The 64,119-nt window shown below is 33.7% G+C and overlaps 1 protein-coding gene across 1 annotated transcript; it reads right to left on the reverse strand.

Moving 5' to 3' along the window:
- Window positions 1–1,829: 1,829 nt before the first annotated feature.
- Window positions 1,830–44,982, reverse strand: nudC (nuclear distribution C, dynein complex regulator). Its single transcript, XM_035372691.2, has 10 exons — window positions 44,776–44,982; window positions 44,498–44,575; window positions 35,923–36,129; window positions 30,427–30,495; window positions 26,883–26,993; window positions 14,566–14,634; window positions 13,036–13,161; window positions 12,746–12,829; window positions 5,423–5,541; window positions 1,830–2,088 (listed from the first exon to the last, which is right to left on the reverse strand). The coding sequence occupies exons 1-10, from the start codon at window positions 44,845–44,847 to the stop codon at window positions 2,037–2,039; spliced, it is 987 nt and encodes a 328-aa protein (XP_035228582.1). The 5' UTR covers window positions 44,848–44,982; the 3' UTR covers window positions 1,830–2,036.
- Window positions 44,983–64,119: the final 19,137 nt, after the last annotated feature.

A 64,119-nucleotide genomic window follows, 5' to 3' on the forward strand; every position in this document is an offset into this window, starting at 1 on the left:
TGCCCCAGATGCGCAGCCGATGCGTTAACTTTGCGAATAATTTTAGGTGTAGCAGCGCAAAGCAAATGATAGCAGTTTGGAAGGACGTATATATACGCCTGGAGCAGTTAACGCATTGGCTGAGCAAGGCGTATATATACGCCCGCGGCAGTTAAGGGGTTAATATTTGTTTTAATTTTAATTATGTGTTGTGTTAAATAAAATCTGCGATTGTTTGGATATTTTTCCATACATATTTAATTGTGGGATAAAGGAAAAATTATATTATTCTAGAATGAATATTTTATAAAGTTTTTAAGGAAAATATAACAATAAAGGTTTAAAATTAATTCTGACAACTACCTGAATGTTCTCACAATGTACCAAAAATTGGAACAATTGGATGACAAATTTAATTTATACGAATTTTTTCCAAAGTTAGGCTTAGCAGCGCAAATTGCCAGTCTCCACAAGACGGCGCATCCGGTTAACGCACCGTCCCAAGAGAATGCTTCGGTAACAGAGGTGCCTGTCGTGAACGGGTTAAACTTACTTAAACTTCTAGTATTCCTTTGGTATACTTAGAATAGTAACTGTTTCAGAAAGCAGTTTTGCAAGTAATGATTTAAGTGCCATTAATCTGTAAAATAAGTATGAGAAATACACTTGTTTCAGCTTATTTGGATGAAGTATCGTACAGTAACCATTGTATAACAGTTTTTAAACTAATTAGCGATCATTAGATATACGCCATTGAAAAAAAGAGAAATATGTTCAAAATAACATTTTAGGTTTGATTTTGAATAATTAGAGTTTAAAATAAGTTTCATCGTAATTAAATTCAGAATATTAAAACCAAAGGAAAGGATAGTATTAATAACTCTAATTGCCTAAAACCATGAGGCAACAGATACACTAACACATTTATTACAGAAAAATTTTCCTAGCTGTAATAATTAATAATGTACATTACATTTATGTTGATTGACTTGAAAATTATAAACAGATGCATCTGGAGCAGAAAAAAATGAAACTGTTAGTGCATAGTGCTGGACATAATACACAACAGTCTGTTATTTTAAAATAGGAATTTCGAAGTTATTTTCCACTGCTCGATTTGTCTCACACAGCCACGGAAACAGCTGCGAGACAAAAGGTCAATTCGCTTAATTCTTTTTCCTCACTTCATTTCTGTTTAGCATGTTTCACTTCATAAAAAGTGTGCAATAAAGGCCGACTTGAACTACAGTCTTAAACAATGTGCAGAAAATAAATGTTTGGGCTACTGATGACATGAACTATAATCACAATAGCACGCTGGCAATGGTCTTGAAATGCCTATTTTAAAGTAACAGACTGTACCAGCCAGAGCATTAAATGTTTAATCTTAGGTCTATTTCACCAAAAGATCTGCAAGACTAGTAATCCTTCACATTACTGTAAAATGACAGTATTTCAAAATGAAGTAAATGTTCAATTTTCTTAATAAATATGTTTTGAAAGCAGTAAGGAACTAATCTTCTTTATGTGTATGTGTTTAATAAGTACTAGCTCCTAACAACTGGAGGTATTTGTGGATTAGTTAGCAAGGATGCAAATATAAAAGTCATTCGATATGCAAGGTAAGAAGATATGCTTTTATTTCCTCTTCAATGCATTCTATGTTTTGATTTAAAATAATAAAAACGTTTTACATTGGGAATCATCTTTCCAACTATCATGTTTTACAATATTTACCTCAAGAGATAAAATTTAAATTTTTGCTCTTTATTGCTTTTTTATGCACAAAATTATTATAACTGGATGGTTTTCTTCCGAAAGTGTTCAACAGTAATTATAAAACAAAAAAACTTAGTACATCTGAATTTATTTATATGAAAAGACAATGTGCATGCTTATATAATGACTATTGCAGCCTTGCATGCTGTCTAGTGAATTGTACAAGCTAGCAGATATTGAAATGATGCAATTTTTGTATTTCATACTGACTTTCCAGGAATGTGACTGTACAGAACTGAATGACAAGTATGATAAGCACGGAAGCACTTATACCTTGATCAGGAGAACTTGCATTTTGAGAAGTCCATTTCAGGATGTGCTTCCATAAACCTGATGGAAATTGAAAATAAATAAATACAAATGATAGAAACTACTCATTACGAAGAAAAGTTTATTGAAATAATATGATATAATAGCAAGTGATATTGTTGTATTATGATATTCTGTGTTTGTTACTCTTATGACAATACATTCATTTTCAACATCAAAATGGGGTATGTCTTATACACTAATACTCAGTTTTTGATCCCATTCATTTCTGGAAATTCTTCTGTTCAGATTTATGCGATTTTTTTTCTTGTTTCCTTGCGAAGTGTGGAAACATTACAGTTACTTAGTAGTAGAGTTCACTACGTAGAGTTCTGTGAATGAGCATGCGCTGTCATCGACATTCACAGCTGGGTTTCATTTAAATTTTCCAATTTTTGCAAACGACTTTAGCGTGTGTGAAATTTTTATTGTTCAATTTTTTAAAATTTGTTGGCAAGTTATGGCTCAAAAACAATGTTGGCATTGCTATAACATAGCATACAAGCTAAGCGTGATTGCATATGCTAATGAACATGGAAACAGGGCTGCAGAGAGGCATTTCGATCCACCCCTAACTGAGAAAATGATAAGAACTTCGCGGAATCAGGAAACGTATCTAAAAATAGAACTCGCAGTAAACATAACATATGAAGGGGACTGCACAGTGGCCTGAGCTTGAGGCAGAGCTGAATACTTGGACTTTAGACCACAGAAAAGCGGGACTTTCAGTCTCTACAATAATGATTATTCATCAAGCGAAAGTGATAGCGACTGATAGAGAGATTGCCGATTTTACTGGATCAACATCATGGTGTTCAAGATTCATGAAGAGAAACTAGCTATGTATGCGGACTAAAACAAAAATATTGCAAAAGATGACAGAAGAATTTGAACAAAAAATTCTTGAATTTCATAAATTCATCATTAATGCACAAAAATGAGAAAATTTGAACTTGCACAAATAGGAAACATGGACGAGATTCCTCTAAAATTATCACCTGATTTTTAAAAGGAAGACACTACCCAAAGAAAAATTGCATAACAGAGTGTTTATATATGTTCACGCAAAAGGCTGGATGGATGGAGAAGAAATGAAATTATGGCTAGATACAATTTGGTCGAGGCATCCTTGGGGACTGTTGAAGAAACCTGCCCTACTGGTATGAGATCAGTTTCGTTCTCACAGAACAGAAGATGTTAAAAATAAACTATAGAAATCTTGAAAACTCAGTCAGCTGTAATTCCAGAAGGCCTAACTGGTCAGCTTCAATATTTAGATGTCTGCATTAATAAACCTTTTAAAGGATTTATGAAAGAGAAAGTGAAACAGCTGGATGCGATCTTCAAATTTTGAAGTTACACAACCAGGAAGAAGGAATAGGCCTAGCATTTTGCAAGTTTGTGAATGGATCAAAGCTTCATGGGATGCTCTGAAAACAGAGACAGTGGTTAAATCACTTTAAGAAGAGTGGCATTAGTAATGCATTGGATGGTACAGAGGACAATTTGTTGCATGAGGACTCAGATGCTGATTTAGAAGAGGTTTCATTCAGCTCTGGAGATGACTGTCTGGATTTTGAAGATTAAAAGGTGTTCTTTCCCAGATAAATTGGGTATTTTCAATAATTACTTTGTATTTGTATTATTTTATATTAAAAATACGGTAAATTCATTATATAATGATCAGTAATAAAGTTTTATCCTTTAAACATGTGTATAAAAAAAGGGGGTGTGACTTATATGTCGGCAAGTACGGCAGCTTCCTTTATTTTTAGTATGAAATAGTTAAATAATTACATATAAAAGCTGTTCAATTATCATTTGTATGATTAAATTCATAACTTAACTGTAATTCAATCATGCACGTTAGATAAATTTATGTAATTAATGCTATAAATTAGGTTTAATATTTTGAATTTAATACACATGTTTTGGACAGAAATTTTTCTCACAAACTAATGTATAAGTAGTCCATTTTTTCTTGATCTGAGTAAACAAAAAATAAATAAACTATTGACTACTGTAAGAATTGAAAAGAAATCATTTAATGGGATATGTTAACTCTGCCATTCACTAAATTAAATCAATATATTTAACAAATGCTCAATATTCTTTGAGTTTTATATATTGCTCTGTCTCAGGTTCACAGATAGTATTGTTTTCAGCATCTTGAAAGATCATATCAATCAGAAATATACACAAAACTGAAAATCCCAACTTTCTTAACATTCTCCTCAGTTATTTCCCATGAAATTAATATTGTGTTTCCATGATCTTTTTACGTATATTTTGGAAACTTGGCTGTTACATTTACCATCAGTTTATGGGTACATTCAGATATTGACTCAATTTCTGGATTTCATCTTTGAAAAATTTAAGTGAAACGTCCAGTAATTTTGCAATTTAAGTTTAGCTTCTAGGAATCACAAGTCTAATCTAAAATATACATGTTTATATGCTACTCGGACACCTGCTAAACTTCCCCACAAAATCCACATGTAATCAAAAAATATCCACATTTTTAATTATATTGAATTAATTTTTTTAAATAACTATGCACAGATTTTTCTTTAAAAATATGCATTTTAAGGGGTGTTAGTGGCTGATCTCAAGAGACAAGTGACAGGTATGGCAGTTAAAATGTTAACTGAATGCATTGCTGTCGAGACATTCAAAGGGCATGCATATTTTTATATGACTTATTTATAACACTCAACACTGTCAAGAGTGGCAAGCACTGGAATATATTCTTTATATCTACTCACAATTATATACTGGAGATACCATTTGCAATAGTTGTGAAGCCTGAGGAATGCAAACTGCATCAAAAAAATGTCTTCTGCAATTAATTTACCATGCCTATAAAATAGTTCCAGCAACTAATGAATATATGTCTGCAATATGAGGAGTCATTTCCTTAGCCTCTTTAATCTCTCTTTTTCTCTCCTTAGTCTTTCACAGTAACACAACTTGAAGTTTAACACATGTATTCAAGATATCCTATATACTACTATTAATTTCCAAAAGTCGTCATTTATCAGCCCCATGTTAAGCCTTTCTATACTCATTCCTAAATCTGTCTCCATGATCTTCACAGCTACCATAGACTGCTGCAATCTTGCAAATTAAGCATTTTATACAACAGGGGGAAAAATATGTTAAAATCAAAATAACATCAAAAACTCTTATTCTCAAATTTTCGTTTATAAAAGCTTTTCTTGCTTCAGATATATTAGATTACAGTGAACACTTAACACTTCAACTTTTACATAAACGCACATACACTTATGATACAGTATGTAGTTTCTTATCTTTATCAAAAATTCTGAAATATATCAAACATGAAAAAACATACTTCTTTAAAACGTCTTGCTTCTTTTGCTCTTCTGAGGTGGGTAAACCAAGTTCTTTTTGTCTTTGATCATACATCATTTTTTCAACCATACCTCTAGTTTCTGAATCTAAATCTGACAGCTGTAACAAAACAAATAATGAATAAAATTGCATTTAAAACTGAATATCTCTCAATAAAAAAAACATATATAGTTCAAGACGCTCTCAATAAAAACATGCGTTCATGTAATAATTAAAAAACGTAATCTTTTGAAATACTAAATCATCAGGATAATATTAAATATATAACAGAAATATATTTAACTTCAAAGTGTAAAGTTTTTCTTTATATAGTACATTTCTTAAATTGAAACCAGCAGTCTGTGATCAATCTATCAAAAGACATTTTCTCTACAATTGTTTTGAAAAAAAAAATTGTATTTATATACAATTGTAACAATAGTAAATTTTAGCAATTACAGAAAATCACGTCGACCAAAAGAGACGCCGCCAATTGCGCCAAACCAAAAAACCCACTTACTAAATACAAGAAAAAAAATATTCTATTCTTATTTTTCTTTCAAATTTATTATACTATCATTTATTTATATTTAATTTTTCATAAAAAGTTTCCATTATTTTTTATTAAGAAGATATACTGTAAAAGCAATTATTTTTGCTACATTTTAATTTTTGCTAGAAAATATAAGTCTCGCGAAATACTTTTTTTTCATTATTCAACAGCATGCTCTTCTGTAGTAGGCAGGTCTCAAATTTTAATCCTTTTTTTTTTTTTTTCGAAAATGCATGACAGAGGGGAAAAAGATGTTACTCAAGAATAATAACTAACACGTGTAATCAAAGGTTACACTAAACCCAGCACGTTTGAAAAAATCACGTAGTTTGGCGTCTTTTCTTTAATAGGCAAAAATGGTCGAAGGTACCGTAAGTACCTAAATTTTTTATAAATAAGAAATACCATATACATAGACATATGTGTCTATATGCACAAGTACATACATATAATTCAATTAATATATAAACTTACACATTTACTAATTACTTATTTAAATTTACTTATTAAAAATTAATTTCAAATTTAGCATTTTTATAAAGAATTACCAGTACTTCATATTAACCCTCTGAGCAGCACAGGATTTTAGATCCGTCATGAAGACCGTATTTAAACAGCATTTATTAATTTTCTAAATTATTTATTTTAGTCTGTATTTTCATAAACGTACAATTCATTAAGATGATATTTACATTATTAAAGAAAGAAAGAAAGCAAAATATCTTAAATTATAAGCTAATATATGCTAAGTAGCAAAACTTCTGATGACCGGATAAAGCCGCTCATAACGCTCAGAGGATTAAACATGTTTCAACATTAAGACACAATAACACGCCGAAAAAATACTAATTGAGAAGTAAACAACAAAATTCAGCATATGCAAGATAGAATTAATATTTTAATATCTTTGTAATAAAAATTACAAACCTAGAGTATTACAAAATAGTAGTAATAATTAGAAAATGCAGTAATATTAACATGTTGACTACCATGGAAGTCACCAGCATTCAACTTGGCTACAGTGTTGTGGAGGCCACCAGTGACCAGCAATGCGACCAACAGTAAAAACACATAATTAGAGTAAATATTGAGACTAATAAATTTTTAAATAATACCACTGTTACTATAATGGTTTGAAGAATATAAATCGCAAAAACTTAAATAATAAATCGCAAAAATGGTCTACAATGCCTTAGGGGTCACCGTTCATACTCGCACAAAAAATACATTAAACACAATTATATAATTCATCTTATCTTCAGTAGACAATATTTCAACATAATATACAACACATAATAAAAAATTCATGTTGCCACCATGGGTAAACCACGTAAAATGTGTGCAGCAGTCAATGTGCTAATATTACAATGTGACCAATATTAATTTAAATTTAGTCAATGTAATCTAATTTTGTATGCTAGACCTCAAAATGTAAGTAACAATTAATGTAAATAAATCTGTAATGTAAATCGCAAAAACTTAAATAATAAATCGCAAAAATGATCTACAATGCCTTGGGGGTCACCGGTCATACTCGCACAAAAAATACATTAAACACAATTATATAATTCATCTTATCTTCAGTAGACAATATTTCAACATAATATACAACACATAATAAAAAATTCATGTTGCCACCATGGGTAAACCACGTAAAATGTGTGCAGCAGTCAATGTGTTAATATTACAATGTGACCAATATTAATTTAAATTTAGTCAATGTAATCTAATTTTGTATGCTAGACCTCAAAATGTAAAGTAACAATGTAAATAAATCTGTTTAATTTTAACCCTTAGGAACAACTACAATATTGATAAATGATATGACTTTTTAAAAATTTGTTTAATAAATACATATTTGTACATATATGTAAGATATGCAAGATAGAAAATATGTGAATATCAAAATTAAATTTAAGCTAGCAACAGTCCTTAATTCCCACTTTCTATTCTAAAAATAGTAATAAATTTTCTGGACTGCATCATTTCTAGATCAGTCTATGACGCATGGCTTGCATTATACTGATAATGTAACTAATTCAGAAACTGAACTCAAAATTTCAAGAACTGAAACCTTTCTCTTAATAAGCAACCTAAACCAAAATCTTCTCTTGGTGAACCTCCATACTAGATTAATTGCAAACTTTTGCTTCTACCTCTGTTGGCACTAATATGCTACTTTGCTCATTTAGTCTCTGCCAGCTATTGTTTTCTGTTCTTAATATAATCTATAAAATTGTGGGGTGCAGGTTTACGTCCTCTCCCAGCGCGAATGGTCAGTGACCTTTCCTCGAACTTTTTAATCATTTTCTTAAGGCCATTCGGCGATAAAGGCCCCTTTCGTAATTTTTTTTTCTGGTTGGATGCCTCTCGAAGTTGCAACACAGAGAATCATCGCTAATCCAGTGCAGCTTTCTCCAAGTCATCTTATTACACATATGTAATAATTTAGAAGGGAAGACAGATATTTGCAATTATGGTTAATAAAATATTTCTTTATTTTTGTTAAACATGCTTCATGCCAACACAGGTAAACTGGCACTTGCCTTGTCTTTGAAGGACTACATTAGCACATTTTAGGTTTTAAAATATATATGATGACAGATGGAGTAGCAGACATTTATCAAGAGAAAGAATGTTTAGAGCAGAATGATTTAGTTTCAGTTTAGATTTGTCCCCATTGGCCAAATTTAAGTTTTGGTTCCCAAATTTGAATTTTATTGGGTAAAGTCATATGAAAATGCCTGCATCATGATGTAAGAATCATAAATCAGTGATTAATTTTGAAATGATATACTATTTTTAGAAGAGAGAAGAAAAATAATAAAATTAAAAAAGGGTTAAGGGGCTACGGCAAGGAAGATTAAACAAGACAGGGGACGAAGGATTCCGCGAAAAAAAAAAATTAGTTCCAAAAGTCACCGCTAGGGGAATATTTGGCGCTGTGTAATAGAAAATAGAGTGTTGACAAATGCAAATTAATACGGAATAAAATTACCTTTTATTATGGGTATGCCTTACAGTGCGGTATGGAAAATCTTACAAAAGATTATCACCTTCTACCTGTACAAGATCAGCTGTGTACAGGAGTTACTGTACCCCGACCATGATAAGCGATTGACTTTTGCTCTCACCTTTCTTGCCAGAATGGAGGTGGATGATGCTTAGCCGTGATGGATGATCTTATGGGGAGACAAGGCCCACTTTTACCTGAATGGAACTGTGAATACCCAGAACTGCCAAATTTGGGATGACAAATCACCACATGCAGCCACAGCAATTTGCTTACATTCACCAAAGGTAACTGTTTGGTGTAGGTTCACAGCGGAATTTATCGTAGGTCCATTCTTCTATAAGAACATTACCCCAACAGGACCAGAAACCTGTTCTGTTACCGGAGAGAAATATCGCCACATGTTGAACAGCTCCGTCATTCCGGCACTTCAGCAAAGACAATGCCTGGGTGAAATCATTTTCATGCAAGATGGAGCCCCTCCAGACGTTGCTGTACGGGTGCAACATGCTACGACAGAAATTCACAACAGAAAGAGTCATTAGCCGCTACTTTCTCACTGCATGGCCACCTCGGTCGCCTGATCTTACCCCATGCAACTTCTGGCTATGGTGTTACCTTAAATCTAAGGTCTATCAAGAAGTGGTCCAGGACCTGGCTACATTGAAGGATAACATATCACGGACTGTACGGGAGATTCCTGCAGACATGTTACTTTCTGCTGTTGTGCATACTGTGCACAGAATGCAATATGTGGTTCACAACAACGGCAGCCACATTGAACCTCATTTGAATGCAAAATAAAAGCTAATTTCCGTATTGATTTGCATTTGTTAACACTCTATTTTCTATTAAACAGCGCCAAATCTTCTCCTAGCGGTGACTTTTGGAATTAATTTTTTTTCGCGGAATCCTTTGTCCCCATCTTGTTTAATCTTCCTACAAAATGTGGCGTCATTCTCGCAAATAAGTCGTGCTACAGAACACTGTGAGCACTGTCAGTTTAATTATGGCCACCTGTTATATACATATATACAATGACATTCTTCACCCAGCTTTTCTTTAGTCAGAATCCCTTTAAAAACATATTTTAATAATAAAAAAATATTTCATAAAGACTTCTGCAGTGTTTTCCACATTCAATCATGTGCATCAGCAAAAGACACAGAAAATCTGTTTAACTTTTTCTTTTGCTGTCAATTATTATTTGTATGTTGCTACTGCATATATATCTAAAAACCATGCAAATGATTTCTACTTAGGCACACATTCCTTTTTTGGGATTTAAATGAAGCCTTCTTTGCAGATAGAAATAATAAATGATAATTTTTCCCTTTCAGATTAATATTATTATTTATTCTGCTTTCAATAAAATGTTTTCAGCATATTTTTTAATTGCAGAATATTTCTGCTTGGAAAGGGCAAAAACATCCTTTGATCTATAGCTTGTTTAAGTGAAATGTTTTAAATGAATTTCGAAGCTGCAGATAACATTTCACTTCAAATTATAAACTGTTGCCAGAAATTTTTATTCCATAACATTTACATTTTTGTAATCTTTTACTGAAATCATTTTTAAAATGTTTTAACACCTTCTATAATATTCCCCTCCTTTATTTATTACAAGCCAAAACAATGGATGTATGAATATTGGTATATAACATTACAATTTAAAGCACTGAATCAAGAGTACTTACACGTTATCACAACCACCTTAAAGCAACCAATTTTCAGAATGGGCCAAACCAGTGGCGTAGCGAGCATAACTGGCGCCCCCCTCTCCCAAAAAAAAACACAGTAATATGATGAAAATCTTGTTTGGAGACTATTTGGCGCCGCTCGGGGCATCATTCACCCCCTTGCCCCCCCTCGCTACGCCACTGGGCCAAATTCTGTAAAATATGTTTATAACAATCGTTCAATCAAGCAGTGTTGCCATTTTTGCATGCACTCTTTTGAATGTATTCCTTGTTTCAATAGTTTTTATAAATAAATTGGGATATTTTTTGCCTTAATTTTAAAATATGGGCTTGCGGAATTTGCCGACAACAGAAAAAACTGCAGTAAAATTTCTGAAGGAATACAGTCTTTTGCTGCAAAATTCCTAAGGGAATAACAAAAAGATATGTTGGTAGATAACCACTGTTGTCAAGTTTCTTGAATTCTTTGATGTTTTTCCAAGTGAAAACAGACTGCTGTGTACTTGCTGAGGAGAAAATGCAAAAAAAAAAATTACAGAATGATTTGGTGAAGAACGTGTTTTGTTACTTCCTCGTACAAAGTAAAAAAAAATTCCAGGTACAATATTTCAACGACAATATCTATTTTGACCACTATCGAATGCAATTTAATGAGGTTTTCGCGTGACATGTGTACGTATGGACAGAATAAAGGACCCTTTTTCGCCAAAAAATTATAAAACTGATTTAAAATGCAGTCACAAGAGACATTTTCGTGGCGTCTATACATACGTACGTGCGTATGTATGTATGTATCTTGCATAACTCAAAAACGACTAGCCTCAGAACGTTGAAATTTTGTATATAGGACTGCTATAACATGTAGATGTGCACCTCATATTTTGGTTGCAATCAGCCACACCAAACATATATAAATATATCTATATATATATCCACTCTGTTACTCGGCTCAGCTCAGTTTCTTTAAGTTTATAAGTTTGTAAATTGTGCATTTTTTGCTTTAAAAATGATTGAATTATGTTGTTCTTATCTTCCGGTTAAGGTTTCTATGCTTTTAGAAAATCTGCAAGCAATATTTGTAGAATTATCAACAGCTTACAAGCTGTTTATGTGCAGTTAAGCCTAATTTTTAAATAACATTTAATAACATTTGAAACAGCAGAATAGTAGAATTGTTGCCAATCTAGAGAGACTAAGCTTCGCAACAACAAAGATAATGCCTTCATTTATTATTGCGAATTAAATCATACTTAATCCTTTCCGGAATTTTTTAGAAGAAATAAGTGTTTAAAATTTACTTCATAATTTTTAATATAGATATTTTGAGAGATTTTTTTTGCCTTGTCATGAAGTGAGAACTGAATTAATTGAATGAGAAATGCTGAATTGTCTGTGAAAAACTGATTCTTTTTCGCTTGCTTAATTTATACATTTTTTATACATTGTTCTAGATTTACTATTATAGTATTTGAATAGAACATGTGGATAAGATAATTCAATTAGATAATTCTTCACACAATTAGATAATTCTTCAAACGATATAAATTTTGTGCATTCTGAGTTATAATATGAATGAAATATAATGCTGTTAAGTGAACATAGTGCCAGAGTGTCGCTATGGTAAAAAAATATAGTGAATTTTAAAGAGTGATTTATTCTATTGTGGTTTATGCGCTATCGACGAAGTGGATTTAAATCAAACAAGTAAGTTTAAATAAAATGAAAGAAAAAAATGTATATAATTTAATATTCCGTACAAGGAAGTCATGTGGTGCACACATCAGATTTTTTTTAATGTATTAGGTAATACTTATTTAAATAAGTAAAATCTGCATTTTAAATTGCTAAAACATACTTTCTTTCATGTGTTAATATTGTTTGTCAACTTGCATTAAATATGATAATTTGGGAATCTTTTTTAAAAAATGTTCCGAAAACCACAAACTTGCATCTGATAAATAACTTTTACCTTTTCATCTCTAAACAATCGCCAAATTGTGCCAAGGTGGTTGCCGAATCAAGAACTAAATTAAATTCATAAATTCATTTAAAACTTACCTTAGATGGCTCTGGAGCTACTTTTTTAGTATTTATTTCAGGATCTATCATCACAAGTCTGCTCCACCATTCCATTTTATTAACCTAAATTAAAATATACAAAACAAACAGTAAAATACAAATTCTCATTTCTCTGGTGCTAATGTTCTGTTTTAGCTAAATATTTTTATTATGTAAATAAACCTACACACATAACAAGGACAAATTACAATGCAGAAACAATTACTGGCTTGGGTAATTTCTCTGCTTTGAAATTTCATTTCAGAAAAAGATTATAAAATATGACTTGCCTTTTCTAATGTAACTGCAATGGTTTTACTATCTTCCATAACCCAGCAACATTCTTCAACTTTGACAATGTTTTGTAACTCCCCATCTATGATAGGAGTATGTCCTTTCAACCCAACTTTTAAATGCTGAAAAACAAATAAATATGTATGAAACATTACTCAAAACACTTTGCTATTTTCTATTTTTTTATTTATATTAATATGATGAAGTCACAATGTTCAAGGCATGCATTACAATAATTCAATTTCTTGTCACACCTAAAACATTGCAATGTTTTATCAAAAGCTTAAATTCCTTATATTCTCTTTACACAGTTCTTATGTAATAAATATAAGAATCTATATATATAAAAGCAAATAAATAGTAGAAAACACTTAAGAGTAATTAAGATCATTTTTTAAATATAATATTTACTATCAATTAGACATACTGCTTTTCTTGCTCAATGTCCCACTTGAAAACTATAAAAATACTTTATATTATGAGTCTCAATTAAAAAGGATTAAATTATAAAATGAATCTTGTGCCCCATATTTTGTTTCTGTAAAATTAGCAGTGTGGTTAATTTCCCTCCTTCTGTGTGTGCCCTAATTTCTTATAGAAAACTAGGAATATTCCTAATGGTAATGGCATTAGTACTTTTCCAAAGAAAAAATTATTTAAAAATATTCTTTTAAATTTAAAACTTCATATTACTTTAACAGAGATTAGGGAATATGAAAACAAATGCTTAACAATATACAAGACTTTACAGTTCTAATTTATCTTCCATATTATAAAAGTGCTTTTTCTCTTTAACAAAAGCAACTTTTCAGTATTTCTTAATAAAGTTTTAAAGCAATTCACTTTTTACATTATTCATTTAATAAATATATTTTTAAAAGAAAATAATATTTGGACTACAAAATTCCTAATTCTATTCTTAGCATTCAACTGCATCAAAAATTTAATTTAATGGTAACAATGAAATTTTGTATTAACATACAACTCTCAATCATCTATATTACGCATTAATTTTTTTATTTCTATCCAAACTCTAATATACATATTTAAACCATTATGTTTTAATTTTTTCTTAATAATTTTACATTTTCTTAACTATACTATTTTAAATTTAAAAAATAAATGCAGAAACAATATTAAAATCTGGGAGGGGGAGAGGAAAAAATAAAACAGTTGAGTTTTAATTTTATATACAAGTAAAAATTTAGTTATATCAGTTGGCAATAGTAGGTATCAATTCTTATTCAATTAACAATAATACCCCTTCTGATTAATTTAATAGTAAGCTGAAAATTTTCATATTGAAGTCTCCACTCCCACTTATTTTTCAAATGCATTTGTATTACTCTTTGGGATTTCACATACATAATTAAAATAGTTATTAATGAATTAAGGCTAAATTAAAAAGTACTTCAATTGATGTAGATAAAATATTCCAACTCGATAATTTCTAAGCATCACTTACTCAACATTTAGAAGCATTACCAAAATGCCATAAATACTGAAAAACTATTCTTCGCACATACCTTTTTAGCTATATCAACTATAACATCTCTTGCTTTTACTTTAAAATTGGCAGGGACAGGAACTTTAAGCTAGAAGGAAAAATAATCACATAATTATCACAGTATTAACAATACACGTAAAATTGAATTTTACAATTCAATTATATATGTATATATTGTAATTATATATGTATATAACTTTTGACTGTTGTACAACTTTGACAACTTGCTTGACATTAGTTTTTGTCTGTATTATATTGTTTTCCCTTGATGTCATACAAACCCCTTTATTTACTTGTTAGTTCTTTACCGTCTCGTAATGCGACGTCTTACTGGTTTCTATAGCTTTGTAACCTTGATTTAATATTGTATTTTTTGTTCATATGATTTCTTTGTTTCTTTGTGTGTAGTGTAATATGGGCACAGCTACTTTGTGTCATAAGACGAGTTTCGATCATCTGGCGAGCCAGACTGCATCCTAAATAAACAAATAAATATGTATATATTCTGATATATATGTGTGTGTGTGTGTTTCTAATACGAAATTATTGATAGTGCTGATTGGAGAATGGCAACACTCAGAGCATAGTGCAATGCAAGATACACTTTCACATGATAAATCTTTCCTGAATTTTGTGGAAGCTCAAGTCTCATATAAACACAGCTAAGAAAGCTTATTGTTACTGCTGCTCTAGTTATTCATCTGCAAGATTTAGCTGAATTGTGAATATACTCTGCTAGTGATTTTTGCAATTGTTGATATTTCTTAAGAATTCAGGAGAAAATATTTATTATCTGCATTCTGCTTAAGCTGATGAAGTTGATTAATGTCCTGTAATATATGATTTTATGATAAATTGTTAATTTTTCCTGTGTATATGAAGAGATCCCTCAGAGAGAGATAAATGAACTCGCAGCTTACAACTATAGTTTTCTGCCAGATACTGAGATAAAAGCATTCTTTTCATGAATCTGAAAGAAGTATAATTTAAATAAATAAAAAGCCTTGTTTGATTTTGCAACTTTATGAATCAGTGAAGAAACCTAAAATTATTTTTACAAATTTAAGATTTAAAAGCAAGCAGAATGAGTAAAAATGCAGAGCAGAATTATGCTACGTATTTTTACTTTATTCCTTTTGCACAATAAAAATAACTTTTGAATACATATGTACTTATGACGGAAAAGACAAAGGTGCAAAAGTTAGTTTTGGCCTTTAATTACAATTCATAACAAAATGTTTACTAGAAATGCATTAAGCATTACCATAACTTCATAAATGAGGTAATATTTAAAGAGCAATCTGATCAAGGAAACTAAGAATAATTTTTTTTAATTTATATATATTTTGTTCTGTTTTATTTATACTTCTTTACGAAACCTCTAAATATAACTGTTAACAAATGGGAAAATTTAAACTTTATTTGGCATTATTTCAGATGAAGATTCCAAAATAGTAACAGTTAAATGAATGACAAATGAAACCTTCAGAATCGGATTTTAATGTTCTTTTACATGAATTTTGAGATTTTACATTTGAAATACAACATCTGTTGGGGTTCAAATTAGTTTACAGACTCTTTTAATCTAAAATAATCATTTTGTAAACAGCTATGTTATCAGTAAATTGGCAATGCAAACAAATTGCTGGCAGTCCAAACCATGATCATTTATAGTTTGCTTTCGATGAGAAGAGCTCCAAAAAATATACACCTATCCCTCGATTTACACAGAAGATAGGTTCTGCACAAAACTGTGTAAATCGAAATCTTGGATTTCGCTATGTAAAACCATGTAAAATGAAAAACACACTACATGTGCATAATTTAATTATTTATTTACATAAAACAAAAGTAAGACACCTTAAAATAAAGTTTGTGTTAAAATCAAACTCGGACGTAACTGACCAGCACGCATTTTGGTTGCATAGAAGTATTGATCCATAATGAATAGGAAATTGGAGGTGAAGGCAGATTAAATCTTCATTTTTTTATTTCAGCAATAATCCGGAATGATCATTAATCCGGACCTCAAAGCTACAAACATTCTGCGCATGCATCAACACATAATGCATTCACGCATGCGCATAATACGTTTACGCATGCGCGTTTAATGTATAACAAACAGTATAAGCCAAAGAATCTCTAAGACTGGGAGATTATTTGATATAAGCTAAGCTAAAATTATCTAATTATTTATTTCAATTAATGTTGCAGATTGCGTTGTTCTTTAATCTTGGAATTGGATCCGACTTATTATTTTTTGCAGACTGTTAGAGCAATTTTATAAAAGTAAGCTTGAACTTTTAGAATAGAATTTCCGAGAAAGTATGTTTCGATGTCCATCAAACAAAAAGTGGAATTGCTGCAAAAAATGGATAAAGGCGTATCCTTTGTTTCTCTAACCCTTCCGAAATCTGTTTATCAATTTCACACTGCTCTGTGGGAGGGAAGGAGGCGTCGCGACGCGCAATGAATTGGAAGTTGATCTGTCAGCACTATCCTTATCTTCAGGGCAGATGTTTTTATTTTATTTGGCTTATAATGCCTTACTAAATGTAGTATTTCATCTCGATGTACTCCGTCTTTGATATGATTTAAATCAAATTCCTCATCATTAAAATTCGCTTCAGATAGTGAAGAAAGTGACACAGAGGTTATTGAAAATGAAAAAATTTTGATTGACAAATTAGTCGCTATTCTCAACACAGCAATTATAGGACTTGAACAGCGGAACTCTGTAACTGAACAAGAAATTATGTCTGTTTATAAAATTAAAAAGAGAATGTATATCACATAAAATGAAGCAATTTAAACAACTTAGATTGAAAGAAATGTTTAATAAAGTAAACAAATAAATATTAAACTTTTTTTTTTTTTTTGTAAATTTTGATACCCTTTAGATCATAATTGTTCTTTATTTCATAATTTTTAATTTTATTATTTCCGCATGCCATCTTATCAGATTTAAACTGATGATCTATGATTCGGAATCGCCGAAGTCCCTACGAGTCCGGATCAAAGACTTTTGACTGTATTAGTATTTTTTTCTTGATTGGTATGATGTCACTTTCATCACTTGTACATTCTTGATAATATTCTGCTTCAATGGTTGACAAATTAGGGAAGATATGAGATTGACAAGACTTAGTAGAGAAATCTGTAAATAACAATTGCCTAGGTTTTTTTCTCTAAAACTCTGTAAACCTCCTCATATTGATTTAAGCACTTGCTAAGCTCCCACTGGAATTGGAGAGCTTGTTCAACATTCACGTCATATTTTAAAAAATGATTACCTAATTTTCTTTTCAATTCACATCCTATGCTAATGACTCTCGCTGTGAACACAACTGGTTCAGATTGCTCTTCATCAGAATCATTGCCTTCATCATGTTTGTTTCATGAATCATGTTAACTAACTCATCCCTCATTTAGTTCTTCATCGGCCACTACTGTATTCGCTCGTGTAAGGTCTGCACCACAACTTTGCAGATAAAACTTATGTAAAAAAATGTGACCTGCACAATGTCTGTATGACAAAAACTAAAGAATTTCTTACTTTAAAATATATATATTTTAACATTGTCTTTTTCCCTTTAGTCAATAAATATATGTATATGAATATGCATTTGTTTTGTCTTTGGCTGGTACAAGGATGGAAAGAAGTGAATTTCCTTGCATTCTGGTGCAGCTGTTATTCAGTCATAACATCAGCACCAGCAATCCACTTGGCTGACACGATTATAAATGAAGGTAGTCTGAATATGTTTTCACCACACTGGCTTCTAGGAAATACTGTTTTGTATTGAAATTACTTTCCCCTCCTTCCTCCTTGGAGCATTTGCATATTTCAAGCTTTCTCTTTTCATTCATAGTATCACTTAGAATTTGTGGTAATTAGCATGTAGCATGCGTGAAATGAGAAAATACAGCAGCTATACAGAGGCTTTCAAACTCAAAGTTGTAGAATTTGCACAGGAAAATGGAAAAAGAGCAGCAGCAGGAGTATATAAGATGGACAAAAAGTGTACATGCAACTGGAGCAAACAGCATGATCAACTGGTGGCAATAAACAAAACAAGATGTGCGTTTCATGGTTCAAAATTTAAGTTTACGAACTTAAAAAAGTAGTTGCATATGTTCGCGATATGTGTGCTCAAGGGTATGCAGTAAAATAGGAAATATGCCAAATAAGAGTGCTTATTGCAGCACGACATCACAATTTAATTACAACAATTAAAGGTGAGTGAAGACTGGTTGCAGAGAATAATGAAATTCAATGGATTTTCATACATTGCATCAGAACAGATCTTTTTTTTAAATAATGTGTGAAAAATATTAAAAGGACCAACGTTTATTTAATTTGTGTAAGAGCAAATATTAAAATTGAAAGTGTTGGTTAATTTGTGCCTCTATACTGTGCTCCTGTGCAAACTAACACATGCCGAGTTTTGATAACGTAAACGGGGTAATTCATATTATATATGTGGATGGGAGAAAGTGAGTTTGTAAATTTTAGGTAGCTATTAGACAATTTTAAATTTGATACTTTTATTACTTATGCCATTTTCTTCCACTTATAACTTAACTTAGCTGTTTGAAATGAAATTTTGCATTCAAAATTACTCATGAGAAAAAGCGCGACATTTGAACGACCCATGTAATGTCTGCACCTGCATTTGAGTAAAAAAAGTGCTGACATTATGTGACCATATACAGTATTTCTTGAATAATTGCCTGAGCTAAATCCTCAAAACTTCTCTTCCTATAGTTTGGGCCAATTTGGTGATCTGAGAATATTCATGCTCTAATGGTAATCTATCATTCTCATTTTCAGCAGCATCTGGCCATATTGTTTTCCAGCATGCATTGAGCGATGATTGTTTATTCTGTGTATATGACAGTCCAACATGCTTAATACACTCTAAGATTGTAAATTCCTTCCAAGCATGCATAAGAATAAGATATTCATCATTTTCCATTTGATATAAAATATACCTGAAGGTTTTTTTTATATTAAAAGTCGAAATTATTCCTTGATAATTATTCCTGTAATAAGGAAGTTGTATTCTTTGGTAAAAAGACACCTACATTTTCATGTTATAAATCTTGAGGATAACCAGGTGCATTCTCAATTAATAGAAGAGCCTTAAAAGGCAATCCCTTTCTAATTTAATAATTGTTGGCATCTGGGACAAACACGTTATGAAGCTATTCATTGAAAGATATGGCAGTGACCCATGCTTTCTTATTAGCCATCCAATAAACGGGATTGTTATTTATGTTTATTCCTTTAAATAAGCGTGGTGTTTTTGATTTGTAACAAATGATTTCATTATATAACTGCCCCTGAAGCGTTGCAAGAGAAAAGAATTGTTATACGACTTTATGCTACCTTATGACCACTACCTCATTTGCAAACTTTTAGCTAAATAGGTTCTTTCAGACATTTTTTTCCAGAACCTGGACTCGTCAGCATTGAAGTTCTGATCAGAAGTGTAGGAATTGGCAGCAATGATTTCAGCAAATTTTGCTGGACATTGTTGTGCTGCATCCCAATCAGCAGATGCACTTTCTCCTTTCTTAGATTATGAAAAGAATGTTTTTGTTTAAATCTCTCAAGACAACCATAACTTGCGGAAAAAGATACCTATTTTCATCTGACGAAGTCTACGGTGATTGATTCTTAATGTTATGATATTTTTTTCATATTAATATTAACAATTCACAATCATTCATAATTCCCTTATCAGGAGAAAAGTTATTATTTATTCCACATATTATTTAATATATATATGTATATATATGTCATAATTTCAAAGCACAGTCGCGATGGCTGAATGGTACAATGAGAGGAAGGAGTTGATACCAAACTATATTTAGCTGATTGGTCATCTTTATTTGCAGATTTCCAAGCACACTAGAATAATTCTTTGTAGACAATATACTCTTTAGTCATAGCAATTATGATAATTTCTTATATACAATTTATACAGGTTAATGGGACATCATTTTAGCAGAGCATAGAAGATATGCTAGCAAAGACAGAAGCTTGGGAAAGGAATGCAGCAGAAGAATAATGATGTATAAGGGCGAGTCAAATGAAAGTGAGCCAATGCAAATATATGACAAACAGAGTACTTTATTTAAAGGTAGTCTCCATGAACATTGAGACATTTATCCCATTGACAAATGAGCCGCGTGATCCCCGTCTCATAAAACTCCTTGGGCTGTCGATTCAAAAAGTCTGTAACCGACTCCTTCACGGCGGCGTCCGACACGAATCTGGTACCCTTGAGATGTTTTTTCAGTTTCCCGAAAATGTGAAAGTCGCATGGCGACAAATATGGGCTGTATGGAGGATGTTGCAGCGTGTCCCACTTGAACTTTGCCAGTTGTGTCTTAACCACATCAGCGACGTATGGACGAGCATTGTCGCGTAGCAAGATCACACCATTCGTCAATCTTCCAGGTCGTTTGTTCTTGATTGCAACACGCAGCCGATCCAGCGTTGCACAATATCGCGAACTATTGATAGTCTCTCCACGTTTAGCAAATTCAATCAGTAATGGCCCCTGACGATCGAAAAAAAAAGTCAATAGCACCTTTCCCGAGGAAATGACAGCCTTTGCTTTCTTCGAGGGTGGTGAATTCAAATGTTTCCACTGTAAGCTTTGCCGGCGTGTTTCAGGTTCGTAGTGGTGGCACCATGATTCGTCTCCGGTCACAATTGCAGACAAGAAGTCGTCACCCTCATTGTGATACCAGATGAGATGAGTCAAAGCAGCGCCAAACCTCTCCGTCTTCTGGCGGTCGTTCAAAATCTTGGGCATCCATTGAGCACACAAAAGCCGATAACCGAGATGATCATGAATTATGGTGTGAACCGAACCGTGACTGATGTTCACACGCTCTGCCAGTTCATCGATGCTTATCCTCCGTTCTTGTCTAATCAGCTCATCAACCTGTGCAATTGTGTTGGGGTGATTGCAAGGTGGCTTTGGTCCGGTCTTGGATCGTCTTTGCAACTTTCACGTCCTTCTCTGAACCGTTTGCTCCAACGCTTCACAGTGACCAATGCGATGCAATGTTCACCGTACACAGCAGTCATACAGCGACTAATTTCATGTTGGGAAACACCTTCAGCTGTCGAAAACCTGACCACACCACGCCGTTCCTCTTTTGGAGCGTCCATTATGTCACGCTACCGTCTTCAACCCAGTGTAAGAGCGCCTTAAAGAACTTTAACCTCACACTTCCGCGCCACTTTTGTAAATGAAGGCTGTCTCTGTGCTACGCGCATGAGCCGCAGATGATGGACTGAACCATTCTTGCTAAGGAGGGGTTGGCTCACTTTCATTTGACTCGCCCTTATAGTTAGCTCACCATAGGTTTTATACCAGAGTAGGTATATTCTAGAAACAAGTTGTGATTGGTTAATATTAGTTTTAGTTGCCCTTTTCCAGTAACATTACATAACATAGAAAAATCTCAAATTTGGGAGAACAGATGAATTAAGGGGGAAGAGCACCAAATCTAGAATATTAATTTTGAAGTAGCCAATGATTTTTTTAAAGCAGCTATAGTATTTTTTTATAGCTTACATATTCCCCAATTGCTCAGAAAAGATCTGATGATTATCATAATGTAAATAAAGGAAGATATACTCATAAACCTAGTAATTTTAAAATAGGTGATTTAGTAATGTATGAAGAATTTTAATATCCTAATACCCATAAACTTTCTCCTCCTTTTTCAGGCCCTTACAAAAATTTAAAACAATATTTTGAAGTTACTTTTGAAATAGATAAACCTAATTCTCGAACTAAAAAGAAATCAAAAATTGTTCATTCAACCATACTCAAACCTTTTAATACAGCTAGTAAATTTAAATTAACTGTTAGAAATAGTAGAGCTCCTGTCTATGCAAAATTAATTTATTTTTAATATTCCAAAATTCTGCATTAAAATACTTTTTCCCGATTATGACATTTAATATCTGATTTAGACTTTAAATCCTAACTACCTTATGACCACTACCTCACACAAATTATTTTTTCCGATCTTGACCTTCCCAGTCTGGCTCCTTTCCTATCCTGCCAACTTTTTACTTATGTCATAATTTCAAAGTACAGATGCAGTGGCTGAATGGTACGATGAGAGGAAGGAGTTGTTACCAAACTATATTTAGCCAATTTTCATCTTTATTTGCAGATTTCCAGGCACACTCAAATAATTCCTTGTAAACAACATACTCTTTAATCATAGCAATATGATAATTTCTTGGGTGACATCATTTTAGCAGAGCACAGAAGATACATTAGCAAAGAGAGAAGCTAGGGATTGGATTGGATTGGATTATTGTAATTTGGCACGAAACCTGCCGAGGGAAGCTAGGGAAAGGAATGGAACGGAAGGATAACACAGAATAATGATGTAGTTAGCTTGCCAGAGGTTTTGTACCAAAGTAATACAATTCTAGAAACAAGCTGTGATTGGTTAATATTAGCTTTAGTTGCATTTTTCCAGTAGCATTACATAAAGTAGAAAAATCTCGAATTTGGGAGAACGGATGAATTTAGGGCGGAGAGCACCAAATCTAGAATGTTAATTTTGAGGTCGCCAATGATTTTTTTAAAGCAGCTATTGTATTTTGTTATATCTTACATACACACACACACACACACACACATATATATATATATATATATATATATATATAGAAAATGCTGTATTTACCAAGAAGTGCTAAAGATTTTATATCTTTCTTCTAAGAAAGACAGATTTTACATCGCATTCAAATACAAGAAAATGCATTAAATCAAACTACATATCAATGAGAGTATTTGGTGGTGCAAATTGAAAAGTTGCAAGTAAAGGAAAAGTACAAGCTTTGACAGCTGGTTCAGTGGTTTCAGAATACTGTTTGTAATAACGTAAGGATTTATGTACTGTTGGGCAAAGAAATGACGTCAGTTAAGTGGTAAAAAAAATACTACAATTATTGACTGTAACAGTTATATAAGCTATATGTATTCTCTACATCTAATCCAACAATGAAATAAGTAAATATGTGGCTTGAAGTTAAAAATGAGGTAACATACTCCAGTTGAGGGTTGATGAAACTTTAAAACAGGGTCAATGATAATCAAAGGGTTGATAGCCAAATAAGCATGGGCTATTCATCATCATAATCTATTTATTACAAAAAGTTATTACGAAAACTGATATCTTATATAAAGCTATATCATGCAGTAAGGAAGAAAGCACATAAAATAAATATATGGAGAAAAAACACAAAAGTTATTTAAAATACTTGAAAAATCATTAAAGTATTTTTTAAATAGATACATTTTTTATGCAATAAATGCAATATAAAAAAGGAAAGAGCGGGAACACACACACACACAAAAAAAAAAAAAAAAAAAAAAAAAAAAAAAAAAAACAAAGAACGTAAACTTCCTCAGATATAATGTTGTAAATGAGCCATTTGCAAAATTTAAGATTTTAATCTTCACTTCCAACACATTGAAAATTTAAATATGCCAGCATGGATCATAAAACTATGATGCATTTATCTTGATGTTTTGATGTAAAAAATAACTGCAATGAAGAATGTTCATAGTTCAAGCATAGATCTAAATCTAAATACATGAGTATTCTAAATACTGGAATGTAGAAGTTAACTGGAAAAAATATATTCTGAAACAAAAGTTCTTTCAAAACCAACATTATTGACTTTTACCGCTTCTTATGTAATAGGAGCAGGCTTTAATCAGCTAAAAATTTACAGTGGAATACAAGAATGGAGGTTGATTATTTTTGAACAAGGTGATATAAAATTAAGTAAAGCAATTTTGTGCAACATATTTGAAAAATTGCATCAGCACATCATGTATAGCCATCAAGCCACATGTTAATTAAAATCAAGCTTTTTTTTTTTTTTTAATTAGTTTGTGATTTTGTTTCTGAAAGTTTGTCTATATTTTCAAAATTAAAAATAAAATATAAATACAATGAACCATTTTTTTTTCAAATTTTTTTTCATATTCTTAATTGTTATTTTTAATTTATTTATGCACAATCATTTGGATTATGACCATGTACTTTGCTGCATATAACAGGAAAAAAAATGTAAGGCGGATCGATGAAGAAAACTATTCTTTTAAAGGGAGGACAATTTAAGAAAAAGGCTGAGAATCTCTGCTCTAGGCCACGCATTTAAACACACACAAAATAAAATGTTTGCTTGCAAAATAAAAAAGACAGGAAGGAGCTTTCGCAGATGGCCTGTCAGCTTCATCAGCCGGAACTAGGATGGATGACTTCATCAGGTTTGTCTTTTTTTTTATTTCTGCATGGTTGCTGTACTTAGAATACACATCCAGATGTATGAAAGATTGATGGGAAGGTCTCTCATAACACAGGCTTGATGGTTCTCTAATTTTTAATGCCAGGGTTTGGCAATGATTTTGGCTTTGTCCCATCAATTGTTGTGTGTAGATGATGGGAATAGTTTTTCACCAAAGATGTGCTAATTTTGATTAACTGATTGGCAAAGAGCTTAAATATAGCTTTTTTTAAAGATGAGTATGGTGTTGGTGTATTTAATTATGGCAAAGCACACGAGGGCTATCTGCCTAAGGGGAGGGATGCCTTCGTGGAGGACTTTCTAAGGGAAACTGGCTCATATACACGTTACACATGGGAAAAACCACGAAAACGCCCATGCAGCCAGCCCATTCGCGGGATTCGAACCTTGGACCGAACTACCAGTGTTCAGCGACTTTACCGCTCGGCCGCTGGTGGGCTTAAAGATGAGTAAGTGGGCTTGAAAAAATTGTACCTAAAGGTAAAAAACAAAGCCTATACATGCCTCCACAATTTACAATATTTGGCAGGTTATGGTGAGAAACTTTTTAAACATGGTAAGGTAATTTAAGGTACTTTTTAAATATGAGTAAGTGGGCTTTGAAAAATTCGTACCTAAAGGAGAAAAACAAAGACAGCACGTGCCTCAACAATTTAGGATATTTGGAGGTGATCGTGAGAAACTGGTGAATTCTTTTTCTCTCAAGTTTCAAATAGAGACAAACACACTCACGGCCAAAATTGCCACTAAGTATGAGATGGATTCATGATTTATTCAGACCTAGATAAGCATATGAAAGATCACTGGTAAGCAAATGAAACAGACACTGGAAAAGTAGGTTAGGATCATTTTACTGTGAATCATACATTTCATTTTGTTGATACAGCAATGGCTGCTCATACAGAAAACATTTAACAACTGTTCACTGATTGGCAGAACAAAAATCAACGTGGCACAGTTCTCTATAATAATGTTCATCAGTTGAAAGTTCTTGGGATGGAAAAATACTTTTGATATCATTGTAAAAGCTCGTGGAACATGCCAGTCATAAAGTGTATGCGAAAAGTAAAGAGTGAATGTGGTAAAAGTTCTGATGCCAACTTGGTATTTAGAAAAAAAGGGCCAAAAATAATAACAAAGTACCTTTTTTTTTTTTTTTTTTTTTTTTTTTTTTTTTTTTTTTTTTTTAACTTTTACAAAAATTAGGTGAAATGTAATTTGATTGCACAAATTTGTGATCAAATCACTGAGATATTTACCTAAGCAGAATTGTAGTGTGAAACAGCATTCTGTATCATAATATGCTCTTAGAAATTATTCCAAAGCAATTTCGAAATAAATAAATGAATAAAATGACCATTTGGCATGTTTTATGAGTTCACTGCAAATAAAAATGCATGAGGTAAAAGAACAAACGTGCACAAATGTCACAGATATTCAAAAAATTCTTAAGGAGTTTTAGCAGAAATTCTTTTTGTGAGACAGTAGTTTAACCACTTTTGAAAACAGCTGAATGCAAAAGAAAGAACAACACAAAATTAACATAAAATCATCATGAAAGGTCACATGCAACTAAAATAACAAATACTGAAACAAACATTAAATTTTTCATATGCCATTTTTCTGAAATGTTTATAATAATTACAAATTTTAAGTGGGAAAACTAATAACATTTGTGCTTTGTATATAAAAAAAGGGGGGGTTATATTACCAAACAAATCAATTTCCATATAACCTGTAAAACTACAAAAAATATAAACACAGAATGGTATTAATCGAAGATTCTTGCGAAGCTGTTAAAAAAAAAACGGAAATGTGTGAGTATTCATAATATGAATACTTGCACACAAACTTTTTACATTAAAATAAATTTTAAAGCACAAAAGAAATTTTAAAGAGAGAAAAGTAAACCTTTAACAGTTTTATATGCATGCTTCTAAGTTTGATAATCAAAATAAAATGCTCACCTCGACTTCAGATAACGTTTGGGTCCATCTGTAATTTGGTAGATCACATCCATTTCCGGCATTAGGTTTTAATTTATTTTTATCTGCTTCATCCTCTTCTTCATCATCAGGCTATGGAAACACAGATTGCTTTTTAATTGTCATTATGCATTTACAAATGAAGTAAATCTAAAAAACTGAAGTTAATAAGATATGCAATCACAATAAATACAAATTTACAAATTTATACTTATCAACCAACTCCTGAATTTAAATTAAAACCAGGTCTATTGTATATTTTAGAGTTTAGAAACAAAAACAATAATCTGTCAAGGTTACTAATTTAATGCTAACATTTATAATTGTTACAGATTTGCCATATTTTATATGAAAGTATTATAATACTATAGGAATTCCATCTGCAATCACAGAATCATATGTACTCAAAATTTATAATTTAAAGTGTTTCAATGATGTAATACATGTAGTACCTTTAGACTAATAAAGTTACATTGGTGTTCTACGCATCACTCGATAATTAATAAATTTCAAAATTTGTTTAGCATTTTCAAATTTATTTTATTTTTACTATTGCATTTTAACATTATTACTTACATTACTACATGCAATTCATATTTTAACACTACATCTGCATATGAAAGGAACTGTCCAACAATAATTTTATCTTTCAGCTAGGCTTCCCTAACATAATACAAGAAAAATATGAAACAAAGTAAACTAAAGTTGAATACGTATTGGATGTAACTACATTTGTGACGGAAACAGTATATTTTTGTACTCCCTGAGTGTGAGAGGAGAACTTTGTTAGATATACATCAATACGCTTCAGATCCATTTTTGAAAATTTAAATTTAATGTATTCACAACAGAGAGAGAGAGAGAGAGATTTTCTTAACATATATATCATATTGAAGGTTAAAAATAAAAGAATAAATAATGGTACAACTCTGATATACGCCCTAATTTCACCAAATGTGATGATATGTGTTCTGCTCTGGTTTTCAGCGTGATTGCGTGTTGTATAGCAACCCTGTTGACGTTGAAATATCTTTCGCTGGAGCTCGTTGGTTCACGAAGATAGGGGGGAAAGATAAAATGGTGGAAGTTGTTGAATTGAAGTTCAGCAAAAGGAAATATCATCATGGCCATCCTGTTGAGGGGCAGTGGGTATTTGGAGGTGTGGAAAGAGGGTCTGGAAGATTATTTTTAGTGGCTGTGCATGGTAGAAGTAGGGATTTGTGATTTTACTTATTTGTGAACCATAGCATGAATTTCCTGGATAGTGTGCGTGGCTGTCATATAAATACGATAGTGATTACGTGGCGGCATGTTAAAGGCGGTATGAAGTTGGTATTTCTGCTGTTTGAAAAAGCATTAATTCAGGGTAAGTGCATTTTATTTTATTCTTGTTCTTATTTTTTAGAATGTTTTATTCATTGTTTAAGTATGGATTTCTGTCTTATTTTGTTGATTAGTGCATAGCGTCTAGACTGTGCAATTCATAGATGTTTTTTGAATTTGAAATAAAACGTTGTATACATGGTAGTCTTTGAAATTTATTGTTGTTAAGTTAATTTATTAAAGCGAGGTGTGCGTAGTTCGCAGATTCGTTTGTTGCCTAGATTGTGCAATTCAAAGATTTTTTTTTAAGTTAAAATAGGATGCTGTGTACATAGTATTCTTTGAAATTTATTGTTATGTTAATTTATTAAAGTGAGGTGTGAGCAGTTCATAGATTCGTTCGTTACCTAGATTGTGCCTCGTAGTTGTTTTTTTTTTTTTTTTTTTTTTTTTTTTTTTTTAAGTTAAAACATATCGCTGTGTACATGGACACATGGATGTCACATATTTTTGGTTAGAAACTTTACGTTTTTGCTACCTAAATTTTTTGTTTTTGTTTCGGATTTTTAGCTTAAATTATGTGTTCAAAAGGTCGTTTTTGCATATGCGAAAACCGCGTTCTTGGATACATTTTAGGCTTAAAGTTCGAAATGAAGACAAAAAATTTAGATAGTAACATGGCAGCATGGAGTTTCTCGCCAAAAATGTTTGGCGAGGAATTTGGCGACTTGAGGGTGCATATCAGAGTAGTTCCATAATAATAATACTAAAAACCTCTATATTCTAGAGGTAAATAGAGCAGTCTTAGATTAATTTTGTCAACTGGAGTCTGTGACAAATAACCAGACATAAAGATGGCTCTCTCTCCTTTTTTTTAACATCTAAATTTACTATGCAATTTCTGCTTTCATGGAAATCTCGATTTGCATTACTACTTAGAGTGATACACAAAATCTCAATCATATGCAATGTTATATTTAAAATATTGTTATAAATTTTGTATTTTGATAGCTAATGTTAGCAGAATTATAATTAAAATTATTTTATTTCCCCATGCAATGCAGCATGAGAGGAATTTTAAAAGAAAGCTATGCCAGAAAAGTAAAAATACAAGAGCACTTGCATTTAACATTGAATAAATGTTTATCTCGGTAATTTATATTTAATTTGAATAAATGTAATCGACTACTAGATTAGCTGTAACTGTAATTCTACCCTTTTGCTTTCCAGAAATCTCAAGAAGCAGAAATTACTAGCAATTTCTCGCGCCCGATTTATAGCTAAAACATGCCAGACAGAGAACATCTCAGTTCCATTGTTTAGTTAGTTGCTGTTGTTATTGTTGTGAATTCATGGTGAGATTGGATTAGCTTTCTCTTCAAATGTGTTGAACTGCGTTCTATTTAAAGTATTTGCATTCTACGGATTATTACTGCATGATTTTGTGAACACTTGTACGAATATCTCTGAGGAAAATTCAAACGTTTTGTTATATTTCTTGTTATAAGAATAAATTTTATTAACTTTTTATCAGACTTGTGTATTTAATCTATTATGAACCCATATGCATGCAACAATATTAACTCTTACTTGCCCTCCTCAAACAATTTTCCCAGTTAAGTTTTACATGATTTTCCCCGATAACAACTGTATAGATGGGAATCCCTAGTTGCATGGATTTATATTTATAAAATATTTAAATACAGAAGTTCTGCTATAAAAGTGGTATGCAACTGCAGAAATTATTCATTCATCACTGAATATCCATACTGTTTCAAAATGATAAGAAAATTATTTAGAACAGTTGATGCTCATTATAATGAGCCCTCACATCTTACATGAAAAAGAAAAGATGTAATAAGGAGTGCTCCCTTAAGCAAAAGTACTTTAATATATGTTTATGTTACTAAGCATCCAATAATACATAAGTTGCATAATTTTAAAACAGTAAGAGTTTTCACAAAATATACAGCTAAAATCTACACACATTTAATATCGAAAAAGTATATATGGTTCTTCCTTATTATAGCGGCCCCCAAAATTGAATTGCTAATCAACCAAGATGTAACATGTAGTAAGGAATAAGAACACATGGCAAGATATCTCAGTTTATTAGCGATTCAATCTTGGGGGCTACTATAATAAGGAAGTATCCACATGTTAGTTTTTATAACTGGAAAAGCCCATAGAAAGACAAATAAACCTTTTTAATATCATCGGGACTTTCCTTTTCACCATTTTCAGTAGCTGCTAATTCCTTCTGCTTGGCTTTCTGTTAAATAAAATTTCATTTATTACTTTGCTGAATGCATTATATCATAAAATGAAGAAACATATTTTAATATTAAAAAATAATAATTTAATTTTCATGCAACTAAAATAGGAATTTATTTAAAATGACAATTTTTCTATAATAATAATAATGCCTACTGTTTTGGTAATAGCAATAATTTTATTCTCTAATGATGAAATAAACTATAATGGAATTTGCTACTTCTCTGTTAAAACAGCCACCAGAAGTGCTTTAGCAATCTAGGAATATTTAAAATTAATTTAACAAAACTAGAGGAACACGACGACAACCAACCAAAAAAAAAAAAAAAGGTTTTAAAAAAATGTACTCGGAAGGGGGTGAAATAACATTTATTTATCTTTGTGGATGCAATAGTCTGGCACCTGCTACTGTCATAGAATCAAATATTGGTACTCTTCTGATTTTCATCAGTATTTAATTCATCCATTGCACCACCTGATAAAAATTTATACTTTAGCTCAATAGTATATGAAGCCCAAAGCAGTAAGAAAAGGAGTCCCAAAACAAATTATCACATAACCTCTTTTTGCCCTACAGTTTTTCACTTGCATCTCAAAATAAGTTATATCTCGCAATAAACTGGCAGCCATTTTAGCACTTCTGCTCAATATGCAGAATTCTACTCTCTTGAAAAGAAAGCAACAATTTCTTTTTCAGTTAATGATAAGTTAAACACATTTAACATTTTAAAGGGGGGAAATAATAATGAACATTGTTGCATTTAAATGTTTATCTCAGCTTTTTTGCCCGAGATGGCACTCGGCATCCACAGTTAGAAAAGTTTATATTTATTGAAAAGAAAAGAAAAAAAAGAACCAGTGCTTATGTTTATGTTGTGAAATAAATGAGTGAATGGCATAGCTGCCAGCCTATGTGAAAAACTGGGTATTTCTCAAAGGTTTTCATGCTGCACGGCAGCATCATTTTAAAAAACTAAAACTGATTAAAATTTGCTTTATAGCACGATTCAATTCATTCAACTGTTTATAATGATTCTGAAATAAAAATGTGTTAATAGTTATTTACATATTCTAAATTTTATGTTCTTTTCCTAATTTCATTTCGTAATTTTCTTACACTCTGATGACAAAATACTGAGTAGGCAAGGAAAGCTTTAATTTATCAAGGTACTTTTAAATACAGTAAAAATAAAATAAGTAGGTAATGCACTTCATCTTGTGGAGATAAACTTAGCAATATACCAAACATTTGTAAGATATGTACATTTTTAAGATACCTTTTCCCTCCTTACCACACACCATCATTGTGTAATTGGAAGCACATCATACTTGCAATTAGGAAGTCAAGTCTTCAAAACTTGGTGAAAGCAATGAACACTTTTTACATCTCTAGCCTCTAAAAAAATAATAAATAAATAAAAACCACTGTTCTATATGACACTAATTAATACGTGGTGGACGATAATTTGTAACTAGCAGGTTCGAAATGCGTCTTTGGGGAAGCACGTCTGACTAGCAGTATGAAAGCACAGATTTCGAATCCTAGTCAAAACACTGCATATTTTCCATGTTTCATGTTCCAAAATGAACATAATAATTATACATAATGATGTAAAACAAAAATAAGAATCTTCCATTAAGTTCTATAAATATCTACTATGGATTAAGAAAATTCACATCAAATAATATTTAATATGAACAATTTTGTTGAAGATTAGTAGGGATGAGGAAATGAAACTTATAATTTTATTGTTAAATATCACTTTCATTAGTAAAGGCTAAAAATTTTAAATCAAGATATTCAGCATCTACTGAAAAACCGGAATATGTACCGAGAAAAAGAAAAAGTTGGCAGCTATGGGAAGGCCATTTTGCTAACTGTTCTACAATGTTTTTGGACAATGAAAAAGGGGTAAGTACGCTCCATTGTATCAATTTATTACCATTTATTCTCTCAGCAGTAATGACTGATGATAGAATTAATGATACTGCAATGAAATTACTGCTTACTTTCTATTTCATGAAAAATAAAAAATTATCAATATGTTAGAAAAGATGCGTAATGAAAGAACAATATCACACAGTCTAAAGTAAGCATAAAAAAGAAAATATGTTGCACATTATAAATATAGAAAAATATCATTTCTTTTTCAACTGATTATAAATAAAAATAGTACAGTCAAAAGTCGTTAATTTGGACACCCATCATCAGGAATGATCTATAATCCGGACCTCAAAGCTACAAACTTTCTGCGTATGCGTCGTGTTTACGTATGCGTGCAAGACCTTTACGGCTGCGCATATGAGTGTGCGCATAATACGTTTATGCATGCGCGCTTAATGTATAACGGACAGTATAAGCTAAAATTATCTAATTATCTATTTCAGTTAATGTTGCAGATTGCGTTGTTCCTTAATCTTCAAATTAGATCCGGCTTATTATTTTTTGCAGACTGTTAGAGCAATTTTATAAAAGTGAGCTTGAACTTTCGATTATGTCAAATAGAAATTCCGATGCTGGAGCTCCCAAAGGATCTACAAAGTGAAAGTATGTTTCGATGTCCATCAAACAAAAAGTGGAATTGCTGAAAAAAAATAGATAAAGGCATATGCTTTGTTTCTTTAACCATTCCGAAATCTGTTTATCAATTTCACGCTGCCCTGCAGCGGGAGGGGAACGCCACGGCGCGCAATGAATTGGAAGTTCATCTGTCAGCACTATCCTTATCTTCAGGGCAGATGTTTTAATTTTATTTGGCTTATAATTCCTTACTAAATGTAGTATTTCATCTTGATGTACTCAGTCTTTGATATGATTTAAATCAAATTCCTCATCATTATAATTTGCTTCCGATAGTGAAGAAAGTGACATAGAGGTTATTGAAAACGAAAAAATTTCGATTCTCGACACAGCAGTTATAGGACTTGAACAGCGGAACTTTGTAACTGAACAAGAAATTATGTCTGTTCATAGAATTAAAGAGAAAGTATTATCACATAAAACGAAGCAACTTAACTTACATTGAAAGAAATGTTTAATAAAGTAAAATAAATATTAAGCTCTTTTTTTTTTTTTTTTTTTTTTTTGTAAATTTTGATACCCTTTAGATCATAATTGTTCTTCATTTCATAAATTACGGTTTCATATTTTTAATTTTATAATTTCTGCATTCCATTCTTACCAGATTTAAACTGATGATCTATAATCCAGAAAAATCGATAATCCGGAATCACGGAAGTCCCAATGAGTCCGGATTAACGACTTTTGACTGTATAAACCTTTTAGAGGAGGAAAAATACTAAATCAGTAATATCGTATGGAAAACCTTGAAATCAAAAGTGCAAAAGATTAAACATGTTGCATGATAAAAACCCGCCAATTAAGTTTGCCAGTTATGCCAAATAATCTTACAATTGTGGCAACTAAGGTGGTGGCTTTAGCCAGGAAGTAACTGGAATTTTAGATGGGAAATACCAATCTTCATCTCAAAAAGGATCTACATTAAAAAAGAAATAAAGCTTATATTCAATATGATACTAGTCTATTCTTAACTGGATACAAGTGATGAACTGGCATAATTTATTATCAGCTTTCATGATGTTGATGATAACCTTGAATATGAAGATTTTCATATTAATGGAATATCAGAAAACATGCTTAATGAAGATACAACTGAAGTCTTAATTATGATGACAATGCTTTAATCACCAGTTAAAAGAATGGTGAATATTGATACTATGGCATTAAATCCAGAATGTATCGCCATTTCAGCTTCAAATTGCAATTTTATGTGTTGGTGGTCTTTCTACAAAATCCGACTGTGATACACTTTCTGTCTCTTTCATATCTGTGTATAAGTAAAGGAGTCGGGCATTTTAATCTAAACCACAAAATATGAAAGTGAAATAAAGACATACAGTTTCTGCATTATAAAAATATTACTCAACAACAGAACAACAATCATTCATTTTTCTAATGCTAAACCATACTACAGTGTCCAATCTCTTGTAGCATCACTACTCTCACACTTTGGAAATGTCATTTAAGTAAATGAAAAATTTTGGTATTTCCTGATTATCTGCACCCCCAATGAAAAGTCTCAAACTAGTTGGAACCAAAGTTTTCGCACGAGGCAATACACGAAAAGCATCAACCATTTTCAGAATGGTGGTGCACTAAGAATTCTATACAAGAGCAGTCAATTAATAAAATTAAAGAAATTAGAAACTGATAATAAAGCACATATCTTTTCCAAGAAATCCTCTTTTCTCATGCTGTTATTTTTCCATGTGCACAGAAATATTTTTTCACTTAGAAAAAATCAGAACTGCCGACGCTTGCTATCATGCAGCTTTGGCGTTGCAGACCAGCCAAAACAGAGATGTGTTATGTGCATAACTCAGCTACCACATAAATACTTTTTAGTGACATTGCAAGTTGCCACATAACTATTTTTGTGACCTGCTGCTTTGCTTCGCTACCTTCTTGCATATTTCAATAGGGGATAATCACACAGCAATTACAGGGATTTGAACTAGGTCATGCTGCCAGTGTCTACTGGTTTTATCCACTTGCCCAGAATCAAATTTCACTGTCCAAAATAAGCATGTGGGAATGACAAGACTAGAAGTGTTAAAGCATTTTGCTGCACATCATTTTCATTTGATAAATATGCAGAAAATTTAGTATTTTTATTTGTTGTTCTACTTTCATAAGCCATGACGAACTAAAAGGGTTGATATTTCAGCAGATACAGAGGCATGATTTAAATTTTCTGTTACCTGGGCACCAGTTGCCAAATGTGAAAGCTTGTTTACATTGTGCCATGAATAGCTGACCAATGTTTAACACTCATGATATTGAATTCATACAGTTTTATAGTTTTTTTAAACAAAAACAAATCTATGTGTCAAAAAAAAATCACAGAATTCGACCATTACATACAGCTTTGAAATTATTCTTAAGGCAATATATATATAAATTCAGAACCGTAGCTGGAATAAAGACATGGAGTTTTCAGCGCCCGGGGAAAAGTGAAGATTTTGCAACCCATTCTGTTTGCCAAAAAGGAAATTATTTCATTCTAAATTTTGAAATATTAATTTGGCACTCCTCTGATTCTCTGCCTAGAGGCAGATGCCTCCCTTGCCTACACCACTGTATATATTATCTTATATGATGCAGTACTGTTATTACAAGTTAATTTTTTTTCATGTTTTATTGCTAGCATTGTTACCACTGTTTGATTTTGTGCCAATGTTTATGTACAGCACTTACTGGCATCCTGTTAACAGAAAAGTATTGACATGACCATATAACCATTTCAAATTATGTAATAATTTCAAATTATGTAATAATTTGAAGCAATACAATAAAAATACAATATTTTAAAACAAATCACCAAAAACATTTATATTAAAAAACCTCATCCATTTCTTTTTTAAGCTTTTCTGCTTCTTCATCGGTGAGTTCTGTGACCCTATTGTCATTGTCTAATTCCATCTGTTGTTCTTTTTGTTTACGAGCTATACGCTCTTTTCTTTTCCTTTCAGCTTCTTCCTTTTCTTGTTCTTTTTTCTTCCTCTCCTCAAGAGCCATACATTCATATTTTTGAAATTTTTCTAACAACAACTGTTAAAAATAATGAAAATCATTTACATTATGAAAACATAAATTCAAATGTTTAAGACTACAAAATTTTAAGCAATTAAGAAGTTTAAAAATGTAGCATAAATATCAGACCTTAAAACTCCAAAATTATGAACATTAACAAAATGTATGCAAAACAATAAAAGTATAGTAGTGTTGTAAATGCATCACTTTATGAATAAAAAAATATTGTAATTACACTTACAGTAAACCATGCTTTACAATTTAGGAAAAGAAGAACAACAATTGCAGTGGCAGTACAATTGCTAGTTGGAAATTGTGACCATCTATGATTGAGAGTTGCTAGGCAGAAGAACAAATCTAAATACAAGCTCTAGATTTATAATACAGTACTTTATTCAGGTAAACTTATGTTTGAACAGTTGCCTATTTCATTTACTAAGTAATAGAAATTAATTAAACTGATGGTTTATATTCAAACTGCAATATATGTAGTTCAGTCTAGCCTTCCTTTTTCATTATGAGAATTACATAGTTTCTTGCTCCTTGCATTTTACATAGCTTTCAATATGGGAATTGCATAGCTTTTATTAACCCCCTAACTGCCAATGAAATCCCTCTTATGATTCACTTACTAGTGCCACCATATCAAACAAAAGTATATAGTGACAGTATGTTTGGAAAAAGTAGATGCACAGTTTACAGTTAAAAAAGGTGTCTATTGTTACAGTGAAAATATCGAAAATACAAAAATACATAAAATTAAATAAATAAGTGGCAGTACTTAGCTATTATACAAAGTCTGAAATCTGGACTCGTTGGGAATTCGGCGATTCCAGATACTAGATCACTAGTTTAAATCTAGTAAGATGGCATGTAGAAATTATTAAATTAAAAATATGAAATTGTAATTTATGAAATAATGAAGTATTTATCATCTAAAGGGTGTCAAAATTACAAAAAAAAAGCTTAATATTTGTTTACCTTATTAAACATTTCTTTCAATGTTAGTTGTTTAAGTTGCTTCTTTTTTGTGCTAATACTTTCTCTTTAATTCTGTAGACAGACATAATCTCTTGTTTGGTTACATTGTTGAAGTCCTGTAACTATTGTTTCGAGAATTCTGACTAACTTATCAATTGAAAGTTTTTCGTTTTCAGTAACTTCTCTATCACAATTCTTCACTATTGGTATTGGTATTTTCTGGATCTAGAACCATACTACACATTTCACCCTTCATTAATTGTTATCAGTTCATTCAGTTTTCATCACTATGAAAAACATCTTTTTATATCATCTTCATTTATTAATGCTTCTCCACATTTCTTTACAAAACCCGTTATTTGGAAAATTTCACCTTTGTTTTGCGATATCCGAAAACCTTTCAAATTAGCAGCTATCATCATCAAATTTAGCTCTCCTTCACTCTTTAGTTATTATGATCAGCTATTATATTGTTAGCTCATGATGCATATTTGGTTATGCATCATGAGCTTGGCGACTAATGACAAATTGTTCCATTAAATTTCATCTTGCTTCTATCACGCACTGAGACAATTAAGTCTGAAATGTATTAGTTTAGTTATTTATTATACTTATGTCTATTTCTTGCACATGCTTAAGCCTTATTGGAGTCCTGAATAAATACATTCCCACATATACTTATTGAAGGCCAGCATTAGATATCTTACCACCTGATGCAGTCTTTGTGGGTCCTAAATTCTGCAGCCATTACGAGGCCTAGCGCTGGTTCTGGGTTTACATGAATAACAAATCAGTTATTCTTAATTCAAATAGCCCTAAATGTAATCTTTGGGTCTATGAGTATCATCAACAAAATCTACTTTTAGCATATGGAAAGAAATTTTTGGTAAATTTTTTCTCGTAAACATTTTTTAGAGCATTTAACTTAAATCTGTAATAATCGCCAAACAATAAAAACGCTCATCGTTAACATAAAAGGTTACCATACTCCTTTATTATTCAATTACTAACATTAAAAAAAAAAAAATTGTTTAGGAATCATGAGTCATTACTCAATTTGTCATGTTTTGATAAACATGCAGTGATGAAAGGAAAGTATAATAAATAATGATTTGCCAGGTTGGCATCAGATCAACGATGTATCTACGTGGAATGTTTTGGTTCGAGATGTGTGCCAAAGCACATACACAGCAGCGGAGCCAAATTACTGATGGTACAAATTTATGCTAAAATAATTGTTTCTTTAATAGCAAGGTATTTTATTTAGTGTCAAAGTGAAATTAAGAATCGGGACTCTCCAGATGTTTTATTATGCACGAAGGATGGAATCAAATGCACATGCGTAAAACCTACGAAAAAAATTTTTTGGTGGTTTCAAGGTCCAGATTTTAGATCAGTCCAGATAACGGACATCCAGATTTAGGACTTTGTGCTGTATAATATATTCTGTAACATGGTTGCACACATAATCCATCACATTCAGCTCACTGATAGAGGGATTCATGACAAATTTTTTTCTTGGAGCACACTATGCCATTCCCTTGCTATATTTTTCTTTGAAGAAGCTGATGGTACCAAGCCTGGAAAATGTCAGGCTGTAAGCTGCAAACGACTGTCACATTGTAATGTTTCTTCCTTTGGCAGGTTGTAGAACATTAATATCAAATTTTGGTAAAATGAAATTCATAACTGTCAATGCCTGGGAGTTACTTCTTTGGTAAAATAAAATGGTTACTTGTGTTACTTGTGTGTTATTCCAACCACGTTAGAAGACGTTTCGAAATTTTTAAAATGGGCCAAATTCTGGTAAACATGCATGTAACCACACTTCAGGCAATCATGATGATAAAAATCCTTCAGTGAAGCAACATTGAAACTTTTGTACAGGTTTTTTTCCATTATACTCCAAGTTCAACAATTTTGATAAACAGTTTATAATATTTTCTGTCTTAATTTTAAAATATGTGTCAGTGGAATTTGCCAGCAATAAAAGAAACTGTGGTAAAATTTCTGTATGAACAGAGAAATTTTCTGCAAAATTTTAAATGGAACGGCCAGGAGATGCATTGTAAAGAATTTTTTTTAAAGTAAAAGCCACTAAAAAGGCAGAAATTGCTGAAAGTCTTTCAGATGGAACAGCTGCTCATTCTGTGGTTTCCTGCAGAGAGCTGGTATTGCCAAGATTTCCAGGATGCCTAGTCTCTGACTTTTTTTTTTTTTTTTTTCTTTGAAAAAATATATCGCTGTGTACTTGGAGAGAAGAATAGCACAAAATAACTACAGAAATGATGGATGAAGAATGTGATTTACTATTTAATGAATCATGCAAGGTTTATTTAATAATTAACATTTTTATCTTAAACTCCTAAAGTGTGTTTTCTTTTTGTATGCTGATAATGCCTGCCAATATACGATAAATATAAAATATTTTGGGAATCTCTCTAAAAAACTTTGCGAAAAAAAGTAACTTGCACCTGATAAGTAACTTACACTGGTGTGCAAAAATTAAGGACGAGACGGTTTTTTTATTATAACTTTGTACAAAAGCTTTCCAAATCAACACATTTAATACCATAAGATCCCCAATACATAAGGACATGAGTAATGTAAGCAACACTTACTAAAAGAGAAATCAGAGGGATAAAAAGAAGCTTTATTGAAAAAGTAGCATGGAGCGCAATGCGACTGAAGGTCGAAACATGCCTGTGATGGATGTCCAGCAAGAAACATTCGGTCTTTAATAGGGGATTTGATCTCCCCTGACTGCTAGGCAGGTTTCACAGCGTCTGCCCATGCTGAGAATGAGGGTGTCAATGAGTTGTTGAGGCATTCTTGCCCATTCGTCTTGCAGCGCCAATCAAAGCTCCGGAATCGTTACTGGTGGTAAGCGTCTGCCTAGAAAATCCCATACATGCTCGATGGGATTGAGATCTGGAGATCGTGCCGGCCAATCCATACGTTCAATATCCTCACTCTCTAAGAGCTGTTCGACAGCTACTGTGCGATGATATGGTGAATTGTCATCCATGAAAAGAAACTGCGGACTCATAGCGCCTCTAAAAAGACGCACATATGGAAAAAGAATCTCGTTACAATAACGGGTCCCGTTGATTGAACCTGCGTCGAAGATGTGAAGGTCTGTACAACTACCAAGCATGATGCCTTCCCAAACGAAAACCCCGCCACCTCCATACCTGTCCCTTTCAATGATGTTCGAGGGATGATTGCATCTTCCCCGCTCTCTCCAGAGGAGTATGCGATGAGAATCGCTACTCAGACTGAATCTGCTCTCATCTGTAAAGAGTACACGTCCCCATTCATTGTCTCTCCAATTCCGGTGTTCCCGGCACCACAGAGAACGCCTTCTCCGATGGGCAGGCGTTAGAGGTACACACCGAACAGGGCATCATGCAAACAGACCACCACCGTGCAGTCTTCTGGCCACAGTAAAACGCGATATCGGTCATCCAGTCACCTGTGTCGTGTGTCTAGCGATTTCTTCCGCTGTCTGCCGCCTGTTTCTTCTGGCCTGTAAGGCAATATACCGGTCATCTGCGGGTGTGGTTCCTCGTGGATGACCACTACTAAACCCCCGGATAGCTGTTCCTGTAGTCTGAAATTGTCTCCAAAGTCGTGAAACGATGCTGTGAGCAATTCCGAACTCTGCAGCCACATTTGTCACACGGCGGCCTTCCTCCAACTTCCCAATGATTCGACCTCGGGTAAAAGCATCCAGATGTCGTCTAACAGATTGATTATTTGCCATTTCTCACATATCTGCATCTGGTATATGATAGGGTATGTGCTCACAGTTGCAGTATCTATGATTATCAAAAACAAAAATACTATTTAATCGGCTAGGGTAAGACCTGGTCTAGCTAAGGTGATCCTTGAACAGGTTGAAGTAGGGAACTATCAGAAGAAAAGTGATAAAAAAAAATTTGAATTTTTATTTACGTACTATATATATTTAACTCACTGCATTTGTATTCTATCAATAAACAATGTAATAAAAACAACAGTAGAATAAATTTATAAGAATGAATTAATAATTTTCCTCTTTATTTTTTATAGGAAAAGTTTGGTGCAAATCGAAAGATCGCGAAGAGATTAATGATGTATATGTACCCCTTGGATTCTGTCTGAAAAAAATTACCAAGTGGTATTGGTTGTTTGTGATATCTGGAAGCCCACTGCACGACAGAGGTTTTTCGGTAACCCTAATGTTGATAATATTGGCGAAGGTACCCTTCAGGATAACTGTGATTTTTTTCAGTTTTTGTCACGAAACATTTTTGGCTATTTTTTGTAATAGTAATCCTTTGGTATGGACCCGGGTTTGGTTTTCAGTTGCTGTGTTTGCTTAGATGTGCGTGGTATGGTTTTGGACTTTGAACTCACTACAGTACAAAGTACGAAATCGGGACGTCCATTATCTGGAATGATCTAAAATCCAAACCTCAAAACCAACAATAACGTTTTTCTCCTAGGTTTTACACATGCACATTTGATTCACCACTCTGTGCATAATAAAACATCTGGAGAGTACACATTCTTTATTTCACTTGGACACTAACTAAAATACCTTGTTATCGAAGAAACAAACATTTTAGTATAAATTTGTATGATCAGTAATTTGGCTCCATTGCTGCGTATCTGCTTTTTAGCACACATCTCGCACTAAAATATTCCACATAGATACATCCTTAATCTGACGCCAACATGGTGAATCATTATTTATTATACTTTCCTATCAAAACATGACAACTTGAGTAATGACACATGTAACGATGCCTAAACATTTTTTTTTTTTTTTTTTTTTTTTTTTTTTTTTATGTTAGTAACTGAATAATAAAGGAGTATGGTAACCTTTCATGTTGACATTACGCTCGGCAATAATTACAGATTTAAGTTAAATACACTGAAAAATGTTGACGGGGAAAAATTTACCATAAATTGCTTTCCATATGCTAAAAATAGATTTTGCTGATGATGCTCATAGACCCAAAGATTACATTTAGGGCTATTTGAATTAAGAATAACCGATTTGTTATTCACATAAACTCAGAACCGGCCACCAGGGCTTGTACGGCCACATGCAATCACAGAATTTAGGACCCACAGAGACTGTTTCAGGCGGTAAGATATCTAGCACCGGCCCTCAATAAGGTATATATAGAAAATTATTTATTTAGAACTCTAATAAGCCTTCATGTGCAAAAAATAGACATAAATATAATAAATAACTAAATTAATACAATTCAGGCTTAATTGTCTCAGTGTGCGATAGAAGCAACATAAAATTTAACGGAACATGCTGTCGTTAGTCGCCTAGTTCATGATGCATATCCAAATATGTATAGTTAAGGATAGCTAAATTTGATGATAATAGCCGCTAATTTTAAAGGTTTTCAGATATCGCAAAACAAAGGTGAAATTTTAATTTAAAATTAAGCAATTGACAGATTTTGTAAAGAAATGTGGAGAAGCGGTAATAAGTGAAGATGACATAAAAGAAATTTTTCTTTTCAATCATCAATAAATTAATAAATGGTGAAATGTCTCTTATGGTTCTAGATCCAGAAAATACCAATATCAATAGTGAAGAAAGTGATAGAAAAGATACTGAAAACGAGAAAATTTCGATTGACAAGTTAATCAGAATTCTCGAAACAGCAGTTACAGGACTTTAACAATGTATCTGTCTACAGAAAGTATTAACACAAAAAAACGAAGCAACTTAAACAACTTACAGTAAAAGAAATGTTTAATAAGGTAAACAAATAAATATTAAGCTTTTGTTTTGTAAATTTTGATACCCTTTAGATCATAAATACTTCATTATTTCATAAATCATGATTGCATATTTTTAATTTTATAATTTCTACATGCCGTCTTACTAGATTTAAACTTGTGGTCTTATATTCAGGAAAATCCCAAATCTGGAATCGCCAAACTGCTTGCCGCATTTTTAAGAATTCCACATACACGGTATCCATGTACACGTCGATCTATTTACCCTGCTACAGCAACCTGCTAGATTTTGTTTGGACACCATTTTGTTTTCACGAAGTAAAGGCATGTTTTTCTTTCCAACAATCTGCTAGCCGAATTACGCTTATGCTAGAACTTTTATGGAACAAAAGTGCTTAATCATGATGAAGATTAGGTGCGAAATTGGGAGAAAGTGCAGAATCGCAAACTGCTTGTCGCATTTTTTAAGAAATGCACATACACGGTATCCATGTACACGTCGACCTATTTTCACTTTAAAAAAATCCCAGAATTGCACAAAAATGGCATTGCACACACTCTTGACTTTATCCATGTACACTGCTAAAGTCCTAGCTAGTAACCTTTATCGCCTTACCAAAATGTCGCCAAACTACCTGTTACCATATTCCAAAGATTAGCCAATAGTTTTAACTTTGTTTTAGCTTCTTGATTTTGTTTAAGTGAAAATAGATCGATGTGTACAAAGTTAAACCCATGCGCAATGCCTAGTTTGTACAATTCTCTGATTTTTTTTTTAAGTAATAAGCACGTAAGCAATTCAAGTTAAAATAGGTCAATGTCGCATGGAGACAGAGTTTGCACAAGTCTCTGACTTCTTGTTTTGGATTTGTGTAGCATACAGAAAGATTGGCACCGTCTTGAAATTGGTGCCTATTTTGGCGTCAAAAAAAGAGATGATTCGCCAAGAAGTACTGTAGAGAAAATTTTAACCAATTACTCTACTTAGCAATAAATTAATGCAATAGTTTTAGTAAAGTATTTCATACTTCTGGTTATTTTTTAATATGAAAAATCATAAGCTAGTCATAATTAAAGATCAATTTATTTATTAATAAATATTAGTATTTATAAAAGTATATATTTGGAATCAGAAATGAAAAATCTTAGTATAAGGCAGATCACCAATAATTATGCATTAATGATTTCTACATCTTGCTTAATAAATGATAACGTCTTCAGAATTTTTGTAAATGAATCCTCCATGAAAATGCAATCAATTTTAATTAGTAATGGCAGAAAATAATTGGAAATAATATTGAGCTTGTTCCCTGAATGTGATTCCCTTGATCTTTATCATTTTCTTCACAATGATAGCATCAAATATATCTCTGCAACATAAAACTTAACATGATAAAGGATCATTGTATTTTATGTTTCACATATAAAATACATTATGATTTCAAATTTACCCACACCGTTCTCCATAAGAGTTTTCTTTCGTTCACATGTATATTATTTTATTGCAATGAATACATGTTCTCCTAAGATAATGTAACTATTAACAATTATAAATAATAAGCCCACAAATATTACGTAACAATCATCTACCTCCGAAAATGCAAGTCAGAATTTCATGCAGATATGAAGATAACCGTATTATCATACTCACATTTCGGCATGCTCCTGGAACACCGCCAGTGAAGAAATCAGTCTTCCGAAGCAGAAAACCAAATATAGTCTCTAACAACTACAATAAAAGGAATTTTTAAGCAATTCATATATTTACCTATTTTATCAGGTGCAAAATACAGTGTACTGTTAATATTTCAAAGATAAGTACGTTGCATAAAAAGATACAAAATTATATAAATACTATCAGGATAATTTTTATCCTTTGTATTATGATAATGACAATAAAATACGAAAGGGAAAAAAAATCATACTAACCTCAGGAACACCACCTTCGTGTTGCTGAGCCATAGCTAATAATATACCATCGAACTTTTCCGATTCATTCATTTTTAGTTTTCAAAGAATAGCCGGAACACTAAAGAAATCACAGCAATTAGTTTACGTACAATTACTGCGAAAGAAGAAATTACAGAAACGCGAGACAGCACGAGAAACACAATTCCCGATGTACTGCCAAACTACGGGAAATCCGTTTTAAAAATTCTAACCCTCGCCCCTCCCCTCAAATTTAGAAGTTGACCAAGAAACTTTACGCTAAGCATTTAAACATTTAGCAGAATACAAAGCTTAATGGACAGTAAAATATTAACCTCTGTTTGACTTATAAGTTAATTGCTACATCTGAGATGTTATTAAGTCGCTACAATTTAATTGTAACCAATGAAATTCTTAGTTACTCAAATGCGTTCCAAGTTTCGTGCAACGAACGGCATTTCATTAAAAATTGATCTAATCAATTACTAATTAAGATCCTTGCACATATATAGAACAAGTTCAAACGTGATTTTGAAGTAATCTTAGACTTACTCTCTCATCTCTTGTTGAATCGAAAGGTGATTACGACTATCTATCTCGACATAATGAAAACTAAAACTCTTGACTTGACGCTAAGTTCTTCGATGTAATATTTTCTTACGCTTTTATGTGAGTCTCTCATTCGCGAATGTAGATATCTCAGCCAACTTAAACATAAAGTCAAAGAGAATAATGATTTTGTAACATTCTGCCCATTTTGCTCTTACAATACGATGGTAACAAACTGTCTTCTTGCGTATTGTGATTACTCCCATATGTTAGTTCCTTTTGTTAAACATTCATGTTATTTACACATTAACAGAAACTATAATGTTAGATATAAAAAAAATGGCGTAAGAATTCGATGAATACTAACTTATATAGCGATGAAGTACAGTAAAAAACATTTTTAATGCTGCAAACTGCACTTCATGCTCCGAAGGAAAACGTTAAGATGTATTGAAGATGGAAAGAACAATCAAATAAAAATACTGTTGCGTGCGTACGCGTTCGCAATAGCTTGAAGGCATACAGATCCGGTGATAGATTGATAAAATTTATTTCTATCAAAAGAAACATTTCGGAGATCTGGAACTTTTTACAGAAATCGCGGTCCAAACCTTCACAATATCACAGAGTACAATCAGTAGTCATCTCTTAATGGATTCTTGAAAAGTTTTCATCTCTTCTCTAAAATATGCTTGACCAGCTTTCGTTTCTCCTTAGCCCGCTTTCATCTCCTCTTTGATCTTTGAAGAGAAAGAATCCCTAGAAATCTTTGAAGGAGCCTTTCATGTTTTCATCGAATGCAGCGCAGTTGTCTAAGTTGCTTCTCCATCGCTCGTGTCACAGGCATTCAACTCCCTTCCTGACATTAAAACGTGTTGCGTACGTACTGGTTCGCAATAGATTAAATGCACACAGGTTCGGTGATAAGTTGGTAAAATTTATTTCTATCTAAAGAAATATTTCAGAGATCTTCAGAGATTTTCCACATAAGCAGTCGTACAACTCTTCACAATATCCCAGAGTAAAATCACTAATTGCACTATGAACTACTATGAATTAAACTACTATGAACGTTAAACGCAACGCAATGCAAAGGGCATCCAAAGAAAAAAGTTAACCTGGAGATATCTCAGTACTCGGATATCACGCCGAATTGACAACTAATAGCAGATATTCGGCCCTATATAGTTTTCACCCAGCCGACTTGATATTTCTTGTACTTTCTGCTTCTAGAAATTAGACAGACAGACAAAGTAGACAGATGTCTTGTTCTGCAAAGATGGGCGAAAAATCAAGCTTAGGTGCGAAGAAAAGATATATATAAAGTGGGGGCAATATCATATTTCAGAGGAGAGTAAAAAGGAACTTCATACATTTTGTAGGAGTTCGAAAGGCCAGGAAGAAAAGATATGACAAAATAAAATTTAAAATAAATGGCCCAAAAATAATAGAGGAAGAAAAATAAATAAATAATAAATAATAAAAGGGCCTATTGAAAGAAAAGAAGTAGAAACTAGAAAAAATATCCTAAAATACGATTGTGTCTGTAAGTGTAGTCAAAGGGAGAAGAAGCTGTGTTTATTTACAATAAATAGTGTCTCACAGGTGTGTGTAGTGAGTATGTTTGGTAAGGCTGAATAGATGTGAAGATGGAAAAAAAATAAATAAAAAGGATCGTAGAGAAGCTTCGTATCAAGGTATTTCGCATGGAACACAAGGCAATATGTATTCTTTCGTCATGAGACAAAACAGCAAAAGACCCGTAACATCAGACAAAAGTATATATTACTTTAACTAAATTAACTTTATAAGGTATTTCTCCCACCTTCTTGGCTTGCCTTCGTGGTGTAGTGGTTCTGCACGCAGTATCAATCCATTCAGTTTATTGTCATTATCAGTTCTGCACGCTGGGCCGGTTATTGTCGTATCAGTCCGGCAGCCACCGGCTTAGCGATTTGATTTATTCAAAACAGCCTCATCTTGAGCCTATCCTCATCTTGAACTATTTCTAAACAAGAACTTTCATCTAAACAGGAACTTATTCACCCTACTGTGAGAACAATATTTTATAAGTTTATTTATTTATTTATTTATTTATTTTGCATATAGCCTAGAAAAAACCGAAATAAAATCAGTTACGCTACCTCTTGTCTTTCGAATTCGTCACAGCTATAGAGGCTATGTGTAAAAATGGTGGCAGCTAAGTGGATCTTGGAGGAAGAAGTAATTGAGACTTTTCCGTTTCCCGCGCAGTGTCAGCTACAACAAAGACTGTGTGGAAAACTTTGTGCAAAAAGTGCCTGCCAAGCGACAGAAGAAAATTTCCTCTTATGTGGACAATAGCAAGTTCAGCGATCTCTGAATCCGATATAATCTCTGAATACGCGTTTGAGGAAATAGGTACCTCCAACTGTGACACCTACTATGAAGTGACATGCTGCATCCTGAATAGATTCTGTGAATAGTGATTTCCCTGCTAGGTGAAAAAAAGTGTGTTTTCTTTATGAAGTAATTTGCTGCATCCTGAATAGTGTTCAGTGAATAGTGATTTCCCTGCTAAGTGAAACAAAGTGTGTTTTCTTTAGTGATATAAAAAGGGAAACAAATACTGCCATAGTTACGTTCAAGTACTTCTGAGTTGATTAGAAAAATGTGTGTCTGCTTGTCTGCAAAACGGGGTAGGTCAATTTGGGCATTAACCTTTGTAGAGGCAATATTTATTTTATTATGTAAAATTGCTGTGTCAGATCTATATGTTTAAATTGATGGGTCACTCATAACCCTGAATGGTTTTGAGAAACCGAATTTTAATGTCAAATTTCCAAAATTAAGAGGAATGTGTTATTTATAAATTAAGTTCTGTTTTGATTCTGCCGAAAAGTATTTTAGAAATTTGCTTATTGTACTAAGCATTATTACCTGTTTGAGCTGAAATATTTTATTTAAATTTGTAAGCTGAAATTGTTTGTTATAAATTGACTTTACTTCTTAACATTTTGCTAATCGCAAGTAGTCTGTGTAAAGCATATCATAAATTGCAATGTTATTTTGTGAAAGGTTTTGATAGTAGTTTATGTCAAGCATATCATGAATTGCAATATTATTTTGTGTTATTTAATTTTAAAGTGTGAATACTTTTGAAAAACTATTTTATTTTGTGTATGATCAGAAATTTTGGAATTTGAAATATGTCATATCTTGGGAAGGGTAGGAAACAGGATCTCATAAATCTGTCTGAAGAATTAGGTTTAGAGATTCCCGCCAGTGCAAAAATAAAGGATCTTAAAAACCTTATTGTCCAGAGTCCTCATTATGACGAAAAATTTGTCAAGGCAACGCTAGAGTCCATTATTGAAACTCGGATAGAACAGCGTAGGCTCGAAGAAGCCGAACAGCAGAGACTATAAAAGGAACGGGAGAGAGAGTTTGAATTGGAACGACTGAGGTTGACAAACGCCAACGATGTCAGAGAAAATTCCCAGAATAATATTCCTAGGTCAATAAGAGAATTGCAAAATTTAATGCAGAGATATAATCCCGAATCATCGGATATTCCTCTTTATTTAGCGATGTTTGAGCGTCAGGCTCGCAAAGTGAATGTAGACGAAGGAGACTGGGTGTCGCATTTGATGGCTTTATTGCCAATGGACATTATTTCTATTATTCTACGGGAATGGGAAGAGGAGCTCGATAACTATACTTACGTAAAGGAAATTCTTTTACAACGTTTCAAGTTGAGCCCAGAGGCTTTTCGTGTCAAATTTGTTCAGCACCAGCGGCGTGCAGGAACTCGATATAAAGATATTGCGTTCGAGCTGAGGAATTATCTGGATGAGTGGTTAAACAGAGCGGAAGTGCGAGATTTCGACTCGCTAAAAGACTTAATGTTGACAAATCAAATAAAACGTCGCGTAAACGGCGAAATTCGCGAACATTTCGTGGATGACTGGCCGAATATAATATCTTAATCTGAATTAGAAAATTAGATGAATATGAAGAAGTACGTGGGTCCATAAAAAAACCAACAGGTTTTGTTAAAAGCACTGAAATAGACACTAAGGAAAGGAAGAAGGGTGAACCGACAGATCGAATACGTCGCGGTGATGAGGGTACAGAAGGAAAGACTGCCGAGAAATGAAAGTCAAATGTGTTATAAAAACGGAGGGCACCTAGATGCTAAGAATGCAACTCAGAGAATCATCTCCGATACCAGTGCCCGCGATTAAAAGCTACGGCGGATCCATCCAAGTCGTAAATAATTTCGATATTTTGGGTGCCTTAACATGTGGCTTGACCCATATATTATTACTGTGAAAGTCAACGATCGAAAGATTAAAATGTTTAGAGATACTGGATCCACCATTGACTTAATAGGAAGGGATCATGTAACATCGGAAATGTTGTTAAAGGAAACTGTCTTGATCAAGCAACCTTTGGACGAGCAACCGGTCCGGTTGCCTCTTGCACAAGTAGAACTCGATAGAGAGAATTTTGGGAATGTAATTACCAAAGCAGCAGTAATTAGCCAAGATCTCAATCAGGAATACTACTTATTGGGTAATCGAACAGCTCAGTTGATTTACCGTAATATAAAGATCTTTGGTAAAGATAATGCAGCACAAGCGAAGCTGCCCCAACGAGATGCAGCCGTTAACCCAAACAAAAGGGAGACGAAAGTCAGGGAGTCCTTACAAATGAAAAAAGGAAGTTTTCCCATCAAGTCAGCTAAGGTCCGAGGCAAAGAAAGGGTGAAGTGTCCTCCTCGTTCGTACAGCAGGTCAAGACAAATCAAGATAACAAAAGCAGTAATTAACCCACGAAGTGCATGGGCTTCTTTAGATTTACGAAGAAAGCGAAACTTTTCTAAGAAAAAGAAGCTGTTCCGCCAGGAAGAATTTTTGTCTGGAATCCCGGAAGAAAGAACTCGGAAAGAAAGGAGTGCAGGAAGACCCCCCGGAGCGTTTCCATTCACGATGTGCTGTTCTGAAATCGGAAGCTGAACATCGAAATCGAACAGATAACTGGCAAAGTAGTTTTCAAGATAGGAACAAAATATTTAGCCCTAAGTGGGAAACCTACAGACATAATGAAGGCTCGGAAGTGCGAAAACGCACCAAATAAATTGAGATTAATCTGAATTAGCTCCCAATAAGAGCCGAGAACTTGTTTTGAGTACAATAACTTTTTTTTTTATTTTTATTGCAGTACTTTGTATTTGTATATTGTGTGTTGATCCTTTTAGAATTATGTAGGATTTATTGTGTTCCTTAGCTTTATAGTACAGTTTCAGCCTTGTAACTTTGAGGTTGTTTATCGCCCAGGGAGGCTAAATAAATGCCGATGAGTCGTCTAGAGGAAACACTCTGTGCTAGGATGTGATTCTTCGGTTATTGAATATGCATTTTTTATGATGTGCAAATATAATACTAGAATAGTATACAAGTTATTTCTTTCCTATTAAGCATATTGTAATGTGTGTATATATATATGTATTGAATTTATTAAGTTCTCGCCTCTAAGGGTAATGCCTAATTGACATATATGTGAACTATCTGTGGCGTTCCGACAGATACTTCAACTTTTATTCATGAGATGGCGCCACGTGTAAAATCCAGTTCTTAATCGGAGCAGCAAAGCGACGTCATTACTCACTCAGACTTCTCGTCAGACAACTGTACGCGACAGTAGCACGAACTGTGTTCCGAGCTCTGCGTTGATATCTGCAATGTAATTTAAATTGTAATTTAGTACTTAATATATTCTTTTGTTATAGGAGATTGTCTACTCTTATTTTCTTTAATTATATCATGCATTAAGCACACGACCACCAAAAGTGGTGACCTTTTGACTGAGCACGCTACTGACAATGGATTTTCAACGACCCTAAGCGACATGCATCCAAGGCATTCTGAAGAACTGACTAAAAATAACAACGAATATGGACATTAAATGTATGCTACAACGTACCCCTTCAATTATTTCTAGAAGTATTGATATATATTGCTTGTGTTTTTTTCAAAGTCGTGCATATCATCGCAAGGAGCTTCAGCAAATCATCAATGTGATCTGTTCCGTTCCGCTGACTTCGCCAGTCGTGCAATAATTCTTCGATCATTCAACTTTTGTGACAAATGTGATACAATAGTGATTTTTGCTAAATGTGCTACATCAGTAATTTTTCTGCAACGTGCTACGGCAAAATTCTTCCCTCAGTGTTCGAAAGTAGTGAATTTTTTTCCCATGTGATACAGGAGTGATTTCCATTTTCCTTCGAAAGTGCCTTAGCAGTGTGAAGTGGTGATGTTGTGTATGCGCAATACAAAATGAACGCATCATTTTTTTCTCAAATAGGGGTTTTTTTTTCAAATGCATTTCGGTAAAATATTATTTGTGTGTATAATTGCTGACCCTGTCTTATTTGTGTGTGTATCGTTACGTAAATGTTTTCTGCATGGTTAAAATATTTATTGTCATCATGGTAAAATATCAATAGTGTATCCTCATGCTACAATATTCGTGCTGTTAAGTGTTTATTAATTAAAGTGAAAATTATCTATCAGTATGCCCAACGATATTCCACCAAAGCCACAAATCACACGCGTTGCGGTGAAGCCACCGCCTTTCTGGAAAAATAATCCTTCATTGTGGTTCGCTCAGATCGAAGCACAATTTTCTATCGCTCGCATTAGTGAGGATTCTAAAAAATTCAACCATGTAGTTGCAGCAATTGAGTCTGATATTCTGAATTCAGTGCATGACTTAATTCTCAAACCACCTGATTGTGATAAATACTCCAAACTGAAACAGCGGCTCATTGAAATCTATTCAGAAAGTGAATCTTCAAAAATACGTACTTTACTACAAGGACTTGAACTTGGAGATCAGCGACCTTCATACTTGCTGTCACGAATGTGTGATCTGGCAGGAAGCCATTTTAGAGACGACTTTTTGAAGTCACTATGGCTTTCGCGTCTCCCTAGAACATACAAATAACTCTTGCTGCTTCCAATGAAGATCTAACCCGTTTAGCAGCAATGGCTGACAAAATTAATGAACTTGTTACTCCAGCTTATGTCAGTGCTGCTAATGCTGCACCTTCCAGTTCATCCCTCGAACAACAAGTGGCTGAATTGACCAAAAAAGTATCTGAACTCTCTACAAGTCTTCATGCTTCACGGAGATACAATCGATCAAATCAGGGCCCACGTAATAAATTTCGTGCCCGAAGAAGGAGTCGATCTCGTCACAATACTCGAACGCAGTACAAAGAACCCACAAGTGGCATATGTTTTTATCATATGAATTTTGGCGCTCAAGCTCGCAAGTGTGCCCCTCCATGCACTTTTGAACAAGCGGGAAACTAAATGGGCGGTCTTCTGCTGGCCAACAGAATGTCCGCCACATCGACAGAATAGTACTGGCTGATCGTTCAACTCAGTTATGTTTTCTAGTAGATACTGGAGCTGACGTATCAGTGCTCCCGAGAACTAAAACAAATGCTCACCAACTTAATAAACTTGTACTGTATGCAGCCAATGGTACCAAAATTGCAATCTACGGCGCCAAACTATTGACACTTGATTTAAACTTGCGCCGGACTTTCAACTGGCCTTTTATTATTGCGGATGTAACTCAAGCAATTATTGGTGTCGACTTCTTGACACATTTCCACCTTCCAGTGGATGTCAAAAATAATTGCTTAATTGATGCTACAACCCAGCTGACATCACAGGGCCAAGCTTCTCACATATCGAACGTACCTACCAACATAAGTGTTGTATCGGGCAGCACACGGTTTCATCGGTTATTAGCAGAATTCCCTGACATTTTAAACCCATCCAAATCAGGGCAGCATACTCATCAGCCAGAAGTGTATCATCACATTGAAACACATGGTCCACCTGTATTTTCCAAGCCTCGTCGTCTTTCTCCAGAGATGCTAAATGCTGCTCGCAAAGAATTTGAATTCATGCTAGCACAGGGAACCATTCGCCCATCTAAAAGTCCATGGGCCAGTCCACTTCACATGATTAAAAAGTCTAATGGTGACTGGCGGCCTTGTGGAGATTATGGTCGACTTAATGCCGTCACAGTCCCTGACAGATATCCAGTCCCACATATCCAAGACTGTACCCATCTTTTTCATGGAACAAACATATTTTCTACCCTCGATCTTGCCAGAGCATATCATCAGATCCCAGTGCATGCTGAAGATGTGCCCAAGACCGCAGTGACTACACCATTTGGTCTCTTTGAGTACTTATATATGCCATTTAGCCTTCGCAATGCTGGCCAAACATTTCAGCGTTTCATACACCAAGTACTGTCTGGCCTCGATTTCTCCATCCCATATTTTGATGATATCCTGGTTGCATCTACAGATGCGGAAGAACATTTTCAACATCTGCGTCAGATTTTCACTCGCCTTAAAGATCATGGATTAAAACTAAATCCATCCAAATGTGTACTTGGCCAACCCTCAGTTTCCTTTCTTGGATGTCTTATCACCCAGAATGGAGTCAAACCTTTACCGGAAAGAGTCAAAGCAATTAACGACCTACCTCAGCCCAAAACCATCTCTGAAGTGAAGCGTTTTCTAGCAATGTTAAATTTCTACTGACGCTTTCTGCCAAATGCCGCAAAAACACAAGCCTGCCTACATGAGTTTCTGAAGAATAGCAAAAAAACGATCAACGAGCTGTCCCTTGGACTGAATCGGCATCTGCAGCATTCGTGCAATGCAAACACGATCTGGCAAATGCAGCCACACTTTCTTATCACTCACCTAGTGATCAGCTCTCTATAATGGTAGATGCATCTGACACGGCCATAGGAGCAGTGCTTCAAGCCAATACCACTAAAGGACTTTCCCCAATGGCATTCTTCTCCAGAAAACTTACTACTGCAGAAAGGAAATACAGCACATATGACAGGAAGCTACTTGCTGTGTACTGTGCTGTTAAATACTTCCGGCACGACTTCATCATTTTCACCGATCATCGACCATTAACCTTCGGTTTTAGAAAAAACTCTGACTCATGTTCTCCTCGTCAGCTTCGACATCTAAATTTCATCGCCCAGTTTAGTACAGATATCAGATATGTCTCTGGTACTGATAATTGTGTCGCTGATGCCTTGTCTCGGGTAAACAATATCAACCTCACTACCCCAGATTTCTCTGAAATTGCAAAAGCTCAATTGCATGATGAGGAACTCAAGAACCTAATCTCAAATCCACAAACCTCCCTTCAGTTACAACCGCTGCACATTGATCCAACGCTTAAAATTTACTGTGACATAGAGAACAATAGAATACGTCCCTATATTTTAGACGTGAAGTGTTTAATGCCTTGCACAATTTGGCACATCCTGGAATCCGTGCCACCAAAAAGCTGATCGCAGACAGATTTGTCTGGCCAGCAATGAATCAAGACATCACAGATGGGACTCGCTCATGTATTAGATGTCAACGGTGTAAAGTATCCTGTCACACTCACAGCCCCATTCAACAATTTAACCTTCCAGTAAGACGCTTTGATCATGTGCACTTAGACTTGGTTGGCCCATTGCGTCCTTCAAATGGTTACACTTACCTCCTCACTTGTATTGATCGGTACACAAGATGGCCTGAAGCCATTCCTATTGAAAATATATCCGCTGAAACTGTAGCTCGAGCATTCATCTCCCAGTGGCTTTCAAGATTTGGCATGCCTACCACCATCACTACTGACCGAGGCCGACAATTTCAATGTCACTTGTTCGCATCCCTCACCTCTCTTCTTGGCATTCGCCATATTCGCACAACACCATACCATCCATCTGGAAATGGGATGGTGGAACGCTTTCACCGATCTCTCAAACAAGGTCTGAAGTGCCACAGTAGCACACACTGGACAGAAGCCTTACCCCTAGTCTTGCTTGGTCTTCGCACAGCATTCAAAGAAGACATTGGTAGCACTTGTGCTGAAATGTTATATGGTGCAACCCTCCGTTTGCCAGGTGAATTCTTTCACCCAGAATCTACTCCAGTTATCGACCCTCCAACATTCCTTCAACGTTTACGTGAGACCATGAGCAATATCTCGCCAATCCCAGCATCTTCGCATAACCAGCCAAGCTATTTTGTACATCCTGCGCTTGAGACATCTTCGCACGTATTCGTGCGCAACGATGCAATTAAGCCAACTTTAACACCTTCATATGATGGTCCATTCAAAGTTGTGAAACGAACACCGAAACATTTCACCATCATCTGCAATGGCAAACAATCAGTGATTGGAATCGATCGTCTCAAACCAGCATTTCTAATGCAAGATCCAACAACTTCCTCATCAACATCACTCCCGGAAAAAAGCTTACATCCCGTTAAAGAGCAACCTAAAACTACCAGATCTGGAAGAAAGGTTAAATTTAACCCAAAGTACTTATAACGTACCGATGGTACTTGGGGGGGGGAGTACTGTGGCGTTTCGACAGATACTTCAACTTCTATTCATGAGATGGCGCCACGTGTAAAATCCAGTTCTTAATCGGAGCAGCAAAGCGACGTCATTACTCACTCAGACTTCTTGTCAGACAACTGTACGCGACGGTAGCACGAACTGTGTTCCGAGCTTTGCGTTGATCTCTGCAATGTAATTTAAATTGTAATTTAGTACTTAATATATTCTTTTGTTATAGGAGATTGTCTACTCTTATTTTCTTTAATTATATCATGCATTAAGCACACGACCACCAAATATCTATTAGTGACATTATTACTATTATTATTATTATTATTGAATGCAACAGTGTTCTTGTATAAACGTGCTTGAGGATATTATTTAGAGGACAGAGATATTTACCTCCTGTATGTTGTGTTTACGAACTAGTGCAGAAGTGAGGTGAACTTTTCTCTCATCTGAACTTGAGAAAAGTTTTTCCCAAGGGGGAAGGAATATAGCTGTAACGTCTTAAGCTATTTTATCGAGTTTCACGAAGTTCTCAGAAAAAGAATGACCACCACGAAAGTTCCCACGGACAGAGTATTTCTTAGCGAATTCTCGGAAAGAGGAAGTGACCAGCAGTAACAAAACAATTTCAAGGTTTTGTTCCTCTTATGGTTGTTCGAAAGGAGACAGTGTTCAGTTCCCTTTCATCAGTTTAGAGGTTGTGTCTCAGACCACCCGGTTTGAGACCCCCAGTTGGAATCGAAAAGTTCCCACGGACGTTTTTCCAGGCTGTCTTAATCATATCCAGTTTTTAATCAAAGTGCTCTCGCCAATCAAGAGGAGCTTCTAAAAATTATGGACAAATAAGGATCCTAGAAGTTTTTCCAACACGCCCAAGGCAACTTGAACAAAATCATGGAACGGAGTTCCAGAGAGAGAGAAAAAGTGAGAGTTAGTTGCAGTAAGTAGAGAGAGAAACTTTCTCTCGGTTTTTTTTTCAGCTCGGCCACGAGCAAATTTTTGCTTCGCTCTGCGTAGAGCGATACTAATATCTCTGCATGAGATACAGCGAGGTAGCCGGGTTCGCCGCTACCTTACGAAGAGCATCCTGCTCGGACACAGCTCAGTCCAACCTCCGGCTTAGCGATTTCATTTATTCAAGACAGCCTCATCTTGAGCCTATCCTCATCTTGAACTATTTCTAAATAAGAACTTTCATCTAAACAGGCACTTATTCACCCTACTGTGAGAACAATATTTTATAAGTTTATTTATTTATTTATTTGCATATAGCCTAGAAAAAACCGAAATAAAATCAGTTACGCTACCTCTTGTCTTTCGAATTCGTCAAAGTGTCTTCTGCAGGAATCGAATCCGGGCCTTTCGGTATAGCAGTTAGAATCATTAACCACTATCCCACATTTTCTGTGCAGTGATTATGAAGATGACATGAGAAATCGCTTGCTTGGATTGCCGCAAAAGAAACTGTTGAAATGCAATGCTATGCCGAAAGTAAATTTATCGTGTGCAGTAAACAAAATAACACCAAGAAATCGGAGACATTTGAAAAAACTAATGCAGAGTGCGTTTGAAAGACTACACGAATTAAGCCCACAGAAAATTTATTTTGAGCCCGAGAACGAAATTGAAGCTGACAATAATAAATCAAATGTGAATGATTTTGAAATAAAACTCACAAGTGACAATGCCCTATGTGAAAATATCCCTGAGTACCCTAAGTGTAAAGATAAACAAGAATGTATTGATAATTTGAAGAACAAAATAATATCCTTAGAAAATTGTAATAAAATATTGAAAAATAGAGAAAAGAAAGGTTTTAGAATGTTTGCTCAGCGACAAAGAAGGTGGACGACATCTAGAAAGAAATTTTTATCGGAAATTCAGAAATTAAAATCCCAAAAAGCGAAATTTAGGAAAAAACAGAACAGATCGGACAATTTGTAAAAACGTCTAAAGCATATTTTTACAAAGACGCAGATTAACGCATTGCTAGAAAAGAAGGAAAAAATCCGGTGGACTAGTGAAGATATTTCACGTTGCATTGTCATAAGAGCTCTGTCATCTAAAAGCTACGATTTTTGGAAAGAAAAAATGGGAATTCCTTTACCTAGTACTAGCACATTAAAGAGATGGTGCGCTAAATTTTCATGTAGTCCAGGAATTCAGAGTGATGTTCTTGCTGTAATGAAGGAAAGATGCCAATATTTGAATTCTGTAGAAAAAATATGCGTTCTCAGTTTCGACGAAATGCACATAGATTCTAAACTCTGCTATGACTCTAAACTGGACCAAAATCGGTCCTTATTAAAAAGTGCAGTTTGTTTTAATCAGAGGTCTCATTTCGCAGTGGAAACAACCAATATTTTTTTATTTTAACACTCCAATGAAGAAAGAACTTCTTTTTTCACTCATAAGACATATTCAATCATCTAGAGTAGAAGTGAAAGCAATAGTGTCTGATTTAGGAGGATCTACTACTTTGTAGAAAGAGTTACAGATTTCGATTAATAGTTCTCATTTTCCAAATCCAGTATTCCAAACGAAAAAAATATGGGTTTTTGCAGATTTAGCGCACTGCCTCAAATTACTGAGTGTTGGTGTATTTAATTATGACAAAGCACACTAGGGCTATCTGCCTAAGGGGAGGGATGCCTTCATGGAGGACTTTCTAAGGGAAACTGGCTCGTATACACGTTACACATAGGGAAAACCACGAAAACGCCCATGCAGCCAGCCCGTTCGCGGGATTCGAACCTCGGACCGAACTACCAGTGTTCAGCGACTTTACCGCTCGGCCTCTGGTGGGCTCAAATTACTGAGAAACCACTTTTTAGATAAAGGATTTGTTTTAGAATATGGAACTGTTTTAAATGTTGATATTATTAAAGAGAATTAAATTGTGTCACAAACTAAAACCAAATTATTTAATGGTCAAGGGAAACGAGAGACAAAAAGTAAGTATATATAATATGTTTTGATTTGAAATATTTCTAGATTGCATTTTAGAAGTTAATAGCATAAAGCATATTTCAAATGAGAACTAATTCTGTTAAGTTATTGTTACAGTTATTTTTATTGTATCCTCTGTTATTATTGATTCGATTTTGTGCTAGCTTAGCATTCTAGATAAAATATATATAAAGTATAATATTAAAGTAATTGGCATAAGAAGACCTGCCCCCTTAACCCCCACTTTTGAAAAATTAAATAATTATTTTAGGTACTGTGAGTAAAGCTGTTTTGTCTAAATTAAGATAACAATCTTACATGTATATATTTAAATGAAATATTGATGTAAGCCTAAGTTACAAAATTATTTAAAAAAAGTGTATGTTATTATAATGAATCGGGAGAAAAATATGCTAATGTAAAATTTACAATTAGGCTGAAACTCAAACTTAGATTAGCAGAAATTTTGCCATATATAACCATACACGTTTAAAACTATGCCAATTTAAGGTTTTTTTTTTTTTTTTTTTTGATTAATTTTAAATAGCTGTTATTATAGTTATCTTAGCAGTAGTACAGTTCTCTTAGTTAACATGCAGATAAAGAAATGATTAGAAACAAACAGGCATTTAAAGAAAAAAAAAATCCCTACAAATAAAAAAAGGAACTTTATGCTAAGAGTAGCGCATTTTATCTATTATTTTAAAATTGAGTAAGTACTATTAAATTTTGTAATGTTCAGTGTAAAATGCATACTGCAGTAACATTGTCTCTTCCAAATTATAGCTATCTTTCACACACAGCTCATTTTAAACGCTGATTCTTCAAATTTAAAACGCTAATTTCTATGTTGTCAATTGCATCTCCGCGCTCAGTGGTATCATTGCTACGTCATCACTCCTCACTGCCTGTTTCAGGGGGAAACGCTCTATGAGCTAGCCCTTCTCTTTAGTCCTGATAGAAACTATTGATACCGAAGAAGCCATCGCTGGATATAGTACGCCGTCGAAAGTTCTAGGAATGGCCTGGAATACAGGCAAGGACTTGATGTGTTCTTCGACATAAAAAATGTGATGAATATTCTTTCCAACAGATCCAGTACAAAGCGCTTCGTTTTGCAAATATTGGGTCATATCTTTGACCCAATTGGATTCATCGGACCTTTTATAGTTCGACTTAAGCTATTACTTCAAGAGCTATGGACAGCTGGCATGGATCGGGATGATGAACTCCCCTTTTCACTGGACCACAAGATGGCAGTTGGGGTGCAGCGAAGTTGAAAATTTGAATAGCGTCGCAGTTCCTAGATATTATCTTTCTGAATTCAATTTGTGTGATTTTGTTTCATATGATATTCATTCTTTTTCAGATGCATCTGTAGCGGCATACGGGAAAGTGCTATATTTGAGAGCACTCACTCGAGACAATAGAGTTAGCACTAGTTTTATATGCTCTAAGAATAGAGTTGCCCCTCTCAAATCTATCACACTCCCACGTTTGGAATTGCTAGCATGTTTATTATCTTCTAGGCTTGATAAACAAGTAAGTAAATGTTTGAAATTTGATACAAATTGCTACTTCTAGATTGATTCCAAAATATGTCTGTTTTGGGTAAGGGGTAAGGCCTGTAAATACAAATCCTTTGTGAAGAACAGAGTAGAAGAAATTCAGAATTGACCGATCCTAACAAATGGTATCATTGCCCTGGAAAGGAAAATTCCGCAGATATTCTTTCTAGGGGTATTTCTGCCTCGAATTTATTTGGAGATCCTATGTGGTGGCATGGACCACATTGGTTGAGTCAACCTTATGAGGTTTGGTCTGATAAGCTTAAAATTGAGAATCTCACTGAGGATTTAGAATTGATAAAAGATTTAAAACTATAACACAAAATAAATGTGCAATCAAGAATTCTCACTTTATTTTAGATTTGTATAACTATAGTAACCTAACTAAGGTATTGAAATTTACGGTATTAATCAAAAGCATTTTTTGATAAACTTAGAAAAGAACATGTAAAAATGGGACCTTACAGTGCAGTTGAATTCTGGAAGGCAGAACAGGACTCAATAAAGTATGAACAAGGACTTGCGTACTCTTCTGAATTACAATGCCTTAAATGTGGTACCCAATTTCCCAAGCAATCGTCTCTTTATAAGCTAGCCGCATTTTTAGATGTAAACGGTATTTTGCCCGTAAGAAGTAGGCTTGAGCAAAGCGGTTTTGCCATTGATGAAATCCATCCGGTTATATTACCCAAACAGTCAAAGTTCACTGAGGTATTAATTTTAAGGGAACATAACAGCATTTACCATGGTGGAGTATCTGTGACTCTTGCTAAAATTAGAAATAGGTTTTGGATTCCAAAGGGTAGAAAAATTGCAAAGAAGGTTTGAAAAAATTATCTCATTTGAAGCAGATATTCTGTAAAACCTGCTAAACAAATAACAGCTCAATTTCCAAAGGATCGAGTATTGGAAAATCCTCTCTTTACTGTATCTGGAGTTGATTTTACAGGTCCAGTCTTCCTTCATTCCAGAAAGGACACTCAACAAAGATCATACATAGCCTTATTCATGTGTGGAGTTACTAGAGCACTTCATATCGAACAAATTACTGATATGTCGACGAAAAGTTTTATTTTGTCCTTAAGATGTTTTTTGGAAAGAAAGGGGAATTGTAAGGTCATCATTTCTAATAATGCTAAGACAACAAAGACCAAACCAAAGACAACATTTTGAAAAGTTTCACCCAAATTTTGTTTGATTCGGACTTACAAAATTTTGTTTCTCTACATGAAATAACGTGGCAATTTATTGTCCCTCATGCTCCATTTTGGGGTGGGTTCTATGAGAGACTCATAAGAAGCATAAAGGACCCTTTAAGGAAAGTTCTTGGAAAGGCTTGTCTTAGCTTCGAGGAAATGACGACCATTCTAGCGGAAATCAAATTGGTATTAAATCACAGACCCCTTACTTACGTAAGCAATGAGTTAAATGAACCCAAACCTCTTACTCCGGCCAATATTTTGTTTCCTGGTTAAGAGAATGTTAGTTAGTTATCTTATACATTTTGTTGAAATTTTCGGCAGTCAACCTTCTACAAAGGAAACTTTGACTCGTCGAAAATTATATCAGACTAAACTTTTACGTCAACTATGGATGAAATGGGAAGATAATTATTTGATGCAATTGAGAAATGCACATAATTTTGTAAATCTATCACCAGGAAAGGATGAGTTAATGTGTTATTCGAACTGAAAAGGGACAATATAAAAGACCAATCCAGTTAATTTATCCACTTGAAATAACCTGATATTTCTCGTTTAATATTGTCTTATGCATAATAAATGTCATTAAGCACAGTGTATGCTTATGTAGCACTATTTGTATTAAGATAATTGTATTTGTGTCATACTTATTAATTTGTATTGTATTTGATCTCTTGTTAATTCTTAATGTACTCTTGAAAGAGTACAGGTGGGGTGTGTTTAATATTTTTGTATTTGTTCTGCGACGTTAATACATCATCTGTGAAAATCGTCTGCGAGACTATCTGCTCAGTCGCAAAGTGTTTCCATGGTTACCAATTTTTTTCTTTACCGTTGTTATTGTTAAAAATAAATAGGAAAATGGTTGTTCTAAAGATTTGAAGTTGCGTTTAATTGTTTATTCGGACTACATTTTTTATGGAGTATTATCAATCGATAAAACTCCGAAGACTCTTCCAAAGATGATCTAACAACTGAGTTTTGCAGCGGTTGCATCACTACCTTTAGGAAAGCTGGATGGTAAAACTGATAAATTGCTTACCGTGATAATCCAACTAATGACACAATCGGACGATGTTGTCGCTAGTGGTTCCAAATGCATATTCATAAGCTGCCATCAGGGCATCAGCATGAATACGATAACAACTTATTGTGAAAAGAGAGATAAGTATCTCGACAGTGATAAGTTAACCCGAACAATAATTTGAAAGCACTGTTGCAAAAAGTTTGGTAGAGGCTGGACTTTTAACAAAGCTTAATCTAGTGTCGCGACTGCGAATCTCGGGATGCATCAGATTAAATACGTATCCTGTTCGGCAATGAGCAACGGTTCTCTATTGGCTCGAAAGATCGATGAATTATTTATATGCATAAAAGAACTTATATAGCGAGAACATACGTATATAGTGCAAAGTTTATCCTAAGTTTCTAACAGTTATCTTTAGTTAAAACTACTTTCCTGTCATTCCTAATTTCAGCCTACAATTTCCTACCAGAATGCGTTTTTAGAACTGAGTTTAATGCAAATCCGTAAGAGTGATATTTAAATTGAAGTTCCACTGACTTCGGTTAAAGAGCCCTAGAGTTTCTGAATAGCGCGCATTCAACTTTAGGCTGCGTCTTTCTCTCTAAGCTATTACTACGCTCGGGCATATTTCAGTCCTTTGATAGCTTCGCTAACTTATTTGAGATTTAGGGGCCAAATACTTAAAATTTTGATAGCTTTGGCTATATCTTTTTTGTTAAGCATTATTTAAGTCTTATTTCTTATTACTTTGAGTTCAAGCCCAAGTGGAGGCTTTGCTGTACGCCCTGAGAAAGGGGCCGATTGTTTTAATTCTTATTTTGAGAAATAAATGGTAACTAAGCCTTCTTGAGTTTACGTCTCTGTTCCTGAACTAAAGCGATTATTTTCTCTTAGCTGTTCACGCAAGTTCCTACACATTTAGCTGTTAGATAAAAGGGTAGAATCCCACAAGAGGGACATTGTGGAGCTGCATAGATTCATCACAATTGGCTTTACAGTTTGAGGAATTACCATCGCTTATGATAAATAATCACTTTTAGTAATCTATCACTGAACTTCAACGACCTGGTGATATCCTGCGATTAACTGTATTATCAATGCCTTTCAGTCTGTCGGCGGTTAATCCTTAGGGGAGATAGCGTACAATCGCACAGAACGACTGTCTCCAGGTAAAGTTTGCGTAATATCACAACGTTTTCTCAATTTGCCAAACCTTAAGATTTCTTTCTGAATCGAGTATGCATATGACAAGCCGGTCACAATTAATTTACTACATTAGTGAATTTTTTGAATTACTGAATATATGACAGAAACTTCTGCAGAATGGCGTTCGACGTTTATATGTGAGTCTATGCCAGAACGGATGTCCTCAAAAATTACCACCAGAATGGGATGTATGCATTTTGTTAACATTTAATGGAAAATATCCGTTCACCACCTATTAGTTTCATCAGTTTGCTTGATATATGCAGACCCAACGTTAATAACTTTCTCACCGTTTTATCCCCATTGCTCAATCAAGGCTAATTATGATCGAACAAATTTTTAAATTTTTTTTTTGGGGGGGAGGGGGAGGGGAATTAGGTCGAAAGTGTGTG

The sequence above is a fragment of the Stegodyphus dumicola genome, chromosome 10 (genome assembly GCF_044657685.1).
Source record: "Stegodyphus dumicola isolate Sdum_Otavi_A_Nest chromosome 10, ASM4465768v1".
Taxonomy (NCBI): Eukaryota; Metazoa; Arthropoda; class Arachnida; order Araneae; family Eresidae; genus Stegodyphus; species Stegodyphus dumicola.

What these genes read in the sequence shown, in the direction of transcription:
- nudC (XM_035372691.2), bottom strand. Translation starts at nt 44,847, where the DNA reads ATGAATGAATCGGAAAAGTTCGATGGTATATTATTAGCTATGGCTCAG. An exon ending in ACGAAGGTGGTGTTCCTGAG is followed by an intron (nt 44,576 to 44,775) that starts GTTAGTATGATT and finishes CTTTTATTGTAG; the next exon opens with TTGTTAGAGACTATATTTGG. An exon ending in AAACGTTATCTGAAGTCGAG is followed by an intron (nt 14,635 to 26,882) that starts GTGAGCATTTTA and finishes TTTTCCTTCTAG; the next exon opens with CTTAAAGTTCCTGTCCCTGC.